This window comes from Haematobia irritans, chromosome 2, assembly GCF_050003625.1.
Source record: "Haematobia irritans isolate KBUSLIRL chromosome 2, ASM5000362v1, whole genome shotgun sequence".
In the NCBI taxonomy this organism is placed as follows: Eukaryota; Metazoa; Arthropoda; class Insecta; order Diptera; family Muscidae; genus Haematobia; species Haematobia irritans.
The window spans coordinates 5,089,850-5,161,938 of NC_134398.1; the positions used below are offsets into that span (position 1 = coordinate 5,089,850).

Consider the following 72,089-nt stretch of genomic DNA (forward strand, 5'->3'; position numbering starts at 1 on the left):
GAAGTATCCCAATACCAAATATCATTCGATCAGGATACACTGGTAGAAAAAGTTTCATTATATTAACGAAATGTTTCATTAAAAGTGAGCCAATGAAAGAAAGTCGTTAATACAACGAAAGTTTTCGTTATTATAACGAATTTTATATCAATTAACGTAACGTTACGTACTATTAACGAATATTTTCATTGTATTAATGAAAATGTTTCGTTATATCAATGAAAAATATTTGTTGGCTCACATTTAATGATTTTTTTTTTGTGTAAGCACGCGATCTTTTGAAATTCCTACACTGAAAAATTGTCACCTAATATGAAAGAGTAGCTTAAGCAACAGAGGAATGTTATGTCTGTCAAATTTAACAGGTTGGCTGATAAGTACCCGGTCTGACACATAGAAGGCGTCGCTAGTATTAAATGCATATTATTTTAATATACTACCAACCTTCAAATGATTCGTGTAAAAATTTGACATCTGTAAGTCAATTAGTTTGTGGTATAGAGCGTCTTTTGTGAAGCAACTTTTGTTATTGTGAAAAAAATGGAAAAAAAGGAATTTCGTGTTTTGATAAAATACTGTTTTCTGAAGGGGGAAAATACGGTGGAAGCAAAAACTTGCCTTGATAATGAGTTTCCGGACTCTGCCCAAGCGAAATCAACAATAATTGATTGGTATGCAAAATTCAAGCGTGGTGAAGTGAGCACGGAGGACGGTGAAAGCAGTGGAAGCCAGAAAGAGGTGGTTACCGACGAAAGCATCAAAAAAATCCACAAAATGATTTTAAATGACCGTAAAATGAAGTTGATCGAGATAGCAGATGCCTTATCAAAGGAACGTGTTGGTCATATCATTCATCAATATTTGGATATGCGGAAGCTCTGTGCAAAATGGGTGCCGCGCGAGCTCACATTTGACCAAAAACAACAACGTGTTGATGATTCTGAGCGTTGTTTGCAGCTGTTAACTCGTAATACACCCGAGTTTTTCTGTCGATATGTGACAATGGATGAAACATGGCTCCATCACTACACTCCTGAGTCCAATCGACAGTCGGCTGAGTGGACAGCGACCGATGAACCGTCTCCGAAGCGTGGAAAGACTCAAAAGTCCGCTGGCAAAGTAATGGCCTCTGTTTTTTGGGATGCGCATGGAATAATTTTTATCGATTATCTTGAGAAGGGAAAAACCATCGACAGTGACTATTATATGGCGTTATTGGAGCGTTTGAAGGTCGAAATCGCAGCAAGACGATACCATATGACGAAGAAAAAAGTGTTGTTCCACCAACACAACGCAACGTGCCACAAGCCATTGAAAACGATGGCAAAAATTCATGAATTTGGCTTCGAATTGCTTCCCCACCCACCGTATTCTCCAGATCTGGCCCCAGCGACTTTTTCTTGTTCTCAGACCTCAAAAGGATGCTCGCAGGGAAAAAAATTTGGCTGCAATGAAGAGGTGATCGCCGAAACAGAGACCTATTTCGAGGCAAAACCGAAGGAGTACTACCAAAATGGTATCAAAAAATTGGAAGGAACGATTATAACGTTGTATCGCTCTTGAAGGGAACTATGTTGAATGATAAAAACGAATTTTGACAAAAAAATGTGTTTTTCTTTGTTAGACCGGGGACTTATCAGCCAACCTGTTATGAAAGAGTAGCTTAAGCAACAGAGGAAAGTTATGTTTGTCAAATTTAGTTGGGTAAAGCCCTTTGGACTGCAAGATGGTTGGATGTATGATCGTTTCGGAGAACTCCCACACTCCTCAACGGCATCCTCAACATGTAGCTAAACTATCAACCAATTATCAGAATAAATTCGGATAGTTCACTAAACCCAATGTGAATTACACTCGAACCTCCCAAAAAATCGACTTTGCCTTCATAAATTTGCACAATCATAACACTTATTGGCAACGTCAAATCATCGATTTGAGTGTAGTTTGATTTGAGAAAGATTTTTTATTTAATAAATTAAAAAAACATTACATACACCCAGAGAAGGAATATGATCACCTCAAACATGTTTTAAGAGCAAAATGTTATTTTTGGGTGGTGACCATGTAACATGGTTTTCGCAACCGTGTTATTTTCTCGGAAAGCATGTATCTGATTTCGGCAACCAGATTATATTTGACGAGAAAATAACATTTTAGTGACAAACATGTTACATGGTTACCATACAAAAATAACATTTTGCTCTTGAAACATGTTTGAGGTGATCATATTCCTTCTCTGCGTGTACATTTTACCTTGAAGTTTGTGTTAAAATTTGGAGTTTTAAACTAATATTTATTTGTATGTGAATAGCTTTGTTACTAATAATTTGCAAAGGGAGAATGGAAATGTGATAAAAGAGATTAGAATTTAAATTTTATAGAAATTTATTTTTTATAGAGTCTTAGGTTAGGTTAGGTTAGGTGGCAGCCCGATATATCAGGCTCACTAAGACTATTCAGTCCATTGTGATACCACATTGGTGAACTTCTCTCTTATCACTGAGTGCTGCCCGATTACATGTTAAGCTCAATGACAAGGGACCTGCTTTTTATAGCCGAGTCCGAACGGCGTTCCACATTGCCGTGAAACCACTTAGAGAAGCTTTGAAACCCTCAGAAATGTCACCAGCATTACTAAGGTGGGATAATCCCCCGCTGAAAAACTTTTTTGGTGTTCGGTCAAAGCAGGAATCGAACCCACGACCTTGTGTATGCAAGGCGGGCATGCTAACCATTGCACCACGGTGGCTTTATTTAGGCTCAGAATTAATTAAAAAAAAAAAATAATTTAATTTTTTCATTGAACATTTTTTCAAATTCAATTAAAAAATTATTTTATTTAAATTCATAAATAAATTTCGGCACATGGCGATATTTTACTGTATTGTTGTGCATAAAATATGAATGTTCTTAATTCGTTATATGGTTGGTTTCTCTGGCTTAATTTTATGCTGCCAGAAGTTCATTGGCATCCATGGTTATTTACTAATAAAGGTCTTGAAATCCATTTTTTCTCTATGTGTATTTTTTGTGTTTTATTGCAAAACTCAAAGTAGAAAAAGAAACTATTGTCTACTCGTAATTCCTTTTTTATTTCGAAAATCATCGATCTAATCATTATATGCTATTAATCATTTATCAATTTTTGCAACTGTCTCATTCAATTTGAGGATTTGAACAAAAAAAAAAAAGAGCACGCCGTTTTCCGTTAGTTATGCATAAAAATATTAATTTGAACTGAAATGTATTTCATTTTCAATCTATGCTTATGCTCTTTGATGGCATCTGCAAATTAAATTTTGTCCTCAAGCTAAGTAAACAATTTCCCCATTAACACCTTTGATCTGACCGAATTTGCTAAAAGACAAATGACCACGAACAATCAAAGGCAAGAGCAGAGGAGTAGACACACGATGATGAAGAAACCACAATCCGAATTTTTATAAATGTGATAATGACCATGGATGTTTGATTGAAGATACCATTGCCTAATTATGAGATAAATTTAATCGAGAAAATATCTATAACTCCTCTCTATGGACATGAAGAACGTTTTCCCCTACGTCCCCCTTGCCCACACTGGAAAGTGAGTGACAAAATGAAACCCACCCGAAAACAAGACAAAATTAAGATCTTTTCAATGAAATTTATTAGACAGACCTGTTGTTATAATAACAGCCTCCAAAATTTTCTCCCCGGGCCACACAAGACGACGATGTCATCTTAACACTTGGCTTCATTTCTTTGGTGTTGGAGGGAAAAATCTTTGCATCAAAGAAAGATTTCTACCACCTTGGAAACAATTAACTCTATCACGGACAGAGACACGAAAACATAATTTACCCATTGATAGGCACATTATGATGTCAAAACCTTAAATTATGGCTAAACATAAGGACAGACGACGGTCGTATAGGTGATGTGAACCACACAACAAAGAATCTCATCATCGAAAACATTAAAGCGCTCCATCTGAAAAATAAATGAAAATGAAAAAAAACCTCAAAAATCTTCTTAGTCGATGGACATAAGGATCCCCCCTACCACCATCACAATGGCTAATCTTGTAGGTGACAAACTTATTATGTTTGTTTGGAAGAATCTGTGTTTAACTATGACACTATCAATGGCTAAAATCTATCTCCCACTGACCAACTACAGTGGTTAGCAAAGGAATTTTTCTCCTTGAGGATTTTTGAAAAACAAGTTCAAGTGCAACAACATTATTAGGGCAGGAAAAAAATTGACCTGTATTCCACACTGTGGAATATTATAATAGGTACAGATGTTAGAATGCCCGAGGGCAATGAAAGCAATTGCAGACACTGCGGTGCGATCAAGAACAATACCTAGAATGTTAAAACACTATTTGCAATACGATAAAAGATCCATCACATGGGTGCCTGGAAATGTCGAAATAAGATTAGATTACACTGATAGAAAAAGCTTCGTAATATTAATTAAATTTGTCTTTAAAATTGAGCCAACAAAGCCTTTCATCGATACAATGACTATTTTCATTATTATTATAATATTTTCATAAAATTACGAAACATTTCACACCATTGATGTCATATTATTGTCATTGTCACAATGAAAAGTTTTCACTGTCAATGAAAAATGTCGTTGGGTCAATTTTAATGAATTTTTTTCTGTGTATAGAAGTGTTTCCAAGTCTTTTAACAGGTTGGCTGATAAGTCCCCGGTCTGACACATAGATGGCGTCGCTAGTATTAAATGCATATTATTTTTATATAGTACCAACCTTCAAATGATTCGTGTCAAAATTTGACATCTGTAAGTCAATTAGTTTGTTAGAGAGAGCGTCTTTTGTGAAGCAACTTTTGTTATTGTGAAAAAAATGGAAAAAGGAATTTCGTGTTTTGATAAAAAATACTGTTTTCTGAAGGGGAAAAATACGGTGGAAGCAAAAACTTGCCTTGGTAATGAGTTTCCGGACTCTGCCCCAGTGAAATCAACAATAATTGATTGGTATACAAAATTCAAGCGTGCTGAAATGAGCACGAGGACGGTGAACGCAGTGGACGCCCGAAAGAGGTGGTTACCGACGAAAACATCAAAAAAATCCACAAAATGATTTTGAATGACCGTAAAATGAGGTTGATCGAGATAGCAGAGGCCTTAAAGATATCAAGGGAACGTGTTGGTCATATCATTCATCAATATTTGGAAATGCGGAAGCTCTGTGAAAAATGGGTGCCGCGCGAGCTCACATTTGACCAAAAACACCCGAGTTTTTCCGTCGATATGTGACAATGGATGAAACATGGCTCCATCACTACACTCCTGAGTCCAATCGACAGTCGGCTGAGTGGACAGCGACCGGTGAACCGTCTCCGAAGCGTGGAAAGACTCAAAAGTCCGCTGGCAAAGTAATGGCCTCTGTTTTTTGGGATGCGCATGCAATAATTTTTATCGATTATCTTGATAAGGAAAAAACCATCAACAGTGACTATTAGGTGGCGTTATTGGAGCGTTTGAAGGTCGAAATCGCGGCAAAACGGCCCCATATGAAGAAGAAAAAAGTGTTGTTCCACCAAGACAACGCACCGTGCCACAAGTCATTGAAAACGATGGCAAAATTTTATGAATTGGGCTTCGAATTGCTTCCCCACCCACCGTATTCTCCAGATCTGGCCCCCAGCGACTTTTTCTTGTTCTCAGACCTAAAAAGGATGCTCGCAGGGAAAAAATTTGTCTGCAATGAAGAGGTGATCGCCGAAACTGAGGCCATATTTTGAGGCAAAACCGAAGGAATACTACCAAAATGGTATCAAAAAATTGGAAGGTCGTTATAATCGTTGTATCGCTCTTGAAGGGAACTATGTTGAATAATAAAAACGAATTTTGACAAAAAAAATGTGTTTTTCTTTGTTAGACCGGAGACTTATCAGCCAACCTGTTATGTACCGTAGATCAACGATTAACATTCCCGCAGTAATGCTGATGACATTTCTGAGTTTTTCAAAGCTTCTCTAAGTGCTTTCACTACAATGTGAAAAGCCGGTTGGTCTCGGCTATAGAAACGAGGTCCCTTGTCAGCCAAATATTAAGCAATCACGCCATCACTCTTAAATTTCATCACGAATAACTTTATTTCTAATTGCAATAGATCAAAATGCTTTTGTAAACTTATAAACAATAATATGAACTGTCACTGGGAAAAAAACAGTCAGCTATCAGACGAATCGTTTAGAAATAATGCAATACATGTTTGCTACCCTGCTTATACTGACCAACTTAGAACCACCACCTGGGTCTTTCTAGCCATTCATGTATGTACATCCTTCTAACCATCTGTTGTTCGATTTCGAAAAATTCAATTTTAAATACAACTCCATCCATTAAGAGCCCAGTCCAATAAGTACTTAGCCTCTCCACCTGATATGAAAGTTTCGTAAGAACAACCTTCAAATGTGGAATCATTAGTGGCGCTGGATTGTAGAAAATAGGGTCATATTGGTTTGGGACTCTATTTCTATTTTTGAAAGGTAAATCCCACCTCGAAATCAATGGATGTATAAATGGATGCTGGGCTCCAATGATCCACGTTAAAGATCCTCGAAAACAGCTACCATGGAGTTTAAAGAGAGAAATTTGATAATCTCTTATTGGCAGGCTGCCAACTGAAGGTGCGAGGTATAGTTGAGGCCATAGGTATCGGAGAACAATTACGTGGGCCATACCAGACGCGATTTTGAAAAATTTACCGACACGATGGGAGCAGTGATATGCTATGGTCACACTGGACAAATATTTGACAGAAATCAAAAAAGAATCCGTCGCAACATCCAAACCAACAGACATTTGGATATTTATTTTCCAAAAATCGTATCCAGATATTTGGAAAATGGTGCTGAAAAAATGTTTGACACTCATTTTGGCCAAATATTTGGAAAATGGTTCATAAAAAATGTTTGACACTCATTTTGGTCAAATATTTGCCTAGTGTGTCCATAGCCATAGCTCACAGCGGACAACAAGTGCAACTGTGAGACCATTTCAGAGATATGTCTGAAGATGTTCAATAGCAGCGAAAGGGGCTTTCGGCATGATTGCGTGAAAATTGACCAAACATAAATCCCATTCGATGGTGAATTGAAGAAAAAACGATCCCACTTGGAAAATATTTTTTTATTTCGTTTAAAATTTTATTCAATTCAATTGCATATTAAAATAAATATTTTTTTGAAATTCAATTACGATTTTAATTGTAAAAAAATTTCCAAAATTTCTTGTTCTTTGCTTCTTCTCCTTAAACAATTGACTCACAGTGTGTATAGCCCTAAAATCATCTATGACCATACACGAGAAATATTGACAAAATAGATACATTAATTAAAACCGGCCACAAAAATACCAACAAACCATATTGGACAAACAAAGATTTTAACGCCACCAAGAAATGAACAGAACAGCCATCCGCATTCAAAGAGGACAAGACAGACAGACACAGTAACCACCGGCCTTTACCATGTTAGTCGGACAGACAATCGAATCAATAGTGAAAAGATGGATGGATGGACGGACATATAAATGGTCTTGGCCACAACTGTGATAGACTTACAATGCCGCAAATACCAAAATATACTTTGGTGTGAGCATCATTAGAAGGGCAACAAATGAGCAAACGATTTAGAAGATGATCTTGTTAAGGGCCGATAGGCCATTAAAGTACCCAAAAGAAATTTGATGTGGTGGATTATAGCTGAAGCCTTAGAGTAAGAGTAGGGACCACAGTTTGCTATCAAGCTGCATTCATTGCAAGGTATTTGCCCCCCTACAATAAAATCCAAATAACCTGCTGACTTCCAAGTATATTCCAAAAAAAAGGAAAACAATTTTTATGCTCTTTTTCGTGTAAGGTTTTGGTGAAGAAATTATGCCATAACCTTAAACCATAAACATTCCTACAAACAAGTGCGCCCTAACCCCCCACAAAACAATGACGATGGTGATGAATCAACTGCTCCAACCGTAACAATTGACCCAACTATCATTTTGAATGTCACTGGTGGGCTAGGCCGCTGGGCTTTGGGGGAGGTATTCGAAATTTCAGTTTCATTACACACTCATCATCATTAATCCCAAAATGATTTTGATGGAGCTGTGAGGCAAACTATGTGACTATTAAACTTAGAGACCCACAGTGCTCTTCAATCAATCCCTGGAGTTTTTTTATTGCTAATTATGGACTAAACGCCAGAGATTGTTGTTTGGTTTTATGAATCTTCTTCAAGACAAATGAAGGCAAAAAGTGTGCCATCAATAAATTCTTCACACTCTCTATTAAACTGTGAAATACCTAACGTTTTGTTTTCAAGTTTTATACCAAAATGGGTAAGAAACGATTAATGTTTTAACGCTTCTTACGTTGAAATAAAATTCAGAAATAAAAAAAAATAGAAATAACTTAAGCAGGCTATAAAAAATATTTTAAAAGCTTAAAAAAAGGCCCATAAAAATCTTAAAAATGTAACCCAAGTATATTGTTGTTTTAGAGAGCGAGAGAGAGAGTTAATATTAACAGGTGTCTGTTAGATAAACAAAATATGTATAAAATCCCTCTACTCCCCCAAACCCCACTTCCTCTAACTTCCCATAGAAGAAAATGATACTTTAGTGTAAACAAATATTGTTTGTGTAATAGTTTCCTAAAACTTAAAAATATCTAAATATTCTTTTTTTTTTCTTAAGTCATTTGATTCCAGTTAAAAATATTAAATTCCGTATTATTATTAAGACATTTAAAACTTAATCTATATTTAATTTAAACATTTTGAGGAAGTATATAATTCTCACTTTCTTTTTGGAAAGTTTGAGAAAATTATAAAAATTATTAACATAAATGCCGTATCATTTGCAACTAATGGATCTATTAATCGATTTATAACATCTTTAGACAATGAAAGCTCTCAAAATTGGATACTCTTCAATAGGGGCCAATTTCCGTGAAATGTTTTTGACAAAATTTCCTATAGAAATAAAATTTTGACAAATTTTTCTATTTTCTATAGAAATAAAATGTTGACAAAATTTTCTATAGAAATACAATTTTGATAAAATTTTCTATAGAAATAAAATTTTCACAAAATTTTCTATAGAAATAAAATTTTCACAAAATTTTCTATAGAAATACAATTTTGATAAAATTTTCTATAGAAATAAAATTTTGACAAAAATTTGACAAATAAAATTTTGACAACATTTTCTATAGAAATAAAATTTTGACAAAATTTTCTGTAAAAATAAGATTTTGAAAAATTTCTATAGAAATAAAATTTTTACAAAAATCTATAGAAATAAAATTCTGTAGAAATAAAATTTTGACAAAATTTTCTATAGAAATAAAATTTTGGCAAATTTTCTATAGAAATACAATTTTGATAAAAGTTTCTATAGAAATAAAATTTTGAAAATAAATCTATAGCAATAAAATTTTGACAAAATTCTCTATAGAAATATTTTTTTTACAAAATTTTCTATAAAAATAAAACTTTGAAAAATTTTCTATAGAAATAAAATTTTTACAAAATTTTCTATGGAAATAAAATTTTGACAAAATTTTCTATAGAAATAAAATTTTGACACAATTTTCTATAGAAATACAATTTTGATAAAATTTTGACAAAATTTTCTATAGAAATAAAATTTTGACAAAGTTTTCTATAGAAATACAATTTTGATAAAATTTTCTATAGAAATAAAATTTTGACAAAATTAAAATTTTCTCCAAATTTTTTCTAGGTTATTTTTGGCTCAAGTGGCAACCGAGTAGGGATTACTTGCCAAAGAGGTTAGTTGAATATTTACATCTTCGATCTCGTGGCCAGAATTCAAGGCCCGCCGATGATAATGATGTGGTCCGCCGTAACGGCCGATAATCGCTCTACGCTCGTATTCATCGAACGTGGGGTCAAAATATATGACGCATATTATTTGGAAACTGTTCTATAGTCAGTATTGAAGCCCTGAACAGACAAACAAAATTTTCTACAGAAATAAAATTTTGACAAAATTTTCTATAGAAATACAAGTTTGATAAAATTTTCTATAGAAATAACATTTTGCAAAAAAATCTATAGAAATGAAATTTTGACAAAATTTTCTATAGAAATAAAATTTTGACAAATTTCCTATAGAAATACAATTTTGACAAAATTTTCTATAGAAATAAAATTTTGAAAAAAATTTTTATAGAAATACAATTTTTACAAAATGTTCTATAGAAATAAAATTTTGACAAAATTTTCTATAGATATAAAATTTTGACAAAATTTTCTATAAAAATAAAATTTTGACAAAATTTTCTATAGAAATACAATGTTGACAAAAATTTCTATAGAAAAAAAATTGACAAAGTTTTCAATAGAAATAAAATTTTGATAAAATTAAGATTTTCTCCAATTTTTTTTAAGTTATTTGTGGCTCAAGTGGCAACCGAGTAGGGATTACTTGCCAAAGAGGTTAGTTCAATATTTACATCTTCGATCTCGTGGCCAGAACTCAAGGCCCGCCGATGATAATGACGTGAGCCGCCGTAACGGCCGATAATCGCTCTACGCCCGTATTCATCGAACGTGGGGTCAAAATATATGCCGCATATTATTTGGAAACTGTTCTATAGTCAGTATTGAAGCCCTGAACAGACAAACAAAATTTTCTACAGAAATAAAATTTTGACAAAATTTTGTATACAAATAAAATTTTGGCAAACTTTTGCATACAAATCAAATTTTGACAAAATTGAAAATTGAAATTTTGAAAAAATGTTCTATAGAAATAAAATTGTGACAAAATTTTCTATAGTTTGATAAAATTTTCTATAGAAATAACATTTTGAAAAAAATCTATAGAAATAAAATTTTGACAAAATTTTCTATAGAAATAAAATTTTGACAAAATTTTCTATAGAAATACAATTTTGATAAAATTTTCTATAAAAATAAAATTTTGAAAAAAAAATCTACAGGAATAAAATGTTGACAATATTTTCTATAGAAATAAAATTTTGACAAAATTTTCTATAGAATTAAAATTTTGACAACATTTTCTATAAAATAAAATTTTGGCAAAATTTTCTATAAAAATAAAATTTTGAAAAATTTGTATAGAAATAAAATTTTGACAAATTTTTCTATAAAAATAAAATTTTGAAAAAATTCTATAGAAATAAAATTTTGACAAAATTTTCTATAGAAATACAATTTTGACACAATTTTCTATAGAAATAACATTTTGACAAAATTTTCTATAGAAATACAATGTTGACAAAATTTTCTATAGAAAAAAAAAATTGACAAAATTTTCACTTTTTTCGGTGTGTGATGGCTTTATGGGCCGTTTAAAATTCAGTTTTAAATTCGTTACAACAATTAAACATATTGCTGTTACATATTGCATGTTCCGAAATTCGTTATCGAATCCGCAAAATTTTCCATTGGCAATAATTTCTTAACCCTCAAACTTATAAATATAAATCTTGGTAGTATAGTTCTCTTTAATGGAAAGTTCAATGTAAAATTGGTTTGGAGTCCGAGAATATCTCTATGTTTTCGTTAGAAGATAAATAAATTCTTGGGATTTGCGATTCCGAATATCGGAACATGGGGTATTTGGTTGTGGTGTATAAATTGTCATGGGTTAGAACATGGATATCTGATTAAAATATGATGTAGTTCATTTGGTGTCAGGACCTAACCTTAACCCCAATGATTCAATAAGGTGTCTGTTTATTGGTACCCATACACCAAAAAAATGTTCACCAGGGAATTATAACCTACAGTAATGCTGGTGACAAACGTGTTCGCCGTTCGGACTCGCCTATAAAAATGAGGTCCCGTGACATTGAGCTAAACATAGAATTGGGCAGCACTCAGTGATAAGAGAGAAGTTCATCACTGTGGTATCACAATGGACTGAATACTCTAAGTGAGCCTGAAATATAACCTATAACTAACCTAATATCGTTCATAGTACTCTTGATCGCCGAAAGCTCTGGGTGTAATACAAAATTGTTTTTAATACTGTCCCAATCAAAATATATTTATGGATTTTGCATTGTTTATTTCCAGAAATGCCTATTGCTTCAATTCTCGCAAACAGCAACAGATGAATATGACCCATAGATCTAAACGGGACTGGGACATCAATGATGCTGTTGTGCCACAGGTCAACGAAACAGATTTCGATGAATTCAGCGAATGGACCGATGGTCATGTACGCCTAATCTACCCCATCAACAATGAGGAGGCCAAGAAACACATATCCGGTTGGGCCATGCGCAATACCAACAATCACAATGTGAATATACTCAAGAAAAGTTGCCTGGGGGTGTTGGTGTGCTCGCTCAATTGTACACTGCCCAATGGCAATAGAATCAATTTACGTCCAGCCATTTGTGATAAAGCTCGAAGGAAACAGGAGGGTAAAGCATGCCCCAATAAGACATGTCGTGGTGGTCGTTTGGAAATAAAACCCTGTCGTGGCCATTGTGGTTATCCGGTTACACATTTTTGGCGACACTCAGCCAATGCGATATTTTTTCAAGCCAAAGGTGTCCACGATCATCCCAAACCGGAGCCTAAAAATTCGAGTGTCTCAAAGAGGGCATTTGGTCGAGTTTCCGCAGTGCCCAGGAATACAGCTTCGGGTAATGGAAGAGGTAGTAAAAAAGCCGGAATGGTTAATGGTTTGGCGAGTAGCCTGCGACAAATGAAAGCCCATAATAGTTTTATTAATAAAGTCCTGAAACGTTCCAATAAATCGGTCAATACAACAGCTCCCCTTACTCATACAACGGCTTTGGAGATATATCAATTTAATGGTAAGTCAAAGGAAGACTGAAGAAGGTGATTGAAATTAAGTGCATGAAGCAATTAATTATAATAATGAAGATGTTCATAAATGTTATGAAAATGTACTTTGATAGTATGCCTTTTTCGTTATTTCGAAAAAAAAATTAAAATTTGCAAAAATTCTAAGAAATTTTTCATCGACTTGCCTGATCATTCAAAGAGTTTGTGGTTTTAGAAAATCGTCTCCATAGACACCTTTTTTGGGCACCGTGTTCCCAGTGTTACCAGTATTGAGGATTTTCCCCCAAATTGCGGCTATTTTTTCGTGGATGGATACAAACTTTTTGAGTTTGGAACTGGGGGATTTGGTGGAGGATTTCCATAAATTTGGGAGAACAAAAAAATAAGAAAATTTTGCTCCTCTTAAGTGCTAATTTATATTTTTTTCTTAGCTAGACTAAGACATTTTCCCACAATTGTAAAATCATTTCGTGAGGACTTTCATGGGTGAGCGATTTACCACCCAATTTTATTACTTGAGTATTTTGAAGTATATTTTCGCTCATAAATTAATTTATTATAATTTTTAAATTATTACAAATTTCCTATAGTGCCTATTTATTCTTCATAAAAACTTGTCAAAAATTTATTAGGAATTCTTGTTAAGAATTAATTAATATTGGGGACTTTTGAGGACGGAAGCACCCAAATTTTGGGACAAGAGTCAGAAAAATACTGACAACACTGATATTGCCTCATATAGCAGTGGGATGACTTAACTACAATGGCTTTCGAATATGACCCCTAGAATTTTAATCTCTCTAAGATTACATTCAGAAAGAACCCCGGTTCTAAAAGTTACAGTCTCCACACTGTCTGGAGATGTGGATTAATGGCCGCAGATATCACCCCACCGAGGGCAGCAGATTTTACTTCATATCCCTAAATTCTACATAGGATTGACTGCCTCCACACATACAGTACAAAATCCAACGCTTCGTCCACGTCAGTAGAGACGTTTTGACAATTTCCTCGAAGAAAGAAGATTTTCTTGGCGGGATGTATCTCCCCCAACACACACCAAAAAATGAAAATAAAAAAAATCCTAGTACCAAAGCTTCCCTGGTACCTTCAACCCGCTGCCATAGGTTTTTATTGAGACAATAATTAAATTTGCCATAAATTAAACGTTTCATTGCATCAAAGTAAATTCATAATAATAATGAAATAGTACATTCTATATAGGAAATCGATTTGGTACCGCATCTCAGAGTAAAATATCTCTAATTCGATTTATTTTCAGCCTGTACAAAATGTTCTGCACGGACCCAGTGTACCTGTGCACTGGATCCCTTAACAAATGTCTCAAGTTTGGGTTATTCGAACAGTGCAATGAATCACTATGAATCTTTGGCCGCTTCTGCAGTTTCCCATCAAGGCTATGCAACTCACAGTCACAATGTCTACAACTCCATGGAGAGTGTGAAACCCAAATGTGAAGCTCCTACGGCCCTATTGACGGTGAATCATCAGCATATAACCTACAATTATCCCATCTATCATGCCCCCACAGCACCCATGTTAACAGCGAATCCTTCTCCAAAAACCTCCATTGCGGATACACAGCATGCATGTGCATCAGGATCTCCAGCAACTGCTAGCCATGCACCACACTATAATGTCCCCCAGGAAGATTCCAAAGCTGCATATCATCATTATTCCCATCATCACCATCATCCTCCTCCGGGGGCAGGTGTTACAGCACCACCCTCGCTACCTTCTGCGGCAACGACTTACCCTAGCAGTGATACGTCGTCACTGTGCTACAACAATAACTGTGAAAACCTTAACTATAATCAGAGTATAGGAGGATCCTATGATTATGATGGTCACTCCAGGCATTTAACAGTTCAACATGCGGGCCATGATCCACTTCGTACAGATTCAGAACCTGCTGAATATATCAACTATTCCGATTTAAAGTGTTCGCAAGCAAGGTCAACAGTAAGCGATATTAATTCCAGTGAACCGGAATTTATAAATTATTCGGAATTGAAACATTTTCCTCACATCATGGACTCATCAACGGCGACACAGGAAATTAAATCCAGCAAACTTAGTGGATCAGAACATACATCCGCCTACTCTACAGCCGATGTAGGCAGCGCACGAACGGTCAATGATCCATATGACCACTGCTACTATGCATCACCTGCAATACGTCCAACAAAATTGGAAAGAGAAAAATCTAAAGAAAAATATGTGGAGAACCATCATTCCTCAACACTGTACACTGGTTATGATCCTGTAAATCCTCCTCCTCCGCCGCCGCCACCTCATCATCATCACTATAGTAGTAATGCTAATTATTTTGCAAATCCAGCGAATGGTAATGGAAGCCTAGTTGGCAATAGCGGCCAACAGTACACAGCTATAGCCAATTATTATGATGTTGGTGCTACATCTTCTATATCTCCCGGATCGGGTGGTGTAAATCACCATCATATACCACCATCCCAAGGTAGCCATCATTCCTACGATTATAATGCGACATCTGTTTCACCGTACATATCATCATATGGCTATGATCAGATGGGTAGCCGAAGTACAGGACTAACGGCGGCTGGAACCGCATCATGTCACACCTATGCTCATTAGCTACTTAAGAACAATTTTATTCGTATTAGTAATAGTATTTAATATTTATGTAAGATTTTGTTGGAAAATGAATGTTAATTTTTTTGGGAATTGTAAAGAAAACTAAACGAAAAAGAACGAAAGATATGTAATAAAGGACAATTTGAAAATGGATCGTGGCGTGAATTTCTTTTGGTCAAGTGAGGAGATTTTTTTTTTTAGCTAGTTCAAGATAAAAAAGATAAGTTTATAAGAGTTCAAGAGATAAATTTAAAAGAGTCATAGACAGCAGTAAAAGTCCAATGGATTGAGATCCGGAGATGTTGGTGGCCATTGTGCCACAGAAATGAAGCGAGGAACCTCTTTTTGCTTTTGCAACTCTTAATTTCTTTTTATTTGAATTTTAATGTGTCGAACCAAACGCGTAAACGACAAGTAGGGACCTAGCGCCGTCAATGGTTTGATGTTCTCAGCAACCAATTTCCCATCTTCTAAAGTATATTGTCTTTGGTTCCTTATAACCATGTTCGTATATCTCTAAAGAGAAACCATTTGAGAAATGCTTCAACTGAACACATTCATGAAGTTTGTATCTCTATTGAATACAACGGTTGTATGTTCTTGTTGATTTCAAACTCAATATTTTGAAAGGTTTGTGTCTATACTAACCAGCGTGATAATGTAGTCCCTCGTCCATTGACATATAGATGGCGTACACACATACATACTATACGGTAAAAATGCAAATTAAAGAAAAAAACATCCGAATAAACATCGTACCTCAACTGGAAAAAATTATTTTGGTAGTTTTTCGCATTTTTATGTGGGATTTCGCTGCGGAAATCGAACATATTACCCATCTATAGAAAAACTTAGTACTACGTAGTGTTGTTACGCTGCAAGCATTCGATTTTATCCTTATCTTTGCCATAGACAATTTTATGTAGAAATATCGCCATGAATAGATAACAAAACCATAAATGGAAATGTACAAAAAAATAAACAGAGTTTGTATTAGTCTCTCATTCTTTCTCTTTTTCAGAAATAATTACAATAATTGTTTTTCTTACAAGCATTCCCTTCAATTTTCCTAGATTTATAACCTAGATAAGAAAACCCCCTTACAAGAATGGGGCGGATTTACACATCGAAAATAACATATCTTCGAACATTTAATAACGGTTTTTGTGACAAAAACACAACACTGCATATTTAATCTGTGTTATCAATTCCTTATACACTGCACTACGCGAGCTGTCAATCTTGTTTTATGCTTCTCCCTTTCGCCCCAAAGTATTGTACTCACGCACACATGCCATTACAGAATGTGTAGTGGTATATAACAGGGATGAAATATTCATACTTTGGTAGTTTTTTTAGTACTTTTTAATTTGCCAAAGTACTGCAGTATCTTCATGAGCTAAAAAATACTTTTTCAAATACTAAAATAAATCGAAAACAGTTCAATATTAAGCAGATAAATTAACTCAATTGATGCACAGTTTCTTGTTCGTCTAGAATACGGCCAATTGATAATTGTTGATAAAAACGAGCTCGAGGACTGTATTTTTATACCCTCACCAGTATATATATTCTGGGTCGTGGTGAAATTCTGAGTCGATCTGAGCATGTCCGTCCTTCCGTCCGTCTGTTGAAATCACGCTAACTTCCGAACAAAACAAGCTATCGACTTGAAACTTGGCACAAGTAGTTGTTATTGATGTAGATCGGATGGTATTGCAAATGGGCCATATCGGTCCACTTTTACGTATAGCCCCCATATAAACGGACCCCCAAATTTGGCTTGCGATTGCTCTAAGAGAAGCAAATTTCATCCGATCCGGCTGAAATTTGGTACATGGTGTTAGTATATGGTCTCTAACAACCATGCAAAAATTGGTCCACATCGGTCCATAATTATATATAGCCCCCATATAAACCGATCCCCCGATTTGGCTTGCGAGGCTTCTAAGAGAAGCAAATTTTATTCGATCCGGCTGAAATTTGGTACATGGTGTTAGTATATGGTCTCTAACAACCATGCAAAAATTGGTCCACATCGGTCCATAATTATATATAGCCCCCATATAAACGGACCCCCAAATTTGGCTTCCGAGGCCTCTAGAGAAGCAAATTTCATCCGATCCGGCTGAAATTTGGTACATGGTGTTAGTATATGGTCTCTAACAACAATGCAAAAATGGTCCACATCGGTCCATAATTATATATAGCCCCCATATAAACCGATCACCAGATTTGACCTCCGGAGCCTCTTAGAAGACCAAAATTCTGATTCTGATTCAGTTGAAATTTGGTACGTGGTGTTAATATATGGCTTGAAACATCCATGCAAAAATTGGCCGAAATCGGTCAATAATTATATATAGGCCCGGTATAAACCGATCCCCAGATTTGACCTCCGGAGCCTCTTGGAGGAGCTAAAATCATCCGATCCGGCTGAAATTTGGTACATGGTGTTGGTATATGTTCTCTAATGACCATGCAAAAATTGGTCCACATCGGACCATAAATATATATAGTCCCCATATAAATCGATCCCCAGATTTGTCCTCCGGAGCCTCTTAGAGGAGCTAAATTCATCCGATCCGATTGAAATTTGGAACATGGTGGTAGAATGTGGTCTGTCACAAACACCGAAGAATTGGTCCATATCGGTCCATAATTATATATAGCCCCCATATAAACCGTTCCCCAGATTTAATCTCCGGAGCCTCTTGGAGGAACAAAATTCATCCGATCCGGTTGAAATTTGCAACGTGGTGTTAGTATAAGGCTGCTTATAACCATGCCATAATTGGTCCATATCGGTCTATAGTTATATATAGCCGATCCCCAATCACACAAAAATTGGTCCATATCGGTTCATAATCATGGTTGCCACTCGAGCCAAAGATAATCTACCAAAATTTTATTTTTATAGAAAACATTGTCAAAATGTTATTTCTATAGAAAATTTTGTCAAAATTTTATTTCTATAGAAAATTTTGTCACAATTTTATTTCTATAGAAAATTTTGTCAAAATTTTATTTCTATAGAAAATTTTGTCAAAATTTTATTTCTATAGAAAATTTCAGAAAAAGTAATCGCGAAAATATAAAAGGATCAAGGAATTGTAACGACCGTAACTGGATCCCATAATTATTTTAAAATAGCCCAATTCTTCAATTGATCATATTACTGACTCAATAGCAATAGATAAAAGCACAGACTGAACAGTGCCTTGAATGGATTTTTGACGGGAAATTCAGCGATAAATTTTTGATTTACAAAAGTAGTTCCCAATTTACTTGTTGATATTTGTGTTTGAGGTCTTCTTTTTCTTCTAGACGACGATTGCAGTGAATCGTCGTGTTCCACCAGCTGATGGAATAAAAAAGTGGCCTGAGACACTGTGTTTGAGTTCGAAATTCATTATAAATGTGAATGTAATAGGAGAAAAGGCTTCATAAAATGTCAAGAATATTTAAGTGTTAATAATCATGTTATTTTTAAATATGCAGCTTCAAAATGGCTTACCTGTTATTGATAGATTTTTTGATTATATCTTTTTGTATATATCTTTTTAATGTAAATGACCTCGCAACTTACTGCCTGTTCATGAAACACAAAATCGACTCGAGACGAATCGTTCGTCTAGATTGAAATTAAAATAACTTTAGATATATTTGATAGAAAATCCTGAAATTTGTCATGAAATCATTATTTATGATTTACTATCGAACACCGAAACAATTGGGATTTTACAGACTCTTGTTTTCGATATATCAATATGTGATTTTTGACGAATCGAGGCGAACGAAAATTCCAAGAACAGGCAGTTAATTTTTTCATGCCTTGCAGACCCAGGGTTTATAATGTATCATCTTTTTGGTCACATATGTATTTTAAATGCTATTAACATTTTATATTAGCATATAATTTCATAGATATTAATGGACAAATGTACATAATGAATTGCTAATAACTATTTCTGTTGCTAGAATTTCATATTTCTTTGTATTATTTTAATTATTTTAATTTAATTAAACAAACAAAATTTATAAAATAAAGTACCACTTAATTTCAAAAGGTACCTTTTTCAGTTCATTTTATTACATTTCATTTGATTAACTTTTCATCCCTGGTATATAAGTATTTAATATGGACAGCTTAAATGAGATTTAAAAGCGGCATTCGTATTTTAGCGGTCGGTGGAAACAAACACAAAAGTGCTTTAGTTAAACAACAGTAACCTTTAAGCATTTATTAATTTATTCTAATCAAAAATCCAACAAAATGGTCTACACTGTATCAAGCAAGGTAAGTGTTGAGTGAGAAAAACAGCAACAATAAGAATGCGCGATTTGATAAAATGAAAGTGTTAAGAGTTTTAAAGAAGAAAGAAAATGTAATGCATAATGCAAAGAAAAAAAGGTAACCTGCAATCCATGAAGGGAATGACGTGTATTCATAAGTTATAGGCACCAAGCCTTGAGCTTGGTCATTAATATTCTCATTCGTACATATTATTGGCTTGGAAGTGCCGCATGTTTGTCCATTTCCAATTAAGTAATCAAGTATGTTTTCAAAGTTGCCGTATTATTTATCCCAAGTGGGTTTCCCCACACACAAACACAATGTGGGGAAATGCAAAATAACCCTTGCCACCATAGTCATCTGTCTCACTGTACTCGGATGAATGATATCATCTTTATATGAGTGTCTGATACCACACTTGTGGCCAATTTCCAAAAACCAAATGTCTGGCTTTTAGAGATTGTGCATTTTTTTGCTACATTTGACCACAAATAATTATGATAACAGCAACTATAACAAAAATACGAAAATATTTTCGTTAAATTATTCTTAATAATTATTTTGGTATCACGTTGATTTGGTTAGTAACTTGGTTTTTTTATTTTCAAGAGCACTTCTATGTGCTTGGGGTATTTTTTAATGATCATTGTCATTTGCTTTTATTCAAAAAGAGTTTATGTGCTAGAAGGAGAAAGGGAGAGAGAGTGATTAAAAGAGCGTCTGCCATGAACGAATGTGTGTTTGATTGTAACGTCATAATAATAATATTAATTAAATCGGAGGTGGAACTAATTCAAACCACATGAAAGATAAGAACTTGGCATTTTCGGGGTAGTTCTGTACTTCAGAGGGGTACTACAAAAACAATTGTGGGCAAGCAGGACGTTTACAAGTAGGAAAGAAATCAGCTAATAATTGATTACGAATAAATGTAGGTTACGAGGTCTACCAATATTAGAGGGTGACCAAATTGATGACCTCAAAATTATTATTATGGAGAAGGGAAAACGATAAAAAAAGCGGTGACATTGTTTGACCATTCGACCACATTCAAATTAAAAAGCTCTCATATTCAAATAAAAACTGGTATGTAAATGAATTTGCCACAAACTTATTTAAAAAATTGGCGGGAAAAACTTATGGTGTTTTCTTTTCTGAAAAAAGTGCTTTGCCTTCATTTTGTCTGTACAGAATGCGCATTTTTAAAATGTTACCAGAAACCTAAAAAAATGCTATCATTTCAGCGGGCAATCGCAGCACTCTCGTTTGTTGGCAGTGCTGAAAATGCCCGTAATTTGCCTCTATGCGTGGCGCTATTTTCACAACAGAATTCGAAGCCTTTTCGCACTTTTGCCTGTTTTTTTAGAAAAGAACCTAAAGAGTACATTTTCCGGGCAAAATGCAAAAAAAGTGTGCATTTTTTACAAGAAAAGAAAACGCCATTAATTATTACGAGGTTCTGATTAACCTTTCACAGTAATCGCTTTATATGTTATATATTTTTTTCTATAAAAATATAATTTATCTAGGTTTTTTTAATCACAAAATTACTGGTATCACTATTGCAGTTTTTTGTTGCTTTATGACGTTTTTATTTATTCCACAAAGGGGGAAAAATGCAGAGAAACAATTCCCATAAGTACAAGAAACCATTGTAGTACCATTGTACTTTTGAGAAGCGGAATGTACCAAATTTAGTACAATTGTACCAACTTTTACATCCCTAATGTATGGCACCAAAAAAAGAAAAGTGGTGCAAGAACTCCTGATTAAAGTATTGTGAAGAATTGTAATACATATATCATATTAAACAATTTTTGAAATTAAAAACACGTTTTTCGTTATGTACAAACATTTCGTATCATATACACGGTTGTCACAGTTGTTAGAATTCCACCAAAAATGGTAGACTTTTTACTGTTTGGTAGAATTCTTGCTGTTTTTGTAGATTTTGCAAAATATTCCTCTTCACAAATTTTCTATTAAAAATAAAGTTTTGATAAAATTTTTTTATAAAAACTAAATTTTGACAAAATTTTCTATAGAAGTCAAATATTGAAATAAAATTTGGACAAAATTTTCTATAGAAATAAAATTTTAACAAACGTTTTTTATAGAAATAAAATTTTGATAAAATTTTCTGTAGAAATAAAATTTTGACAAAATTTTCCAAAGAAATAACATATTGCCAAAATTTTCTATAGAAATAAAATTTTGGCAAAATTTTCTTTAGATATAACATTTTCACAAAATTTTCTTTAGAAATAAAATTTTGACAAAATTTTCTATAGAAATAAAATTTTCGCAAAATTTTTATAGAAATAAAATTTTTGCAAAATTTTCTATGGAAACAAAATTAAAATCAAATTAAGATTTCTTGTTTGGTAGTTTTTTGGTTAAAATTTTTGCAAAATTTTCTATGGAAACAAAATTAAAATCAAATTAAGATTTCTTGTTTGGTAGTTTTTTGGTTAAAATTTCTCCAAATCTTGGTAGATTTTTTTTGCCTCGAGTTGCACCGTGATCATATACCCCGAAATTTTGGTATACGACTATGCCGAAAACTCAATATCGTTCTATGTCGACCGTCAATTTTGTATTGTAGACTATAGTGACAATAAAATCGGTCAATCCAAATTCATTTACCAAATTTAGCAAAATCTGCATTGAACTTAGTAGTGTTGCCCTACTCCAATGATAATAATTTCACACATGAGAGAATCCAAAGTATTTGCTTACACGATTCATTTCATTTATTATTCTCCAAAGTAATATATACAAAGCCAAGTCTGGCCCAATTAACAATATATTACATATTTATGCAGTGATAAAATAGCTACAAAATAATAGGATTGTTAAGAAAAAATATATAAAAAAAATATAAAAATGATTAGAAATTTGTATTTGCAATTTCTGAAAAGGGGGTTCGTTAGTCCATGAACCGACACAATGGATAGCAAGCGTTTTTGCAATTACTCATTAACCACTGTCGTATACAGCTGATGTACAATTTCAGCGTTTGGTCCTCTATTTTTCCACGAACTCCTTTGTCATTAAATATAAAATCTAGCTTCCAGTCCAATATAATTTGGAGGTATTTGGATTGTTACACTGTTTGTATCCAAAATCTGCTTTATTTTCAAGATATAGGTATTTTTAAGTCATAACACAATAGGGATATTCTTTTTCATATTAATGAGAGTAGGAAAATAATAGTTTTGTATGGATATCAAGAGCGACGTTAGATAAGGAAACAAAAGCCAAAAAATCATTGTCCAAAATCAAAAAATAGACTTATTCAAATTTGGAAGAAATATCTAGTGCTAGACATCAGAAATAATCAGAAAATTCACCAGCAAAAAGCTGAAGTTAACCATATCCATTAGATAATGTTTATTGGTTTGTTTGAGTGCAAAGAGAAATTTTGTTATTTGGAATAAAATAACAAAACCAAAAGAAAAAGAAAAAAAAACAAATGACTCAGATTCCATGTTCAACTGAAAAATTTCTTAATTTTTGTGACGTACTTGGCCCATCGTCATCTTTTGTTAAAACATCTGACTAATATTTGTTACCAAAGATAATTATGATAAATTATTGAGATGAGGTAACCTTCCACAAATTACCTATTTGCAATTCTATGTGTAATTAATTTGAGGATTTCAATAAGTGACAGTATAATACAACAAATTATGGGAAACTTAAAAAAAGATACAACGATAAAGTAAATTGTCTTGGGTTTGTTTAAATTTTATAAAATTCTATATTGTTTATAATATAATTATAATAACAAATACATATAAGATATCTTAATACACACTTGATTTACTGGGAGAACATATTGATAAATGTTTTAATCAATAGTCAAAGCTTAAAGCTTTTGCAACAAAATAGAATCAATATAAACAAAATGTTTATACTAACCAAACCACATTCTTTACATTTCATAGAAATATAAGCAAATGAAATTCGTAATAAAATATTTTTGTTTTCACTTTACTCAATATTTTTCAGTAGGAAAGAGAGCTCAAAGTGGTCATATCAAAAATTGCAAATGACTAAGCAGAAATCGCATTCTCTCTTACTTAGGGCCGCTACTATTTCATAAGACAGCATCTATGTATTTCAAATGGCATTGATGACGTCAATAAAGACTTCATGACTTTGATCAAATTTCCATAAGATTGCAATGAGTATTTTTCTAAAGATTGAATGGTGACTAATGTTTTAAACTACCGTTTAGCAGAACAGATGTTTTCTCCCTTGCTTATATCTATAAATTTTTATTTCTCATGAATAACACTGAACAAGTCAGATATATGTTAACATATTTATCTCTACAATAAATTCAATTAAATATATTGGAATAGATTGAAATGACATTGTAAAGTCAGTCGTTTATAAAATTATGCGTCGATGCAATCAAAATACTTAGATTTTTGGAACTCTCTGAAAAATGCGTTTCCTTGAGGCCTGAGAAGCCATCATAATTCTGTGGAGTCGATCAACACGGCAACCTTTATTTTTCATACTATCATATTGTCCGGATTATTAAATAAACGGCTACTATCTATTGATAAAATGTAAACGATGTTGGTTGAGTTCTCCATTAAAAATTCAAAAATGGCTGGGGGCCATTGAGGCCTGAGAAGCCATCATAAATCTGTGGAGTCGATCAACACGGCAACCTTTATTTTTCATACTATCATATTGTCCGGATTATTAAATAAACGGCTACTATCTATTGATAAAATGTAAACGATGTTGGTTGAGTTCTCCATTAAAAATTCAAAAATGGCTGGGAAGTGGTCTCATAGCCGGGCTTTTTTCCAAATAATTCACAATCTGTTTCAGACCGTGAGACACCAAAAGCCGTCCTGCGACTACAATGCAACTCTTTGATACGGTATCATTCAATGGAACAGTCAGCATTCACAGTATCCAAAAGGTCTTTGATTGCACTATTTACCTATCCTTCAAGCCAATATAATAACCCGCCGATATTACTCATTTTCATATTTTTCCTATTTCAGCGGAGGTTCCCGCCTTTGCTTCATTAGCTCTGTACTTTTTCCTAGTTAAGATGAACCAAATTCCAACAATACATATGATTTATTAACTATAAAAAGTAGACTTTGACCTTGTAACCAAATTGATTCATCTCCATAAAAATCAACAATCACTATAGATAAGAATAGTGTAGTAGTGGAAACGGTTACCTTCGATTGGATTATACCCAATATAAACGATAACACTTTGATAGAGGAATAATAATGTTTCATTGTGAAAACTTCAAATCAGCCTAACTAAATAAGAGCTATAGGAAAACTTCAATTGTGAACCTAGTTAAAAAGGTTTTCTAAAGGAAAACTTCACATCAGCCCAGCTGAATAACGTTTTCTATAGGAAAACTTCCAATTCAGCCTGGCTGAATAAGGCATTTTATAGGAAAAATTTTATTCAGCCTAGCTAAATAACGTTTTCTATAGGAAATCTTTTATTCAGTCTAGCTAAATAACGTTTTCTATAGGAAAACTTTTATTCAGCCTAGCTAAATAACGTTTTCTATAGCAAAACTTTTATTTAGCCTAGCAAAATAACGTTTTCTATAGGAAAACTTATAGTGAGCCTGGCTGAATAAGGTTTTCTATAGGAAAACTTTTATTCAGCATGGCTGAATGAGGTTCTCTCTAGGAAAACTTTTATTCAGCCTGGCTGATTAAGATTTTCTATAGGCTGAATAAGCTTTTCTTTAGGAAAACTTTTATTTAGCCTGGCTGAATAAGGTTTTCTATAGGAAATCTTTTATTCAGCCTGGCTGAATAAGGTTTTCTTTAGGAAAACTTCAATTCACCCTAGCTGACTAACGTTTTCTATAGGAAAACTTCAATTCATCCTACCTAAATAATGTTTTCTATAGGAAAACTTTTATTCAGACTGGCTGAAAAAGGTTTTCTACAGGAAAACATCAATTCAGCCTGGCTGAAAATGGTTTTCTATAGGAAAACTCAATTCAGCCCGGCTGAATAAGGTTTTCTATAGGAAAACTTCAATTCAGCCTGGCTGAATAAGGCTTTCTATAGGAAAATTTAATTTAGCCTGGCCGACTAATGTTTTTCTATAGGAAAAATATAATTTAGCTTGGCTGAATAAGGTTTTCTATAGGAAAATTTTTTTTTGTCTGGCTGAATAAGGTATTTTTATAGTAAAACTTTAATTTAGCCTGGCTGAATAAGGTTTCCATAGGAAAACTTTAATTTAGCCTGGTTGAATAACGTTTTCTATAGGCTCAATAAGGTTTTCTATATTCCGCCAGGCTCAATAAGGTTTTCTATAGTAAAACTTCAATTCAGCCCAATTTTTTTTTCTTGTGCACATCCTTAAAATCTCTTACTACTGAACATTTATTTTTCGTAACTTTTCCACTAAATTCTTAATACTTATTTATTTGTTCTCTTTTTCAGTCCGATTTCGATCAACAACTCGAAAATGCTGCCGACAAATTGGTTGTTGTTGACTTTTATGCCACCTGGTGTGGTCCATGCAAAATGATTGCTCCCCGCTTGGAAGAATTATCCAAGGAATACGCCGGCAAAGTAGTTTTCATCAAGGTAATGTTGAATTCAAAAAATATCTTTGACATATGCTTATAAGTTTTTTTTTTCTTATATGCATTTTTCAGGTCGATGTTGATGATTGCGAAGATGTTGCCATGGAATATGGCATTTCCAGCATGCCCACTTTCATTTTCATTAAGAATAAGCAAAATCTAGAAACATTCTCCGGAGCTAATGCCGAAAAATTGTTGGCTCTCATCCAAAAGCACGCCTAAACTCTAACATGTAAAATAAAACAGCGAAACTAATATCTAGATATCATTCATGTAATCGTCTTATACATACCTACGCGCATATATTTTGTAATTAAAATAATTATTTCACTTCGATCTTGATTATCTAGCTAAATAGGCTTTAAAATGTTTTCTTTAATTACTTCTTTCTTCTTCGTACATATTTTTTAAAAATTTATTTTTATAATTATTTTTTTTTACGTTATAATTTATTAAGATTATTTGCCTACAAACATTTTTTTGTTATAAAAGACAGCATAATATCCCAATTGGAGAAGTAAACGACCTTAGTAAAATATTCTAGCCATTATAATTTTCAAATCGCCTTTAAGATTATTAATCAAGAAATCAGTGCTTAAGAAGATCATTGTAATAGTTCCGAAAATATATACATTTCAAATAGTTTTCGTTAAATACATATTATGTGTCGTTAAATTTGCATATTTTATAGCAAACACAAGAAAACAATAAATGTGAACTTGATTCAATACAACAAAAATCTTTATTTTATTTTAATATTTCTAATAGATTTCGATTTATTTATTTATGAATCTTGTTTTGATTGAAAAAAGTCTTAAATTTGTCGTTTTTTACTTTATTATTTCGAATTCTATTACAGCGCTTTTCATCTACTTGCTCATTAGTTACAAAATCGGTAACATTGCCGAAATACACTGCTTTGCTCTCGGATAAAGCACTGGCAGGACGCCTGTACTCCAGTATAAAATCGCATGTTCTTCCCTCACTCGAAAACGATTCTCGATTTTTTTTAGCGATAGGGAAATAATCGTGGCAGTTGCTTTTTTTTAACAAAGAAATGTAAAAAGTTCCAAAATCAATGTTTTTTATGGTATCTTAAATTTATACATATGAAATGTTCTTATTGGGGCATTTAATTGATCCAAAATAGACCCTTATGCGCCGTTCAGACTATAAGTTTTTCCGGACGATAATGCCCATATCCCAGCAGATGGCCACATTATAAGTTATGACCGCTGTTATAATCGATACTTCATTTATTGATGATGATATAGATTTATTGATCGATAACACATTTATTGATTATTTAGTCATCGTCGTCAATTATGCGCCGTACAGGCTATAAGTTAATCCGGACGACAGTGTTCGTTTCGAACATATCGGCCACCTTATAAGTTAAGTGCGAAGGCATAATCGATACTGCTGCATGTTTATGGGATCGATAACACTTTTACCGATTATTTAATAATCGCCGAGAATTCGGTCCGGAATAACTTTTATTCTGGAGAACGCATCAGTAGCGATTGGCCACATTTCTAGATTCTTTACAAATACAGAAATTCCGTCCGGATAAACTTATCGTCTGAACGGCTCATAAGACACTATTGCGCTTTACAGACTATCAGTTATTCCGGACGGAATGTCGGTGTTTGTGAAGAATCTTACAGTGTGTCGGATCGATACGACTTGTCGGCGATGACTAAATAATCGGTAAATGTGTTATCGATCCCATAAACATGCAGCAGTATCGATTATGCCTTCGGACTTAACTTATAATGGGCACAATATATGGGATATGTTCGACACGAGCACTGTCGTCCGGAATAACTGATAGTGTGTAAAGCGCATATTGCGCCGTTCACGTCGTCATTCTAGGCGTACAAAATGTCTGTGCTTGCAAAAAATTTTACAGGTTGAATGCTCCTTGCAGACTATAAGTTTATCCGGACGACAGTCGTCTTGTCGAACATATCCCAGATATTGGCCACACTATATATTAAGTCTGACGGCATAATCGATGCTGCTTATTAATGGGATTGATAACACATTTATCGAATATTTAGCCACCGCCTACAATACGTATTGATTGGCCACATTGTAAAATTCTTTTCAAAAACAGACATTCTGTCCGGAAAAGCTTGTAACTGGACAGCGCATAAAGGCCGGTACTACCCTGCCAACATTTTTTGAATTTGGGGGCGCTTCTGAGAATCCCCACTACGTCGAAAACAGTCGTATACAATATCCAAAACTCCTCGGAAAAGCGCCGTCACTATTAAGAAGTTGTACCACGCCAAGTTACTTCAAAAAATATATCGCATGAGTGCAATTATTAGGTGCCCTTCTGGATACATTTAAAAGGACGCCAATAAGAGCCCCTTCAAACAATCAGAGAAAGTGAATTTTAGGATAGTTGTAGAGAATCATTGTGGTCAAGTAAAACACATTGCTTATTAATTTTATTAAACATTTATAAATTTTCATAAATATAATATTTATACGACTATCACATTTAACATATTTTTATGCATTAATAAAATATTGATGTTGAGTTACAAGTTGCAAGTTACATGTTGTCTATCAGCCAGTGCTCTTATTCCCAATGGAAGCAGCGTGTCTGGAAAAATATTTGAAAAACTATCGCTTTATTCCATTTGGAAAGCCAAAAATTGTTCACCAATATACCTATCACAATTTTAAGCGAAATAACTATGTTTTCAGCTCTTTATTATCGTTTTTATTTAAATAAATTATAAGAAGCGAGTTGTGCTTGGTGTTTCACAAAATATAAAATGGCTCTTGTAACAATAGTGATGGCAAAATAATTTCATGCGAATAGTGATGGCAAAATACTATCACAGTTGGCGATTGTTGCAGTGTCACTTACGAGTCTGTGGTAGCGATGAGGATGAAATGGAACTTTGAAATGCTGGCAGGGTATGTACATTCCTGCGAAAAATTTTTATAGAAACCATTATTTCGCACATAGAAAGCGGTGTTTATTTAGGTAACTTGGAGCGCTATTTTAAGGGAGCGATACTGAATTAAGTTGGTGGTTGCTGCTTGCTATTACAAAATTAACATTTTATTTTCCTTGGGCAATTGGTCTACTACTCCTTTGATTCTTTATATAGTTTCGGAACAAATATATAATCCGTGTTTGTGTTATAAACCCACACAAATAGTTTTAATAAATAAATTATTTCTTAACTCACATTGCAAATGGCGCCATGCTATAAACGTCAGTTTTTCAACTCGAGAAAAAACAAAGTACCACAAATGGAAAAATTTCGCTAGGCTTTCGCATTTTTTAATTTGGTATGGAGTTTCAACGCGAAAACCGACGTAATTTATGTTCGTCGAACGTATATGAATGCAGTAACTTATTTATGTGTTTGATGACGAATTTATAACAGATTTCCAGTATAATGTGAACGTAGTATATGGCTTGGACACATTAAATTGCAATATTCATGTTATCAGTTTATCTGTACAAAATATCTGAACAAAATCACGAACGAACCTATTATTTTACAGTAATCAATTTTAGTACGATGTAACGACGCTGGAAAATACTAACTACGGGGCCAATGATATCGAATTTAAACGCCGGTACTTTTCAAAACGTTGTACTAAAAGGCGTTCCAATCGCCACCCCTCATACGGCTAATCCATGGCTGAATAAGGAGGTTGAATCACGATAACAAAAACAACAAATTTCAATATGTTGCTTACAATTTTAAGAAGTCAAAATCAGCTGATAAAAGTATCGTATGGCATTGGTAAAAGTGGCAATTACTTATTCTTTCAATTGTCCTGAAAAATTAATTAAAATCCAGAGAAAAATAAAGGTTCAAATTTAATTGTGTCACCTATGAGTGATTGTGAAGTGGATAATTCATCTGAGGAACGCCGATATGAGACAAATAAGACTATAATACCCACCAAAGTTAAGAATGGAAGTCAGTCAAATGGATCTTCGCCATCTATTAACAAAAACAGTTTATGATGCAGTTTAAAAACTGATGTGCGTGGTATTTTGGGTCTGGAATATGTTATCAAGATACAATTCTCCAGCTATGAATGCGCGAGTTGGTTTGAGATGCATTTGCTATGCAGTATCATTTGGATAGCTGCAATCACCATAAACATATGATTTTGACATCTTAAAATTTTGTCGAAATAAAAAAATTGTAATCATATGGGCCCATGATTTAACCTTCTTGTTCAGCCATGGGCTAATCGATCCAAATAAACACAAACATTTGAAAAATACTAAAATTCCATCATTTTTCAAACATTTTTTCAAATGATTAGGGTAATATTCAAGTTTAGAAATTGTTGAGAAAATCGCGTTCTCAACAAAAAAACAGACATTATCCTCAACAGTAAAGGCCGGTATGCACCTCTAGCGAAAAATTTCATTCCCATAAGAAATGCATTGCTATTTATGCTAACGAAATTTTCGGTAGCGTTCAATTTCGTAAGCTGGTACGCACCTCTAATGAAAATAACAGGGTTGTCAAAAGCATATTTTGGCAGCAAACATTTAATTTATTACAATCATTGTGTGCGTAAAAGTTTTAAAAGGTCTGTAAATAATAAACAATTTATTTGAGGAATATTTCGAACATATATTAACAATTTTTAAAAGCTATTAGCTGGTTTAAAATTTGTGTACACAGCCCTGTTTTTTTTTGTTGTAGACTTAAATAAATTTTTGCTTCCGAAAATTTCGCTAGAGGTGCATACCGGCCTTAAAGATCAACACATCAGCAATAATTTCTCAATTGAAATCTTCAAATTGAATAAAATAATTTCTCAAACATTTTTCGATGCGAGTCAAATTAAAAATGAACATCGTTACAAATACTTTTCAACCAAAATTTGTATGAAATTCAGTATTAAGTTCGAGTTTAGACGCTAAAATCGCTAAAGTGAAAACTAAATCAGTAAGAAAAATGCATGAAATTATACGTATTTGTTGCAAATTTTATTATAACTTGATGGGGGAAAAGACCAAAGCAAATTTTTACAAAATTTGTATTCCTTAAAATGGATTATTAAAGAAAAGTAATCGTGAAAAAATGACGTTTTTAGCGGCTAAACTCGAACTTAATACCCACCTTAAGTCTATATGAAAAATTAAATAAACACTTTAGAGAAGTCACTAAATTTAAATCTCTTTGCAGAAAAATCATTGGATGGTACATTCTTCCATTAAGAAGCTGACCAATGAAAAATTAATGGCTTAAGGTGGGTACTAAGTTCGACTTTTTTCACTAAAGTGAAAACTAAAACAGTAAAAAAAGGCATAAAATTATACATATTTGTCGCAGATTTTATTATAACTTAATGGGGAATAGCCCAAAGCAAGTTTTCAAAAAGTTTGTATTCCTTAAAAAGTATTATTAGAGAAAAGTAATCGTGAAAAAATGGCGATTTTAGCGGCTAAACTCGAACTTAATACTCACCTTTAAGGTGAGTATTAAGTTCAAGTTTAGCCGCTAAAATCGCCATTTTTTCACTATTACTTTTTAATAATAATCCATTTTAAGGAATACAAATTTGCTTTGAGCTATTCCCCATCAAGTTATAATAATATTTGCAATAAATATGTATAATTTTATGCCTTTTTTTTGCTGATTTAGTTTTCACTTTAGCGGCTAAACTCAAACTTATTACTCACCCTTAAGGTGGGTATTAAGTTCGAGTTTAGCCGCTAAAATCGTTATTTTTTCACGATTACTTTTCTTTAATAATTCATTTTAATGAATACAAACTTTGTGAAAGTTTGCTTTGGGATATTCCCCATCAAGTTATAATGAAATCTGCAACAAATATGTATAATTTTATGACTTTTTTACCGATTTAGTTATCACTTTAGTGAAAATTAGCGGCTAAACGCGAACTTAATACTCACCTTTATCGACAAGAAAAAGTTTCCAGAAACATTTCGAAGTCAACAACTTCTAGATGAAAATGTGCATCACATCGTCAGTTTAATTTACATCCTATTATCAGTTTAAAATGGATATTTTGTGAATTCTTTCTGCTGGAAATCTATTCTAACACGCGGTCCAGCACGTTCTAATATCAAATTGCCTGCATATTAATAAATGTTAATGCTGTCTTATGACACCAACAGGAAGGAAATCGAATTATCAATGCAAAAGTGTTTACAACCCTGCCAACATTTTTTGAATTTGGGGCGCTTCTGAGAATCCCCACTACGTCGAAAACAATCATATACGACATCAAAAACTCGTCGGAAAAGCGCCGTCACTATTGAGAAGTTGTACCACGCCAAGTTACTACGAAAAAGTTTCTAATCAGTGCAATTATTAGGTGCCTATTTAGATCAATTTCGAAGGACGCCAATAAGAACCCCTGCAAACTATCAGAAAAAGTGTATTTTAAGGTAATTGTAGAAGAATCATTGTGGTCAAGTAAAACACGATTGTGTAGATGTTTATTGATTTGATTAAACATTTATAATTTCTTATAAATATAACATTTTTCGGTTTATCTCATCACATTTAACATAATTTTTTACATTAATAAAATAATGATGTTGAGTTTTAAGTAGCAAGTTACATATTGCAGCGTCTATCAGCCAGTTTGTTTATTTTCGATGGAGACAGCGTGCCTGGAAAAAATATTTGAAAAACGATCACTTTATTCTATTTGGAAAGTCGAAAATTGTTCACCATATGCCTTTCACAATTTTAAGCGTAATATCTATTTTCAGAACTTTATTTTCGTTTTTATTTAAATAAAATATAACAAGCTGGTTACGCTTGGCGTTTCACAAAAAATAAAATGGCTCTTCTAACAGTAGTGATGGCAAAATACTTTCATGTACATTTTGTACTTTTTGATATGCTTCCCCTATCACAGTTCGCGATGGTTGTGGTGACATTTACGAGTCTGTGGTAGCGATGAGGATGAAATGGAACTTTGAAATGCTGGCAGGGTATTGATATTGTAGTTTATTCCCTGCCAGCATTTCAAAGTTCCATTTCAACCTCATCGTTACCACAGACTCGTAAATGTCACTTCTACCATCATGAAAAGGTACATCAAAAAGTACATGCAAGTAATTTGCCATCCCTACTGTTAAAAAAGCCAATTTTTTTGTGAAACGCCAAGCGCAACCAGCTTGTTATATTTTAATTAAATAAAAACGAAAATAAAGTTCTGAAAACATAGATTATACACTTAAAATTGTGAAAGGTATATTGATGAACAATTTGGTGATTTTCCAAATGGAATAAAGTGATTGTTTTTCAGATATTTTACCCTGCCAACATTTTTTGAATTTGGGGACTCTTTTGAGAATCCCCACTACGTCGAAAACAATCATATACGACATCAAAAACTCGTCGGAAAAGCGCCGTCACTATTGAGAAGTTGTACCACGCCAAGTTACTACAAAAATGTTTCGCATGAGTGCAATTATTAGGTGCCTTTATAGATCAATTTAGAACGACGCCAATAAGGGACCCTCCAAACAATCAGAAAAAGTGCATTTTAAGATAGTTGTAAAAGAATCATTATGGTCGAGTAAAACACGTTTGTTTAGATATTTATTAATTTGATTAAACATTTACAAATTCTTAAAAATATAACATTTATACCACTATCACATTACATTTAACATAATTTTTGGCATTAATGATGATGTTGAGTTACAAGTAGCGAGTTACATGTTGCTGCGTCTATCAACCAGTGTTTTTATTCCATGGAGGCAGCGTGTCTGTAAAATATCTGAAAAACAATCACTTTATTCCATTTGGAAAATCACCAAATTGTTCACCAATATGCCTTTCACAATTTTAAGCGTATAATCTATGTTTTCAGAACTTTATTTTCGTTTTTATTTAATTAAAATATAACAAGCTGGTTGCGCTTGGCGTTTCACAAAAAAAAAATGGCTTTTTTAACAGTAGGGATGGCAAATTACTTGCATGTACTTTTTGATGTACCTTTTCATGATGGTTGAAGTGACATTTACGAGTCTGTGGTAACGATGAGGTTGAAATGGAACTTTGAAATGCTGGCAGGGTACAGACACGCTGCCTCCATGGAATAAAAACACTGGTTGATAGACGCAGCAACATGTAACTCGCTACTTGTAACTCAACATCATCATTAATGCCAAAAATTATGTTAAATGTAATGTGATAGTGGTATAAATGTTATATTTTTAAGAATTTGTAAATGTTTAATCAAATTAATAAATATCTAAACAAACGTGTTTTACTCGACCACAATGATTCTTTTACAACTATCTTAAAATTCACTTTTTCTGATTGTTTGGAGGGTCCCTTATTGGCGTCGTTCTAAATTGATCTATAAAGGCACCTAATAATTGCACTCATGCGAAACATTTTTGTAGTAACTTGGCGTGGTACAACTTCTCAATAGTGACGGCGCTTTTCCGACGAGTTTTTGATGTCGTATATGATTGTTTTCGACGTAGTGGGGATTCTCAAAAGAGTCCCCAAATTCAAAAAATGTTGGCAGGGTTATAGTGTAGTGTATTATTATATATTTTATTTTGATGAAAACGAATAATTCATACAAAATTCATAGAATTTTAGCTTTAACATTCAATTTGAAATGAGGATATCATTCATACAAATTTAGGTTGAAAAGTATTTGCAACGATGTTAGTTTTGAATTTGACTCGCATTGAAAATTATTTGACAAATAATTGAATAGCGATGCATTTCAATTTGAGGATAACACTTGAGAAATTATTTCTAATGTGTTGAATTTCACTGTTGAGTTTAATGTCTGTTTTTTTGTTGAGAACGCGATTTTCTTAACAAGTTCTCAACTTGAATATTACCCCAATCCTTTGAAAAAAAGTTTGAAAAATTGTTGAAATTTAGCATTTTTAAACGTTTGTGTTTATTGGGTAATGTCTGTTTTTGGTTGAGAACGCGATTTTCTCAACAATTTTTCTCAACTTGAATATTACCCTAATCCTTTGAAAAATGTTTGAAAAATTCTTGCATTTTTCTATTTTCCAAACGTTTGTGTTTATTGGGTAGGATCATTTGGTCGTTGGAATTCGTTGATATGGTGAGGCGACGATGGAACGCTTTTGATTTAGATCATGTTAAAGACAACTTAATTCATTACAGTTTCATGTTGACATCGAAATATTTTGAACGGAAAGAATGGAAAGATAAAGATTTTTGACCATTAAAATTTTAAATGAAATGTGTCGTCAACAATTAAAACTATAACAATTGACGCTTGCTAAAAATCAAACAAATATAGTAATAATGTCCATATCGAGACAATTCTACATTTAGAAATCAGTGAATGGTGCTTATTTTACGTGTGTGCAAATCTGTGATTATAACAATGCTCAGTTTCCTAAACAATTGTAGAAAAAAAAAATCGATTTAATTGAGGTTACTGCAAAGCATTAGTGGGGTTGTCGGGGGCTGTCGGCGAAAATGTTTGTCCCCCACCCCAAAAATTAAATGACAACAAAAACAACGCTAGTGATTCAAAAACGTCAAAGAAAGTCCATAAACATCGGAGAGATGATGTTAAGAATTCGGTGTATACAAGACTATTGCAGGAATACAAAGTCATCTTTGCTGAGTGGGAAGTTAAAAAGAATTTAGAATTTATTAAAGAAAACAAATTGGGAAAACATAAATAAAAAAGAAAACGTAGTGATTCTCATTTGTGAGAAGTTTGGGACAAAACAATTGATCCATTATTTGTGTACAAATTGGTCCGGTGATATAATGCCAAGTACTGCTTTATACCGTCCACTAGAAAGCAATGGCACTAGGCCTTCATTGCAAAGTAATGGCCTACGTGCATCCTATGCGGGCAGTAAGGTGCGCTCGTTATGGCCCAAGACGGCAAATAGCCGTCGATTATTTGTCTGTGTCCTTGTGCTGATGACACTGCTCGTCTATTTTGTTTGGTGTGCCATAATAAATAACTCAGATGATAGTCGAGGAGGCTTTGGTGCTACATCAGGTAAATTTCATCAGTATTCATCCTCTTCCCATAGCACATTGTTAGTCACCACCAGCACAACAGCAATATCAGCAAAAAGGATATCCAGTGATAGTAGTTACCAGCAAACCGCGCAATCACTTAGCCATGGTTTTAATGTCGCTAAAGTGGCTCCACTTATGTTGGAACAGCTGAAACTGAGGGCAGTGGATAATCCTTCCAATCGATTCTCCACTTCCCCCTATTCTTCTTCTTCTTTACACACATCATCGATAATCCCGAATAGTAGCAGTGTCAGTGCACGTGATATGCAAAACTCTTCAAGTGAGTAAGACCAACCAAACAAAAAACAAAAACAACAACAGCAACAATGGAGGTGGTCATACACATGTATTTGACTACCTTGCATACACATGCGCTGGCTCTTTATCCTCTTCCGCCCACCACTTTATGAGTGTGTGTGTTTATTTCCTCTTTTCTCCTACCCACCACCTCCATCTCACAATCACCATCCTTTGTATACATACAGGCACAATCAAATCACCCACCCACTCATCCATCCATCCATCTACCCTCACAGAGAGCATGTTCCTCAAGAGCACGAGCACAAGCACATTTCAGGCACTCATAAATGTTTGTCTGTCAGCACACAATGTGTGTTGTAAACTACTGGTGATGGAGCTGTGTGTAAAATAAACCCCTCACAGAGACCCCAATTCCTTTTAATGATAATTTCAACGTAAACATGATTATGTTGGTTGGTGGTGTATAAATATGCTTGACAATATACATTAAGTTGTTTATTTAGTTTCTTGTGTTATTAACAATTAATCACTTTAACACATTATTTACCCACCTTAGCATTTGCTTGTATGCCTGCCGGCCTGCATCGTGAGTTACCATACAAAAAAAAATTGTAATATGTGGCTGAATGATGAATTTTTAATACGCTATGTGTGCCGCCATACTAATAACAACAATGATAGGATAATTTCACCTGGTCCCTGGTGGTGGAGAGGGACAAGAAAAATCCACCACATCAATATTGACACAGTCTAGAATAATAGAGTACACACAAAAAAATTTTTTTCTGATTCAATCACGAAATTAATTGATTCAATTAATTTTTTAATTGAAATGTCTTCAATCACGAAAATGATAGTATCAATCACAGTTTTAATTGGGCATAGAAAAATTCTTGATTAAAAAATTAATTGATTTCATTACCAAATTTCAATTAATTTTTTAATTGATTCAATTAAAAATTTAATTGATGTTGATTGCAAAACTCAATTAATTTTGTAATTAAAAAAGGTAACTATTTTCAATTACATTCTGAATTGGCTCAGAATTTTTATTTGGATTAACAATTGATTGTTTGAAAAAAAACAAATTTAATTAAAAATTTAAAAAAATGTTCATCACTTTTTTAACTGACTTAGTCTTCCGAATTTGAATAAAAGTTAATTGTATCAATTAAATTTTTAATTAAAAATTTTTAAATTTTCAATCATTGACTAAATTAACTTAATGTTTCTATCTTGATTAAAAAGTTAATTGTACCAATTAATTTATTAATTGAAAAAAATTTCAACTTCAATTAACTTTTTAATTGGAAATATTTTGGTGATATTTTTTTCTGTGTAATCAGGATTTGATTTCGAATTTGCATTTGATTATAATGAGGTTTATTGTAAATGTTGAGGATATGATTACTCGAGGGAAGGAGTGAAGACGAATGTCCTCTTTAATGGCACGACCAATACTATACCATTTTTTGTGGGAATACATAATAAATTGGTATGGTAGGTTTACAAGATTCATTGGGAGAACCGGCAACATTTTTGTCTTTATTACAGGAGAATGCCAAGGAAGTCTACTAAAAGAGATAGCATCAACAAATTTGATCAATTTTATGGATCAGTATAAAAAATTATTGGTTGGAGTTATTTTTTTAGAAAATTTTGTCAAAATTTTATTTCATAGAAAATTTTGTCAAAATTTTATTTCCATAGAAAATTTTGTAAAAATTTTACTTCTATAGAAAATTTTGTCAACATTTTATCTATAGAAAATTTTGTCCAAATTTTATTTCTATAGAAAATTTTGTCAACATTTTATTTCTTAGAAAATTTTGTCAAAATTTTATTTCTACAGAAAATTTTGTCCAAATTATTTCTATAGAAAATTTTGTCCAAATTTTATTTCTATAGAAAAATTTGTCCAAATTTTATATCTATAAAAATTTTGTCAAAATTTGATTCCTATAGAACATTTTGTCAAAATTTGATTTCTATAGAAAATTTTGTCAAAATTTTATTTCTATAGAAAATTTTGTAAAAATTTTATTTCTATAGAAAATTTTGTCAAAATTTTATTTCTATAGAAAATTTTGTCAAAATTTTATTTCTATAGAAAATTTTGTCAAAATTTTATTTCTATGGAAAATGTTTTTTCAAAATTTTAGTTCTATGGAAAATGTTTTTACAAAATTTTAGTTCTATAGAAAACTTTGTCAAAATTTGATTTCTATGGAACATTTTGTCAAAATTTGATTTCTATGGAACATTTTGTCAAAATTTTATTTCTATAGAACATTTTGTCAAAATTTTATTTCTATAGAAAATTTTGTCAAAATTTTATTTCTATAGAAAATTTTGTCAAAATTTTATTTCTATAGAAAATTTTGTCAAAATTTTATTTCTATAGAAAATTTTGTCAAAATTTTATTTCTATAGAAAATTTTGTCAAAATTTTATTTCTATAGAAAATTTTATCAACATTTTATTTCTATAGAAAATTTTGTCAAAATTTTATTTCTATAGAAAATTTTTGTCAAAAGTTTATTTCTATAGAAAATTTTGTCAAAATTTTATTTCTATAGAAAATTTTGTCAAAATTTTGTTTCTATAGAACATTTTGTCAAAATTTTATTTCTAAAGAAAGTTTTGCCAAAATTTTATTTCTATAGAAAATTTTGTCAAAATTTTATTTCTATAGAAAATTTTGTCAAAATTTTATTTCTATAGAAAATTTTGACAAAATTTTATTTCTATAGAAAATTTTGTCAAATTTTTATTTCTATAGAAAACTTTGAGAAAATGTTGTTTCTATAAAAAATTTTGTCAAGATTTTATTTCTTAGAAAATTTTGTCAAAATTTTATTTCTACAGAAAATTTTGTCCAAATTATTTCTATAGAAAATTTTGTCCAAATTTTATTTCTATAGAAAAATTTGTCCAAATTTTATATCTATAAAAATTTTGTCAAAATTTGATTCCTATAGAACATTTTGTCAAAATTTGATTTCTATAGAAAATTTTGTCAAAATTTTATTTCTATAGAAAATTTTGTCAAAATTTTATTTCTATAGAAAATTTTGTCAAAATTTTATTTCTATAGAAAATTTTGTCAAAATTTTATTTCTATAGAAAATTTTGTCAAAATTTTATTTCTATAGAAAATTTTGTCAAAATTTTATTTCTATGGAAAATGTTTTTTCAAAATTTTAGTTCTATGGAAAATGTTTTTACAAAATTTTAGTTCTATAGAAAACTTTGTCAAAATTTGATTTCTATGGAACATTTTGTCAAAATTTGATTTCTATGGAACATTTTGTCAAAATTTTATTTCTATAGAACATTTTGTCAAAATTTTATTTCTATAGAAAATTTTGTCAAAATTTTATTTCTATAGAAAATTTTGTCAAAATTTTATTTCTATAGAAAATTTTGTCAAAATTTTATTTCTATAGAAAATTTTGTCAAAATTTTATTTCTATAGAAAATTTTGTCAAAATTTTATTTCTATAGAAAATTTTATCAACATTTTATTTCTATAGAAAATTTTGTCAAAATTTTATTTCTATAGAAAATTTTTGTCAAAAGTTTATTTCTATAGAAAATTTTGTCAAAATTTTATTTCTATAGAAAATTTTGTCAAAATTTTGTTTCTATAGAACATTTTGTCAAAATTTTATTTCTAAAGAAAGTTTTGCCAAAATTTTATTTCTATAGAAAATTTTGTCAAAATTTTATTTCTATAGAAAATTTTGTCAAAATTTTATTTCTATAGAAAATTTTGACAAAATTTTATTTCTATAGAAAATTTTGTCAAATTTTTATTTCTATAGAAAACTTTGAGAAAATGTTATTTCTATAAAAAATTTTGTCAAGATTTGATTCCTATAGAACATTTTGTCAAAATTTGATTTCTATAGAAAATTTTGTCAAAATTTTATTTCTATAGAAAATTTTGTCAAAATTTTATTTCTATAGAAAATTTTGTCAAAATTTTATTTCTATAGAAAATTTTGTCAAAATTTTATTTCTATAGAAAATTTTGTCAAAATTTTATTTCTATGGAAAATGTTTTTTCAAAATTTTAGTTCTATGGAAAATGTTTTTACAAAATTTTAGTTCTATAGAAAACTTTGTCAAAATTTGATTTCTATGGAACATTTTGTCAAAATTTGATTTCTATGGAACATTTTGTCAAAATTTTATTTCTATAGAACATTTTGTCAAAATTTTATTTCTATAGAAAATTTTGTCAAAATTTTATTTCTATAGAAAATTTTGTCAAAATTTTATTTCTATAGAAAATTTTGTCAAAATTTTATTTCTATAGAAAATTTTGTCAAAATTTTATTTCTATAGAAAATTTTGTCAAAATTTTATTTCTATAGAAAATTTTATCAACATTTTATTTCTATAGAAAATTTTGTCAAAATTTTATTTCTATAGAAAATTTTTGTCAAAAGTTTATTTCTATAGAAAATTTTGTCAAAATTTTATTTCTATAGAAAATTTTGTCAAAATTTTGTTTCTATAGAACATTTTGTCAAAATTTTATTTCTAAAGAAAGTTTTGCCAAAATTTTATTTCTATAGAAAATTTTGTCAAAATTTTATTTCTATAGAAAATTTTGTCAAAATTTTATTTCTATAGAAAATTTTGACAAAATTTTATTTCTATAGAAAATTTTGTCAAATTTTTATTTCTATAGAAAACTTTGAGAAAATGTTGTTTCTATAAAAAATTTTGTCAAGATTTTATTTCTATATAAAATTTTGCCAAAATTTTATTTCTATAGAAAATTTTGTCAAAATTTTATTTCTATAGAAAATTTTGTCAAAATTTTATTTCTATAGAAAATTTTGACAAAATTTTATTTCTATAGAAAATTTTGTCAAATTTTTATTTCTATAGAAAACTTTGAGAAAATGTTGTTTCTATAAAAAATTTTGTCAAGATTTTATTTCTTAGAAAATTTTGTCAAAATTTTATTTCTACAGAAAATTTTGTCCAAATTATTTCTATAGAAAATTTTGTCCAAATTTTATTTCTATAGAAAAATTTGTCCAAATTTTATATCTATAAAAATTTTGTCAAAATTTGATTCCTATAGAACATTTTGTCAAAATTTGATTTCTATAGAAAATTTTGTCAAAATTTTATTTCTATAGAAAATTTTGTCAAAATTTTATTTCTATAGAAAATTTTGTCAAAATTTTATTTCTATAGAAAATTTTGTCAAAATTTTATTTCTATAGAAAATTTTGTCAAAATTTTATTTCTATAGAAAATTTTGTCAAAATTTTATTTCTATGGAAAATGTTTTTTCAAAATTTTAGTTCTATGGAAAATGTTTTTACAAAATTTTAGTTCTATAGAAAACTTTGTCAAAATTTGATTTCTATGGAACATTTTGTCAAAATTTGATTTCTATGGAACATTTTGTCAAAATTTTATTTCTATAGAACATTTTGTCAAAATTTTATTTCTATAGAAAATTTTGTCAAAATTTTATTTCTATAGAAAATTTTGTCAAAATTTTATTTCTATAGAAAATTTTGTCAAAATTTTATTTCTATAGAAAATTTTGTCAAAATTTTATTTCTATAGAAAATTTTGTCAAAATTTTATTTCTATAGAAAATTTTATCAACATTTTATTTCTATAGAAAATTTTGTCAAAATTTTATTTCTATAGAAAATTTTTGTCAAAAGTTTATTTCTATAGAAAATTTTGTCAAAATTTTATTTCTATAGAAAATTTTGTCAAAATTTTGTTTCTATAGAACATTTTGTCAAAATTTTATTTCTAAAGAAAGTTTTGCCAAAATTTTATTTCTATAGAAAATTTTGTCAAAATTTTATTTCTATAGAAAATTTTGTCAAAATTTTATTTCTATAGAAAATTTTGACAAAATTTTATTTCTATAGAAAATTTTGTCAAATTTTTATTTCTATAGAAAACTTTGAGAAAATGTTATTTCTATAAAAAATTTTGTCAAGATTTGATTCCTATAGAACATTTTGTCAAAATTTGATTTCTATAGAAAATTTTGTCAAAATTTTATTTCTATAGAAAATTTTGTCAAAATTTTATTTCTATAGAAAATTTTGTCAAAATTTTATTTCTATAGAAAATTTTGTCAAAATTTTATTTCTATAGAAAATTTTGTCAAAATTTTATTTCTATGGAAAATGTTTTTTCAAAATTTTAGTTCTATGGAAAATGTTTTTACAAAATTTTAGTTCTATAGAAAACTTTGTCAAAATTTGATTTCTATGGAACATTTTGTCAAAATTTGATTTCTATGGAACATTTTGTCAAAATTTTATTTCTATAGAACATTTTGTCAAAATTTTATTTCTATAGAAAATTTTGTCAAAATTTTATTTCTATAGAAAATTTTGTCAAAATTTTATTTCTATAGAAAATTTTGTCAAAATTTTATTTCTATAGAAAATTTTGTCAAAATTTTATTTCTATAGAAAATTTTGTCAAAATTTTATTTCTATAGAAAATTTTATCAACATTTTATTTCTATAGAAAATTTTGTCAAAATTTTATTTCTATAGAAAATTTTTGTCAAAAGTTTATTTCTATAGAAAATTTTGTCAAAATTTTATTTCTATAGAAAATTTTGTCAAAATTTTGTTTCTATAGAACATTTTGTCAAAATTTTATTTCTAAAGAAAGTTTTGCCAAAATTTTATTTCTATAGAAAATTTTGTCAAAATTTTATTTCTATAGAAAATTTTGTCAAAATTTTATTTCTATAGAAAATTTTGACAAAATTTTATTTCTATAGAAAATTTTGTCAAATTTTTATTTCTATAGAAAACTTTGAGAAAATGTTGTTTCTATAAAAAATTTTGTCAAGATTTTATTTCTATATAAAATTTTGTCTACATTGTATTTCTATGGAAAATTTTGTCAAAATTTTATTTCTATAGAAAATTTGTCAAAATTTTATTTCTATAGAAAATTTTGTCAAAATTTTATTTCTATAGAAAATTTTGTCAAACTTTGATTTCTATAGAAAATTTTGTCAAAATTTTATTTCTATAGAAAATTTTGTCAAAATTTTATTTCTATAGAAAATTTTGTCAAAATTTTACTTCCATAGAAAATTTTGTCAAAATTTTATTTCTATAGAAAATTTTGTCAAAATTTTATTTCTATAGAAAATTTTGTCAAAATTTTATTTCTACAGAAAATGTTTTTTCAAAATTTTAGTTCTATAGAAAATTTTGTCAAAATTTTACTTCTATAGAAAATGTTGTCAAAATTTGATTTCTATGGAACATTTTGTCAAAATTTGATTTCTATAGAACATTTTGTCACAATTTTATTTCTATAGAAAATTTTGTCAAAATTTTATTTCTATAGAAAATTTTGTCAAAATGTTATTTCTATAGAAAATTTTGTCAAAATGTTATTTATATAGAAAATTTTGTCAAAATTTTATTTCTACACACAAAAAAAAATTTCTGATTCAATCATGAAATTAGTTGATCCAATTAATTATTAATTGAAATGTCTTCAATCACAGAAATGATAGTATCAATTAAAAAATTAATTGAAGGTCAATTAAAAAGTTAATTGATCCAATTAAAAAATTAATTGATACTATTATTTTTGTGATTGATTTTTGTTTCAATTAAAAAATTTGTTGAATCAATTAAATTTTTAATTGAATATTTTTTAAAACTCAATTAAAATTTTAATTGGAAAAATTTTCGTGAAATTTTTTTGTCAAAATTTTATTTCTGTGGAAAATTTTGTCAAAATTTTATTTCTGTTGAAAATTTTGTCAAAATTTTGGTCGTGCCTCATCAAAAGCTCCAATATTGAACTAATACAATTTTGAATGAATCTGAATCTTGCGACGACCGGATATAATGAAAAAAGATCGAACATCCAAAAATTTATAGACCTAGAAAGTGTACATATGATATAAGATCTAGTCCATAGTCGATAAAACTTCGATTTGCGATAAGATGTCCCTAATACGAACTTGACGATTTTAAACACTGCTTGATGCTTATAATAGATTTCCAGGAGAGCAAACTTAATGGGCTCATTGAACATGGCAATCGTGAATTTCTTCACAGCCATAAACATTTATTAAAAGTGTGAACAAATATACGATATATTTACAATCGTTTAGCACATATAATTGAGCTCCATACTATATTCTATACTTAGTATTTGCTTTCAACTTGCTTGGCTGTCATTGCATTGCGTCATACTTGAGCGGTTTGTTTTCATTCTAAATAAGTCAAGCATTTATTATGAATGAAGTATTAAGTAATATTATGATTTATAAATTAAATATCCATTATATAGATGATAAGGAAGGTTTTTTTTATTTTTGTTTTTTTTTTTTTTTTTTTTTTATATAGTATCTGCATAATTTTCAAATATTTGCATCGGATAACAGGTTTTTGTTTTTGTGAATCCAAATCAATTGATCTTGAATCAGTAAAAATAAATTTCTTAAACATTGTTACCATTCAATTGTTCTAAATAACTGGCACTTTTTAAATATTAAAATATATCACAAAAATCAAATAATAATCGGATTTAGACTTGTCAAAAAATAGGCCTTCCTCTTTTTTTATTTTCCAAAAAATGGACTACAAATTGTTCAGAACTTGTGTCTCTATTGGCACATGTGTGTGTATGGGCAGAATGAAAGTCACATCCCTAGTACATTTCATTAGTTAACCTTGTACTACCGAAGCTTTATAAAAATGAGGAATACTCTTATTCGATCTAAATGAGGAAAAACATGTGACAATATTTTTGATAATTTTCAAGCAACTGGGTAATACCACAAAACTTTGATTTATCAGAGACCAATAGACTTGGAGTTGTCAATAAAATTTTGTTATCATTCATAGCAACATGAACATTTCTTACACTAACCAAATGGAACGCCACATTCTGATTAGTTTTCTCACAAGGGTAACTATTAAATTTTAAAATTTACTGAAACTCTGATAAGGCTGTTCGAGTGATTCAATAATATTTGAACGGGAATGTGTTTTTTTTTAATCCTAAACTAAACCAGATCACATGTGGTTTATTTTAGGATTTGAAAAGCCCGACATTCCCGTTTATGAGTCACTCGAACAGTATTAACCAATGTTAGTCAAATTTAAAATTTAGACGATATATAGATACCCTCATATGAACTAAAATACTGATCATCCAGGTCATGTGTCATCGATCGGAACATGTGGTAATCGGAAGGATCAATGCCTGACCTATACGGCATGTGGTAGAGAATTTTTCCCTTTTGTGAATCTCCAAATAAGTTTTTAAAGAGTTTGGCCAAGAGTTATCGTGCTGCAAAAGGACTTGGCTCAAACCCATTAATTGAGTTCAATAACAGGTTGGCTGATAAGTCCCCGGTCTAACAAAGAAAAACACATATTTTTTTTTGTGTCAAAATTCGTTTTTATTATTCAACATAGTTCCCTTCAAGAGCGATACAACTATTATAACGACCTTCCAATTTTTTGATACCATTTGGTAGTACTCCTTCGGTTTTGCCTCAAAATAGGCCTAAGTTTCGGCGATCACCTCTTCATTGCAGCCAAATTTTTTCCCTGCGAGCATCCTTTTGAGGTCTGAGAACAAGAAAAAGTCGCTGGGGGCCAGATCTGGAGAATACGGTGGGTGGGGAAGCAATTCGAAGCCCAATTCATGAATTGTTGCCATCGTTCTCAATGAGTTGTGGCACGGTGCGTTGCCTTGGTGGAACAACACTTTTTTCTTCTTCATATGTGGCCGTTTTGCCGCGATTTCGACCTTCAAACGCTCCAATAACGCCATATAATAGTCACTGTTGATGGTTTTTCCCTTCTCAAGATAATCGATAAAAATTATTCCAAGCGCATCCCAAAAAACAGAGGCCATTACTTTGCCAGCGGACTTTTGAGTCTTTCCACGCTTCGGAGACGGTTCACCAGTCGCTGTCCACTCAGCCGACTGTCGATTGGACTCAGGAGTGTAGTGATGGAGCCATGTTTCATCCATTGTCACATATCGACGGAAAAACTCGGGTGTATTACGAGTTAACAGCTGCAAACAACGCTCAGAATCATCAACACGTTGTTGTTTTTGGTCAAATGTGAGCTCGCGCGGCACCCATTTTGCACAGAGCTTCCGCATATCCAAATATTGATGAATGATATGACCAACACGTTCCTTTGATATCTTTAAGGCCTCTGCTATCTCGATCAACTTCATTTTACGGTAATTCAAAATCATTTTGTGGATTTTTTTGATGTTTTCGTCGGTAACCACATTTTTCGGGCGTCCACTGCGTTCACCGTCCTCCGTGCTCATTTCACCACGCTTGAATTTTGCATACCAATCAATTATTGTTGATTTCCCTTGGGCAGAGTACGGAAACTCATTATCAAGCCAAGTTTTTGCTTCCACCGTATTTTTCCCCTTCAGAAAACAGTATTTTATCAAAACACGAAATTCCTTTTTTCCATTTTTTTCACAATAACAAAAGTTGCTTCACAAAAGACGCTCTATCTCACAAACTAATTGACTTACAGACGTCAAATTTTGACACGAATCATTTGAAGGTTGGTACTATATAAAAATAATATGCATTAATACTAGCGACGCCATCTATGTGTCAGACCGGGGACTTAGCAGCCAACCTGTTACAAAGCTTCTGATCGTGATCATTTCACAGGGTTGCAGCAGTTCATAGTACCACACACACACATATCCAGCTGCTCCACGATACACAGCTTAAGCTTCTCTCCATAGATATTCGGCTTGGCCGTCGATGTTAAGGCATGACCGTGGAAACTATATCATTTTCGCTTGGGATTGCCGTGGTGGACTAGTAACGATACAATTCAAGTGAAAATCGCTCTTCGACGACAGAAATTCTGGTGATAAAAACAAATTGAATCCGATCTCACTGAAATTTCGTAAAAAATCGTTTAAAAAACTTGACTACATGATAGGATGTTACAATAATCTTTCGATCGGTAAGCTCTATTAAGAACAAATCTGTCTCACAGGTATATTGGCTATAGTCGCGACAAGATGAGTTTTATGAGGTTCGGCGTTTTGACGAAATCCTTGGACCAAGAGTGTATGAAGATACATTGAAAATGTTCGCACAAAAGAAAATGTTGAAAAGTCAGTGGATTTTTCTGCTGAAAAATAAAAGAAGGCTTATGTACTAAAAATTTCCTAACACTGCTTTTTCGGCAAAAAAGTTTGCTATCTCAGCAGGTCTGTTTGAGTAATAAATAGTCAAATTGATGGATTATCCGTCATTATATTTCCCAATAGGTTCCCAATGATTTTCTATATTTGCTTAATGGCTCATTTATAGATAGCAAAGTTAGCAATACATAAAATAAAATTATTTTCAATAATTATTTTGGTAAATTCGCAACAAAAGCTTTGTATAGATCGAAGAAAAAGTTTTCCGTGTAATCACATACTGATATCAATTATTTTACCTCAGCTTACTCCATTATTTTGCTTTGTACAATCTTGTATAGCAAGACGGAAAAGGCGCCCATATGGTCATATCAATGATATTAATTGTTTTACACAAGATTAGTGAATTATTGTGATTCCTTCAGTCTTATCACATACGTTTTGGATCATTCAATTTTATATCAATTAGCATTAAAATTTTACCTTTTAACTAAGTGTAATTTTTGTGTTATCAAAATGTCCAAACTCTTAATTATGCCTTACCCGCCATTAGCGAATATACTACCCAGTTAAAAAACATTCCCATGGGGCAAAAATTTAATGAACTCAAGGATTCATTCATTTAATTGTCACACCCAAATGAGAATGCTTATAGCCTGCCCATGAATCTAATATGTAAAAGTAATAAAAGATAAAAAGTTTCTAAACGTATGGATTGGTAATACGTGCATGCTCCAGTTACACTTATCTAACTTGTTGGAAAAAATAATACGAAATCAAATTATTATAGCCAATACGTGTATATCTAAATTTTTATTTTGTTTGGAAAATATACCTGCATAGAAAATGATAAATTGGCTATTGATAATGGAATAATGTCAATTTAAATGTTGAGGAGGATTTTTATACCCTCCTCCATAGGATGGGGGGTATATTAACTTTGTCATTCCGTTTGTAACACATCGAAATATTGCTCGAAGACCCCATAAAGTATATATATTCTGGGTCGTGGTGAAATTCTGAGTCGATCTGGGCATGTCCGTCCGTCCGTCTGTTGAAATCACACTAACTTGCGAACGAAACAAGCTATCGACTTGAAACTTGGCACAAGTAGTTGTTATTGATGTAGGTCGGATGGTATTGTAAATGGGCCATATCGGTTCACTTTTACGTATAGCCCCCATATAAACGGACCCCCAAATTTGGCTTGCGAGGCCTCTAAGAGAAGCAAATTTCATCCGATCCGGCTGAAATTTGGTACATGGTGTTAGTATATGGTCTCTAATAACCATGCAAAAATTGGTCCACATCGGTCCATAATTATATATAGCCCCCATATAAACCGACCCCCCGATTTGGCTTGCGAGGCCTCTAAGAGAAGCAAATTTCATCCGATCCGGCTGAAATTTGGTACATGGTGTTAGTATATGGTCTCTAATAACCATGCAAAAATTGGTCCACATCGGTCCATAATTATATATAGCCCCCATATAAACCGATCCCCCGATTTGGCTTGCGGAGCCTCTAAGAGAAACAATTTTCATCCGATCCGGCTGAAATTTGGTACATGGTGTTAGTATATGGTCTCTAACAACCATGCAAAAATTGGTCCATATCGGTCCATAATTATATATAGCCCCCATATAAACCGATCACCAGATTTGACCTCCGGAGCCTCTTAGAAGCCCAAAATTCATCTGATTCAGTTGAATTTTGGTACGTGATGTTAATATATAGCCTCAAACACCCATGCGAAAATTGGTCGATATCGGTCCATAATTATATATAGGCCCCATATAAACCGATCCCCAGATTTGACCTCCGGAGCACCTTGGAAGAACAAAATTCTTCCCATTCGGTTGAAATTTGGTACGCAATGTTAGTATAGGGTATTCAACAACCATGCAGGAATTGGTTCCTATCAGTCCATAATAATATATAGCTCCCATATAAACCGATCCCCAGATTTGACCTCCTTTTGGAGAAGCAAAATTCATCCGATCTGGTTGAAATTTGGTACGTGGTGGTAGCATATGATACCTAACAACCATGCGAGTTGAAATTTGTGGATGACAGTCTTTCGTAGAAGTTTCTACGCAATCCATGGTGGAGGGTACATAAAATTCGGCCTGGCCGATCTTACGGCCGTATATACTTGTTTAAATTTTAATTTTTGTGATTATAAAACAATTCGTTGCTCGTATAAATCTAATCTATTGATGTTTGGCAAGCAAATATAGAAACTAAATATGTATTCTACTAAATGTATGTGATCATCGCAATTAATCACGCAATTTGCATAAATATTAGGGTGGACACAAATATATGTGGAATTAAAAGAAAAAAAAAACTTATTTTCAGACGGATTAAAAAACAGGAGATATTGTCGCTGGGTCAAGTGTATAGAGTTGAAAAATAAATCGTATCTTTTCTTAATGGTTCTTTAGCATGATTGCCACTCGTGCCAAAAAAAAAATCTACCAAAATTTGAAGAAAATTTTACCAAAAATCTACCAAATTAAAAAAAATATATTTTGAGTTTTTTTTTATCAAATTTGTGGATTTTTTCAAAATTTTATTTCTATAGAAAATTTTCTCAAAATTTTATTTCTATAGAAAATTTTCTCAAAATTTTATTTCTGTAGAAAATTTTCTCAAAATTTTATTTCTATAGAAAATTTTTTTAAAAATTTTGTTTCTACAAAAAATTTTCCCAAAATTATTTTTCTATATCAAATTTTCTCAAAATTTTTATTTCTATAGACAATTTTCTCAAAATTTTTTTTCTATAGAAAGTTTTTTAAAAATTTTATTTCTACAAAAAATTTTCTCAAAATTATTTTTCTATATCAAATTTTCTCAAAATTTTATTTCTATAGAAAATTTTCTCATAATTTTATTTTTATAGAAAATTTTCTCAAAATTTTATTTCTATTGAGGTACCTCCTAGTTGGAGAGGAATGTTTTGCACAATCTACCAAAACATCAAGAATTCTATCAATCTATCAAACAGTAAAAAATCTGTTATTTTCATAAAAAAATACAAATTTTCCACTTCAACCTAATATGTTTTATGTGAAAATTGTAATCATTGTACCATTTAAAAATCTACGCGCTCTCTGTCAGTGTTATAATAATTTGATGTGATTAGTGACGACCTTTTAATGAGTACATATACATGGAATGTGCTTTAGACAAAACAAGTGCATGAACGATAAAATCTGCTAAATTAAATGGAAATATGAGTGGAGATTTTCCCTTTGTTTATGAATGACATTTTAATTAAATCGTAAATCACTTGAAATGATTGAAAATGTATTATTTAATGAGAGTAGCATTATATATAATTAACTTGGAACCAGTGTTAACTTTGCCCGCCTTTCTACATTTTTTGCCACGATTTCTACAAATTTTGAAAAAAGTCGAAAAATCACCTTATGGATGTTGATTATAATTCCTATGTTATTCTATGCTTGTGAAAATAAAGTTAACTTTAAAATGTATGTTAACATTACCTTCCTACTGAACATAGCTCTGTTAACGTTAACAGAGCTTTGAGTGATTAACTGAGGAAAAAATAAAGTTAACTTTAAAAACAAGTAAGGAAAGTCTCAAGTCGGGCGGGGCCGACTATATTATACCCTGCACCACTTTGTAGATCTAAATTTTCGATACCATATCACATCCGTCAAATGTGTTGGGGGCTATATATAAAGGTTTGTCCCAAATACATACATTTAAATATCACTCGATTTGGACAGAATTTGATAGACTTTTACAAAATCTATAGACTCAAAATTTAAGTCGGCTAATGCACTAGGGTGGAACACAATGTTAGTAAAAAACAAGTAAGGAAAGTCTAAAGTCGGGCGGGGCCGACTATATTATACGCTGCACCACTTTGTATGTTAGATCTAAATTTTCGATTCCATATCACATCCGTCAAATGTGTTGGGGGCTATATATAAAGGTTTGTCCCAAATACATACATTTAAATATCTGGACAGAATTTGATAGACTTCTACAAAATCTATAGACTCAAAACTTAAGTCGGCTAATGCACTAGGGTTGAACACAATGTTAGTAAAAAAATGTGGGAAATATTTAAATCTGAAGCAATTTTAAGGAAACTTCGCAAAAGTTTATTTATGATTTATCGCTCGATATATATGTTTTAGAAGTTTAAGAAAATTAGAGTCATTTTTACAACTTTTCGACTAAGCTGTGGCGATTTTACAAGGACAATTTTGGTATTTTGACCATTTTTGTCGAAATCAGAAAAACATATATATGAGAGCTATATCTAAATCTGAACCGATTTCAACCAAATTTGGCACGCATAGCTACAGTGGTAATTCTACTCCCTGTGCAAAATTTCAACTAAATCGGAGCAAAAAATTGGCTCTGTGGTCATATGAGTGTAAATCGGGCGAAAGCTATATATGGGAGATATATCCAAATCTGAACCGATTTCAACCAAATTTGGCACGTATAGCTACAATGCTAAATCTACTCCCTGTGCAAAATTTTAACCAAATTGGGCCAAAACTCTGGCTATTAGAACCATATTAGTCCATATCGGGCGAAAGATATATATGGGAGCTATATCTAAATCTGAACCGATTTCAATCAAATTTTGCACACTTAACTGCACTACTAATTGTACTCCTAGTGCAAAATTTCAAACAAATTGGGTCGAAACTCTGGCTTCTAGGACCATATTAGTCCATATCGGGCGAAAGATATATATGGGTGCTATATCTAAATATGAATCGCTTTCAATCAAACTTGGCACGCATAGCTACAATGCTAAATCTACTCCCTGTGCAAAATTTCAACAAATTGGGTCAAAACGCTGGCTTTTAGGACCATATTACTCAATATCGGGCGAAAGATATATATGGGAGCTATATCTAAATCTGAACCGATTTCAATCAAATTTTGCACACTTGACTATACTACTAATTGTACTCCTAGTGCAAAATTTCAACCAAATTCCGCCAAAAATCTGGCTTCTGGGGCCATATAAGTCCATATCAGGCGAAAGATATATATGGGAGCTATATCTAAATCTGAACCGATTTCCATCAAATTTTGCACACTTGACTATACGACTAAGTGTTGTGTTTGTACAAAATTTCAAGCAAATCGGTATAAAACTCTGACTGCTGGGTCCATATTAGTGCATATCGGGCGAATGATATATATGGGAGCTACATCTGAATCTGAACCGATTTCTTCCAAAATCAATAGGGTTCTATTCTGACCCAAATTGGGAGCATGTGCCAAATTTGAAGGCGATTGGACTTAAATTGCGACCTAGACTTTGATCACAAAAATGTGTTCACAGACAGACGGACGGACGGACGGACGGACGGACAGACGGACATGGTTATATCGACTCAGGGACCCACCCTGACCATTATTGCCAAAGCCACCATGTGTCTATCTCGTCTCCTTCTAGGTGTTACAAACATATGCACTAACTTATAATACCCTGTTCCACAGTGTGGCGCAGGGTATAAAAATTAATTGCATTTTGCTATCAACATCATCAAAAATTAATTGAATCAATTAAAAATTTTGTTGAAATTTGCTAATGGAATCAAATATTCTTTTATCAAGTTTTTTTTGATGCCCAATGAAAACTGTGATTGATACTATCATTTTGGTGATTGAAGACATTTCAATTCAAAAAATTAATTGGATCAATTAATTTTGTGATTGAATCAGAAAATTCTTCTTTATACCAACAAAAGCTTCACGAAGATGCAGTTAGATTATCAAATCCATAGTGATACCACAGTTAGGATATGATGACCGATTCTATGATTATCACAATAATAAAAAAAATTGTTGAGCCCGACTGATGTGTCGCAGTATGTGTGAGAAACTTTGAAGAGCACAAAAATGTCATGAGCATTACTGGTAGTAGATAAATTATTCCTGAAATCATTTTGTTGTTTGTCCAACAGTGCAATAAAACTTATTAAGTCAACTAGTGCAAGAGCTTTAGCACTTTATAGTGCTAGTTGCAATTGGCTACATACATATGGAAATAAATTGCATGGAGATTAGAAAAAAAGATTACCCCAATTATTTGCATTGTTATTCACAGTCGTTAGTAATGACGGCGTTGCTATCTTCTGTATCAAGACCTAGTGTAAAGATTTTTATTAATATATAAAATTGCTTAAAATGTGTTTTATGGGCCATCATAAAGCTGTTCACTCACACATAGTCAAATTTCATCATAGTTGGACTATGATGAAATTGTCCCATCTTTTACATAAATCTCTTATGGCAACATTATTGTTTTCGTTGTTGTTCGAATCTTTAAATAGATTTCAGCCAATTTAAATGCTACGCGATGGTCTTCAATGGGACATAGATGGGGGTTAGCAGCTAATACTTTCGTATGGGATGATACACTGCATGCACTGAGATTTATATTGGATGTGTTTGTGTGTGAACAACGCCATCATATCTAGACTGTCAGACAACTAGGCAACCAAAGTCAGTGTAGTGAATGGTGGTGGAGCTTGTTTTTTCCCAGGTCTGACTAAAATCGCTCATATTGCCCTACTTACTCCTCTTCATTATGAAACCTTTAGTGTTTTTTTTTTTCGCTGCTGTTATCCTTTTACCACTTATCCTTGTGTCCATTTCCATTGCAGATGTACTTGATAATAAATTGGCCAATGAATCTCCTACAACACTATGTGGAGAGTCATTTGATGATACACGACTCTATATACAGGATCGACCACGACAGGAGTGGGCTAATTTAAGCACAATTTACTTTGTAACCCCCACATATCCAAGGCGTGAACAAGTGCCAGAATTAACGAGACTGGCGTATACGCTGCTCCATGTGCCGCGTTTGCATTGGATAGTGGCCAATGATCACAATGTGTGCAATCCTTATTTGGATACTTTACTTAATCGATTTGGTGAGTATGAATGTTATCCGGCCAAAATGAGGCCAAATTCCACATGAAGGTTTTTTGCCAGAGGCCTATCGTCCTATGTGCAGCCTATGATTTTTGTTTTTTGTTTTTTTACTCATTGTTGTAGGTATACCCTATACACATTTGGCTAGTCCCATGCCTCAACGTTTCCACAAAGCCGAGTCGAAGCCAAGAGGGGTGGCCAATAGACGGGCAGCCATGCAATGGTTGCGTCAGCATAATATTACAACAGGAGTGCTGTATTTTGGTGATGACGATAACACGTATGATCTCAAGTTATTTAGCGAAATACGTGACACCAAGCATGTATCCATGTTTCCTGTAGGTCTAATTGCCAATTATGGCATTAGTGGCCCAGTGGTGCGTAAGGTAAGGACCACAGCATGATGTTTTTTGCCTTCCCCATGAATATTGAATTTAATATTTTTTTTCGTGTGTTTTTTTCCCCCCGAAAAGGGTAAAGTGATTGGTTTCCTAGACTCCTGGGTGGCTGGCAGACGTTGGCCCGTTGATATGGCTGGTTTTGCTGTTAGTTTATCCTATATGACTGAGCATCCAAATGCCAGTATGCCTTATAAGCCAGGCTATGAGGAAGATTATTTTTTGCGTAGCATTGGCCTCACCCTGGATATGATTGAACCCAAAGGCAATAACTGCACTGAAATATTAGTGTGGCATACACAAACCAAAAATCATGAACGTACACTGGTCAAAATCAATCATGAGTATCTCGATGATCGATCTAATTTAGGTGCTCTCTTTAAGAATTTATGGGATATGGGAGTATCGGGGGCCTCGGATAGTGAAGGTGAGTATTGTAATATATTGGAAAAAATGTCAAATATTTTATTGAGAAATTCTTATTTTTGTTTTCCAGGACAAAAGGCCATCATTAGTAAAAATGGCAAAGCCAAGTCATTGGGTTACTTCCTTAGCTGAGATACACTGAATTTTGAACAGTTAATACATAATCTGTTTTCCGTCTAGTACTGTTCCTGGGCATCAAGGCTCCAAAACTTTTTATTTATTATTCTACTACATCCTTTAATACTCGTCCTTGCCGCCTTTTCCCCCTCTCTCTCTCTCTCTCTCTCTCTCTCTAAATTTATATAGTTGTTGGTGCATTCGAATCAGTCACAAAATTTTATGTTTATTTGTACATCCTCATCTTTATAGAAGTCTGTTTTTTAGATATTTAGTTTTTAGTTGTAATTTGTATATGAACAAGAAACGCAACCATGTTATTGTTCTTAGGACTTTTTGTTTTTATTTGTTAAATTTTGTTTGTAGATTTTTTAATTAATACGTTTATTTTGCAAATTTTGTGATAATATTTAGGATAAACTTACACGTATGTGTTTTGTAAGCAAACAAAAAAAAAAAGACTATTTTTGTTTTTGTTATTAAAATAGAATGGATGATATGGTTAGATTCGTAAGATAATGATGGACATCGTCACCTGAAATATAATAGACTAATAATTTTTTTCGGAAAACTTGATTTTTGTCAGTCTTTAGTCTTGTAGGTGGTCCAAATAAAACGCGCTATTTATCAAAATGTAAAATTATTTATTAAAAAAAAATTGAAGAAATAATTTGACATAAAACACAAAACAAATTAGATTTAAAAAATGAAATGTAAAATCGAGTGTCGCCACAGTCTTTCCAATAGGTATTTCAAAATACTGGCAAATAATTTAATTAATAACAAAGGCATCGAAAACGTATAACCCTCAACACTGTTGGTTCCAATAACTCTATCGTCAAACGTTTGGTGATGTGAAAACTCCTGGATTTAGCGAATATTTAGACTCGTCAACTTGCCGGTGACTGGAAAATTAATAGGAGACAGGCAAAGCTTAGAGTAGGGGTGAATCGTACATCTCGCTTCTCTTACCAGCAGTGTTACCGTTGTGCCACTTTTTCTAGGCGGTAAAATTTTTGAGTCACTAAATGACATTAGTTTTACTCTTTTGTTACACTCTTCTCTGATCAAACTGTGTCAATTTTTATTTACATTTATTTATACACTGAAACCTCTCAATCTTTGATACTCTGAAAACCGGAAATCGGCATGAGACGTTTGTTACCAAAACATTAAAATTAACCTGTTATAACTGGACACCTCCCAAATGTGGAGAAATATGGGTGTCTATTTTTGAGAGGCTTCTCTGTACTTTCATTTTGATCCCATATCCCGTTAAGAATACAGAAATGAACCGTGACAAATAATTGAGTTTATGAGTGTATACGTATGCCACCTAGAAATATGCAAAGAAATTTTTCTTATAGTGAATAAACCGGGTTTATATTTTGAATATTAAAATTCAAAGAATCATGTTCAACTGACGGTCATTTTCATGTAGCTCCGTTAGGCTTTAACTCCCTGTTAACAGAAAATAAATTGCAGATATCTTCTCTCCGGTTAACTTTAACTGAAAATTTGTCAGCAGTTGAGTTCCTAACTGACACATGGAAAAATATTTAACATGGGTTAAATATTTTAATAGTTTCATTTTCTCTATGAAGAAGTCTGTCGCTTTTATTTATTTTTATTTTTTATATACTTCTTAAACTTGGGTGAACCGAATGTTAGATATCTATCACAGATTTATTGTGGATTCCATTAGCATGCCATTTTGTATACAAAGAGCCATGGATTCAATCCCAGTTTCGACCGAACACCAAAAAGTTTTTCAGTGGTGTAATCCACCGCTCTCAGTAATTTCGTGATATTTCTGAGTGTTCCAAAGCTTCTCCAAATGGTTCCATCAGAATGTGAAACATCGTTCGGAATCGGCTAGAAAAATGGTATTCCTTGTCATTAAGCTACATAGAATCGTGCAGCTCGAATTGATAAGAGAGAAGTTCACCACCTGTGATACCACAATGAACGGAATAATCTGAGGCTACAAAAATAACGAGATGCCACTGTAATTAACATAACCTACCATAGAAAGCATTCGATACGGTCAACCATGCCACATTATTTGAGGACATCGAGAATACGTCCCTACCGGCAGGAGTGAGGCGTTTGGTGCTGAATTATATGTGTGGACGCCAGTCGTACGTGGAATTCAGGGACAACAAGTCAAAACCCCGTAGAGTTAAACAGGGAGTTCCCCAGGGTGGAGTGATATCTCCGGCACTGTTTAACCTCTACCTGTCCTCGATTCCACGCCCACCTGGAGGCGTCGAGATTGTATCATATGCGGATGACTGTAAATCTTGGCATCTGGGCCCAATGTTGATGACATCTGCGATCGTTTAAACGTCTACATCGCTAATCTTACCAGTTATTTCACTGCGTGAAACTTGAGGATATGCCCCACCAAATCCTCAGCCACACTATTCACTACATGGACGGCAGAAGTGCGCAGGCAGTTGAATATTAGTGTCGATGACGAAATAATTCCGACCACAAATTACCCCAAGATTCTTGGGTTCACATTCGACAGCCTTTTCAGGTCGTCTGCCCATGCCACTGCAATTTGTAATAAGCTCCGGGGTAGAAACAAGGTGCTCAAGTCACTTGCCGGCAGTACTTGGGGTGCGGACAAAGAGACCTTGTTAACTACCTATAAGGCAATTGGCCGGTCAGTGGTAAACTATGCAGCGCCAGTGTGGACACCGCAGACTAGTGATACGCAGTGGAATAACATACAAACCTGCCAGAACGCTGCCCTTAGAACTGCGACTGGGTGTCTCCGCAGCACACCCCTGGATCACCTTTATGTGGAGACAAAGATCATCCCTGTGCCAAGAAAAAAATACATGTTGTCAAAGCAGTATCTCCTGGGTTGTTATCGCAGTAATCATCCAAACCACCATCTCATGGATGCACAACCACCACCCAAGAACGTAAGGGTTGATATACATCATCTAGAGCGCGAGATCCAGCGCCACAAAAGAGAACCTCTAGAACAAGCAGCGTACCAGGCAGGTTTGAACAGGATTCATGAGGATACTGTAGCTGAAGCGGTGAGAAGCTACAAGGTTAATCCTGTTCTCGGAGTCCGTCCACAGCCCTTAGCACCGGAGGAAAGAGACCTCCCACGGCAGACTAGGGTAGTTTTAGCCCAATTAAGATCAGGCAAGTGCAGCCGCCTCAATTCCTACTTATCAGTGATTGATAGCAGCGTAGCTGACGTATGTCCAATTTGCAACCAAGGGCCACATGACACGCGTCATATTTTCTCTTCCCCAGCTAAACCAACCCGACTTACCGCCAGATCACTCTGGACGCACCCCACCTTACTCGCAGAGTTCCTCGATCTGGCCACAAGCTGAAGTACCAAAGCGTATAACACAAAAATAGATGAAATCACAATAAACTGTTACAACAGCAACAACCATAGAAATCCTATCCTTGAGTGAACAATACACCCTCCTGAAGGATTACCACTCTGTGGGAAGCACCCCCAATAACTTAGATTTCATGAAGGACCTCCAATTAATTGCTGATACGTTGAAAAGTAAATCAACTATATATATGGTGATACCACTGATAAGGTCATCAATTTATCCTTGAGGCACTAGAAGATAATTTTTTCCTACTATTACAGTTTTGTACTGGGAGAAAAACTTCCAAATGAAAAAAGAGAGACTTTTGTCTAGAGATATAATGTCGGCTTTAACCGACCTAAGCTCTGGTTTATTCAAGGACTTAAACAGTTCTCTCAACTATCTGAACCAATCCAATGAATTTGGGTCGAAAAGATTAAAAATATAAGACATAAATGAAAATGGTGTAAGTCACAGATCAGAGAATTCTTACGGGCCGACTATAGCTGGCGACCGTGTATGTAGGGTGTGTAACAAAGACGAAGAAACCTTGGATGATTCTCAATATCACCATATAGAAAATATACGCCTAACATAGACCGTTTTTAACCGATCTAAGCTCTGGTTTCTTCAAGGACTTGAACAGTTCTCTCACCCATCTGAACTAATCCAATGAATTTGGTTCGAAGAAATTAGAAAAAAAGACATAAATAAATAGTGATCAGTGATCAACACGAACTGAGAATTCTGACGGATCCAATATAGCTGGTGGTGGTCTTTGCCTTGGATGATACCCAATATCACCATATAGAAAATATACCCCCAAAGGTAGACCTATACCAAAAACAATATCGTAGTAGAAAAATCCTTCAAGCTTTCAATAATTCTATTCCAGATACAGAAAATATTGTTGGTTCTAGAATTACCTTGGGGAAGATTTTATTTCCTAAAAAAATTACGAAGTGTTGTTAGCTAGGTCAAAAATACAAAAATAGCAGAAACTGACTGGTTTTTGTAGATTTTTTCCCTTGAGTATATGAAGAGAGGGAGATAGATTTACGGCAGCAGATTACTGCTTTATGAGACGGAGAATATTCGACTTCCCCTTTTAACGTAACATAGACGTACAAATACTCAACTAAATTTGTTAGTAGATACAGAAGAAAAATCTGTTAAAACAGCAAAAAGTGTGCTGAATAAAAGGAATGCCATCACGGTTTGCTAAATTAACAATCTTGGCCAGCTAATCCAATTTCGTAAAAAAATCTCAGGGTTTCTTAACGGCATAACAGAAATAACAAAAAAAATAGCTGATAGGTCTTAGAAGCTGTTAAGAAGATTAGAGGGCTAGAATATAAAAAAAAAAAAACTATTTTTGGATCTTGAGATCTAATATAACAGCAGAAACTGGCTGCTGTTTTTTGTAGATTTTTTTCCCATGAGTATATGAAGAGAGGGAGATAGATCTACTGCAGCAGATTACTGCTTCAAGAGATGTAAAAGATCCGACTTCTCTAGTTAACCTAACATAGACGAACATATACAGTAAAACCTCTGAAGGGTGAACATCCACGGTCGCCTAAATTTTGTCCACATTTGGGAGGTGTCTAGGTATGAGAGTTTAATTTTAATGTCTTAATATAGCAAAAGACCCCAGACAACTATCCACATTTGGAAGGTGTCAGGTGTTTAGAGTGTCCAAGTTTGATAGGTTTCCCTGTACTCAAAACAATTATTAGTAGATACAGCAGAAAAATCTGTTAAAACAACAAAAAGTCTGCTGTACAAAAGGAATGCAGTCACGATTTGCTAAAATAGCATTCTTATCCTGCTGACTCCATTTCGTAAAAAATGTGAGGTTTTATTTACGGCATAACAGAAATAAAGGGTGGTTAAAATTTCAAGGGTCGATGTTGATTTTGAATAAAACACAAACTATTTAGGAAATTATTGTAATTTTATTTTATTATTATATATTGGTATTACTCAATTATGTATGGGACAAAATATCGGCCAAATGGGCGCCGCGACCTCGGTGGCACACCTTCATCCGATGGTCCAAATTTTCGATGACGCCGAGGCATAATGGAGGTTCTATGCCGTTAATGTGCCGAATTATCGCATCCTTTAGCTCTTGAATTGTTGCTGGCTTACGTACACCTTTTCTTTCAAATAACCCCAAAGAAAAAAGTCCAACGGTGTCAAATTACATGATCTTGCGGCCAATTGACATCGCCATTACGTGAGATAACACGGCCATTGAATTTGTTGCGCAAAAGAGCCATTGTTTCGTTAGCTGTGTGGCAAGTGGCACCGTCCTGCTGAAACCACATATCGTCCACACCAATATCTTCCAATTCGGGCCATAAAAAGTTCGTTATCATCTCACGATAGCGAACACCATTCACAGTAACTGCCTGACCGGCCTCATTTTGGAAAAAAATACGGCCCGATGATGCCGCCAGCCCATAAACCGCACCAAACAGTCACTCTTTGTGGGTGCATTGGATTTTCGACAATCACTCTTGGATTCTCATTCGCCCAAATGCGGCAATTCTGTTTATTGACGAATCCACTGAGTTGAAAATGTGCCTCATCACTGAAGATGATTTTCTTCGAAAATTGATCATCCACTGTTGCCATTTCTTGGAACCATTTAACACGTTGTTGGATTGTGTATCTCTCCATGGTTCAAATTGAGTAAGTCTGAAATAGAGAAATGTCAAATAAAATTCGGAAAAAAATTTTGGCGTTTAAGTGTGGTTCACATTCAACATCGGCCCTTACAATTTAACCACCCTTTAAAAAATTAGCTGATAGCGCTTAGAAAGTGTGTAGAAGATTATAAGATTATGAAATATATAAGAAACTATCTTTGGTCCTTAAAAGGCTTTTGGTTAACATTTTAAAAAGCTACAATTTTTACGAATTGCTCACTATAAAATTTTACACAAATATAACAACAGACACCGATTGCTGGTTTTTGCAGACTTTATTATACGAATGTAATTATACAAATATTTCTAATTGGTTTCAAAGCAACTGTTTGTATTTATTTAAATGTTTCTTTTTATATTCTCTTAACCCTTAAATGAGCACTGTGTCTTTTAAGATACAACCAGAAAAAAATTACGTTACGTCTTAAAATTTTGTCGGAATTCCATGGAATTAAATTTGTTGCATTAAAAACATCATAATGCAGTTTTAAAAAATATCTTTTTACAGTATTTCTATGTAAACTGAAACCAAAATTGATATGAAATTTTGCTCGAAAATTCAAAAACCTACAAATTGGAGATTAATTAATTTTTACCAGAAATAAAAGGAATGTTGGTAGAAAATAAATTCGCTATTCAGATGTTCTTTTTTACCATTTTGCATATTATATATTTTTTTTGGAGGAATCGGCGTTCTTGTGCATTTATGGGTTAAGCGACGATTTTAAAAGATTTTTTAAGTCTATTTTGCATTTCAGGTGACATGTATGTATGAAATACTCATAGGGACTTTTTTATGTTTTAGCCTTGAATATATGGAAATATAAATTTAATAGGCTTTTCTAATATGAACAAGGATATAGTGCCCCTTCTTAAAGCCCTAAAATCTTCTTGGAGTGAAACGTTTTGTATATGGCCAATGCATATTTATGAATCACAATGGACTGAATAGTCTAAGTGAGCCTGAAACTTAATCGGGCTGGCACTTTAACCTATGCATATTGACTAGTATTCCTAAAGATGACAGATCTATACTTCTGTGTAGAAAGCTGTTTCAGTAAGGAAATTATTAACTTTTATATATATACAGTGGAACCTCTCAAAGGTGGACACTCAAGGTCGCCTAAAGTTTGTCCACATTTGGGAGGTGTTCAAAGGATAATTTCAATAAAAATGAATTGTGCTTTTCGAACTTTACCTTTTTTTTATTATTTTTGTGTCCAAATTGGAGTGGTTTCACTGTATGAGTCACCTTCCTCGTCAACTCTTATTCCGACTAAAACAAAAAAAATGCTCCATATTATATCGAAACAATCATAAAAGGATAATCAATAATACGACTATGACTAATGTTATCATTATCATTATAAGAAAAAAAAAGACAATTTCCTTAGTGAATAAATGCAGATTTTAATACAATAGCAAAAGATTCTAAGAAAATCCAAATACAAATCCAATACCATGACCTAATCAAAAATATTTGTCGGTTGTGTATTAGCCACAACCTATTTGTGGTTTTGTGCGTGCCATTTTTGTTGTTGTTAATTGCAATGCAATGGTTATCGTATTATTTATTTATCTATCAAGATTATTTTGTATTATTTGCTAAAATCAATAGAATTAAAAATCATAAAATTATTACTTTTTTTAGGGAAATTTTTATTTTTGCCATAAAAAATTGCTGCTATCTTTAGATCATATGTCTTATAAAATTTGCGGCATATTCGTCGATCAAACACACACACACACACACAAACAAAGTTTGCTATTTAGTCTAGAACAAAAAATAAATCTTAAAGGTATTTATTATTAAAATGTGGTCCTATGGACTGGCATCTCTCTATGTCTTTGTATTGATACATAAGCAAATAAAGATAATAAATTGAGATAGAATCGATATAGCAAAATAATGTCGTTGTGCTTATTTCTGGAAAAACTATAGATGTGAAGAATTTGTAATAAATCAGCTGGACGTACACAAAAAAAAAAAAACAAGTAAGGAAAGTCTAAAGTCGGGCTGGGCCGACTATATTATACCCTGCACCACTTTGTAGATCTAAATTTTCGATACCATATCACATCCGTCAAATGTGTTGGGTGCTATATATAAAGGTTTGTCCCAAATACATACATTTAAATATCACTCGATTTGGACAGAATTTGATAGACTTTTACAAAATCTATAGACTCAAAAAAATTTAAGTTGCCCAATGCACTAGGGTGGAACACAATTTTAGTAAAAAAATATGGGAAACATTTAAATCTGAAGCAATTTTAAGGAAACTTCGCAAAAGTTTATTTATGATTTATCGCTCGATATATTTGTATTAGAAGTTTAGGAAAATTAGAGTCATTTTTACAACTTTTCGACTAAGCAGTGGCGATTTAACAAGGAAAATGTTGGTATTTTGACCATTTTTGTCGAAATCAGAAAAAACATATATATGGGAGCTATATCTAATCTGAATCGATTTCAACCAAATTTGGCACGCATAGCAGCAATGCTAAATCTACTCCCTGTGCAAAATTTCAACAAAATTGGGCCAAAACTCTGGCTTCTGGGGCCATATAAGTCCATATCGGGCGAAAAATATATATGGAAGCTATATCTAAATCTGAACCGATTTCAACCAAATTTGGCACGCATAGCAACAATGCTAATTCTACTCCCTGTGAAAATTTCAACTAAATCGGAGTTAAAAATTGGCCTCTGTGCTCATATGAGTGTAAATCGGCCGAAAGCTATATATGGGAGATATATCTAAATCTGAACCGATTTCAACCAAATATGGCACGCATAGCTACAATGCTAATTCTACTCCCTGTGCAAAATTTCAACTAAATCGGAGCAAAAAATTGGCCTCTGTGGTCATATGAGTGTAAATCGGGCGAAAGCTATATATGGGAGCTATATCTAAATCTGAACCGATTTCAATAAAATTTGGCACACTTGACTATAGTACTAATTGTTCTTCTTGTGCAAAATTTTAAGCAAATTAGGTTAAAACTCTGGCTTCTGAGGCCATATAAGTCCATATCGGGCGAAATATATATATATATATATATATATATATATATATATATATATATATATATATATATATATATATATAATAATATATATATATATATATATATATATATATATATATATATATATATATATATATATATATATATATATATATATATATATATATATATATATATATATATATATATATATATATATATATATATATATATATATATATATATATATATATATATATATATATATATATATATATATATATATATATATATATATATATATATATATATACATATATATATATATGGGAGCTATATCTAAATCTGAACCGATTTCTTCCAAAATCAATAGGGTTCTAGTCTGATCCAAATTAGGAACATGTGCCCAATTTGAAGGCGATTGGACTTAAATTGCGACCTAGACTTTGATCACAAAAATGTGTTCACAGACAGACGGACGGACGGACGGACAGACGGATATGGTTATATCGACTCAGGGACCCACCCTGAGCATTATTGCCAAAGACACCATGTGGCTATCTCGTCTCCTTCTGGGTGTTACAAACATATGCACTCACTTATAAAACCCTGTTCCACAGTGTGGCGCAGGGTATAAAAAAACAATCTGATTCAATCACGAACTTAATTCATCCAATTAATTATACCCTGCGCCACACTGTGGAACAGGGTATTATAAGTTAGTGCATATGTTTGTAATACCCAGAAGAAGACGAGATAGACACATGGTGTCTTTGGCAATAATGCTCAGGGTTGGTCCCTGAGTCGATATAACCATGTCCGTCTGTCCGTCCGTCCGTCTGTCTGTGAAAACATGTTTGTGATCAAAGCCTAGGTCGCAATTTAAGTCCAATCGCCTTAAAATTTGGCATATGTTCCTAATTTGGGTCAGAATAGGACCTATTGATTTTGGAAGAAATCGGTTCAGATTTAGATATAGCTCCCATATATATCTTTCGCCCGATATGCACTAATATGGACCCAGCAGCCAGAGTTTTATACCGATTTGCTTGAAATTTTGTACAAACATAACACTTAGTCGTATAGTCAAGTGTGCAAAATTTGATTGAAATCGGTTCAGATTTAGATATAGCTCCCATATATATCTTTCGCCCGATATGGACGAATATGGTCCTGAAGCCAGAGTTTTGGCCCAATTTGTTTGAAATTTTGCACTAGGAGTACAATTAGTAGTGCAGTTAAGTGTGCAAAATTTGATTGAAATCGGTTCAGATTTAGATATATCTCCCATATATATCTTTCGCCCGATATGGACTAATATGGTTCTAATAGCCAGAGTTTTGGTCCAATTTGGTTGAAATTTTGCACAGGGAGTAGATTTAGCATTGTAGCTATGCGTGCCAAATTTGGTTGAAATCGGTTCAGATTTAGATATAGCTCCCATATATGTATATGTTTTTCTGATTTTGACAAAAATGGTCAAAATACCAACATTTTCCTTGTAAAATCGCCACTGCTTAGTCGAAAAGTTAAATCATAAATAAATTTTTGCGAAGTTTCCTTAAAAATGCTTCAGTTTTAAATGTTTCCTATATTTTTTATTAACATTGTGTTCCACCCTAGTGCATTAGCCGACTTAAAATTTAAGTCTATAGATTTTGTAGAAGTCTATCAAATTCTGTCCAGATCGAGTGATATTTAAATGTATGTATTTGGGACAAACCTTTATATATAACCCCAAACACATTTGACGGATGTGATATGGTATCGAAAATTTAGATCTACAAAGTGGTGCAGGGTATAATATAGTCGGACCCGCCTTTAGACTTTCCTTACTTGTTTTTTAATAGAAATATTTTCAATCACAGAAATGATAGTATCAATTAAAAAATTAATTGATACTATCAATTTTTATCGATTGATTATTGTTTCAATTAAAAAATTTGTTGAATCAATTAACTTTTTAATTGAATATTTTTTAAAACTCAATTAAGAATTTAATTGGAAAAATTTTCGTAATTTTTTTCTGTTTAGATAAGGAGAGAGAGTTCTTGCTCAAAGTTGGTATGCTGGACTAACTGAAATTTCAAAAACTCATTGCACATACATACCTAAAGAAGAGAGTCAACAGTCTCCATGATGCAATGGTTAGCATGCCCGCCTTGCATACAAAGAGTCATGGGTTCAATCCCAGTTTCAACCAAACATTAAAATGTTTTTCAACGGTGAATTGTCCCTCTCAGTAATGCTGAATGGAAAAAAATATCAGGAATTTTCCAATTAAAATTTTAATTGATTTTTAAAAAATATTCAATTAAAAATTTAATTTATTCAACTTAGTTTTTAATTGAAACAAAAATCAAAATCACAAAAATTTGTTGTATCATTTAATTTTTTATTTGACCAATTAATTTTTTAATTGATACTATCATTTCTGTGATTGAAGACATTTCAATTAAAAAATTAATTGGATTAATTAATTTCGTTATTGAATACAAAACATATTTTTTGTGTGTGGTAACATATCTGAGTGTTTCAAGTGGTTGGCTTCAGCATAATGTTCGGATCGGCTATAGAATCAACAATAATGTTATTTCTTTCGAAATTATGCACCTGACTTCGGTAAAGATTTTTATGTTTGTCGAGAAAAACAAGGTATTTGGGACAAAAATTGTTCTCATGTTCCCTGCTCTTAAGACATTTTAGAGTTGATCATATTACTTCTCTACGTGTAAACGGTAACAACATTTATCGATAATTGCATTCATCTGAAACCATGGAGTTGACGAATATGAAGAAGCGAATAAAGAAAAAAAATTGTAAGAATGACACATTATCAGCCATTAGGGAAATGCAAATTGATTATCCATATTTCATTAAAATGAAGACGCCCTTGAGATATTTATGCTAGGATGGGCCTCTTTTATGTGTAAGTGCTTTTATATTTTGTGAATGGTCATTTATTGTGGCAAAATGAATAATATATATGCCAACTTTATTTTCAAGAGAAAACACTTTGGGCTAAAATTCGAAACACATTTGTAAAATATTGTAGATTTCTTTGATAAAGAAGAACGTACAAAATTTCACCTATTCTCTATGTAGTATTTTTGTAAGGATTTTATTTTTTACATATAGTTAATAAATTCATTACCGAATATCTGGATAAAAAAAATATAATAAAGATTTTATTAATAGTGATTTTTTTTCGAAATTCACATATATAAGTAAAGGGTGATACGGTCAAAATTTGGTCAAGGAAAAACGCGTGTAAATCGGTGAAATCGTTTATTTAAAAAATTAAATTAAATTTCTTTTTCAAGTTCAATTAGTATAAAATTCAGGAAAAATATTCAGTTATTCTGATAATGTGCGTCCATCCAACCATCTTGCAGTCTATAGGGCTTTGCCCAAATAAATTTGACAAACATTCTTTTCCTCTTTTGGTTAAGCTATGTTACTCTTGTAGTTTAGTCAACACAGTGGTTTTAAAACTGAGATCAAAATAACAAATATGATTGAAGTACTAACCAACAATAAAAAACAAAAACGAAATAAAATTTGGACAAAATTTTCTATAGAAATACAATTTTGACACAATTTTCTATAGATATGAAATTTTGACAAAATTTTCTATAGAAATAAAATTTGGACAAAATTTTATATAGAAATAACATTTTAACAAAATTTTCTATAGAAATAAAATTTTGACAAAATTTTATATAGAAATAAAATTTGGATAAAATTTCCTATAGAAATAAAATTTGGACAGAATTTTCTATAGCAACAAAATTTTATTTCTATAGAAATAAAATTAGGACAAAATTTTCTTAAGGAAAAAAATTTGACAAAATTTTCTATAGATATAAAATTCTGGCAATATTTTCTTTAGAAACAAATGACAAAATTTTCTATAGAAATAAAATTTGGACAGAATTTTATATAGAAACAAAATTTTATTTCTATAGAAATAAAATTAGGACAAAATTTTCTTAAGGAAAAAAATTTGACAAAATTTTCTATAGAAATAAAATTCTGGCAATATTTTCTTTAGAAAAAAAATGACAAAATTTTCTATAGAAATAAAATTTGAACAAAGAATTTTTTATAAAAAAAATTGGACAAAATTTTCTATAGAAATAAATTTTTGACAAAATTTCCTATAGAAATAAAATTTGAACAAAATTTTCTTTAGAAATAAAATTTGGACGAAATTTTCTATTGAAAAAAAAATTTGGACAAAATTTTGTATAGAAATAAAATTTGGGCAAAATTTCCTATAGAAATAAAATTTGGATATAATTTTCTTTAGAAAAAAATTGACAAAATTTTCTATAGAAATAAAATTTTTACAAAACTTTTTATAGAAATAAAATTTGGATAAAAATTTCTATAGAAACACAGCTTGAACAATTTTTCCTCTAAAAACAAAATTTGGACATAATTTTCTACAAAAAAAAAATTGACAAACATTTTCTATAGAAATAAAATTTTGACAAAATTTTCTATAGAAATAAAATTTTGACAAAATTTTCTATAGAAATAAAATTTTGACAAAATTTTCTAAAGAAATAAAATTTTGACAAAATTTTCTATAGAAATAAAATTTGGATAAAATTTTCTATAGAAACACAACTTGAACAATTTTTCCTATAAAAACAAAATTTAGACATAATTTTCTTTTGAAAAAAAATTGACAAACTTTACTATAGAAATAAAATTTTCACACAATTTTCTATGGATATAAAATTTTGACAAAATTTTCTATAGAAATAAAATTTGCACAAAATTTGCTACAAAAACAAATTGTGACACAAATTTTCTATGGAAATAAAATTTTGGAAAAATTTTCTATAGAAATAAAATTTGGACAAAATTTTCGGTAGAAATCATTTTTTTACAAAAATTTCTATAGAAGAAAAATTGTATAAAATTTTCTAAAAAAACAAAATTTTGACAAAATTTTCTATAGAAATAAATTTTTTACAAAATTTTCTATAGAAATAAAAGTTTGACAAGATTATCTTAGAAATAAAGTTTTTATAAAATTTTCTATAGAAATAACGTTTTGACAAAATTTTCTATAGAAAAACGTTTTGACAACTTTTTCTATAGAAATAAAATTGTGAAAAAAAAAATTTCTATAGATATAAAATTTTTACAACATTTTTTATAGAAATAAAATTTTGACAAAATTTTCTTTAGGAAAAAAATTTGGACAAACTTTCTTATCGAAAGTGTAGAGCCAAAGAAAATTGTTTTGAATTACATAAATAGTGCTACATTATTTCTCATAGCTGTATGTATAAACGTATACATTTATAATTCATATTAAACGTCGTGGCCAGTTGCTCTTTATTTATGATATGATTTTTATGGAATGGAAATTTTAATGAATAACTGAAATTGTTTACGGTTTCCTTTGGAAATTCACAGGAAATTTTATGCAAAGAAGACATCTAGGCTTTTTGCAAGGATAATAGGAATACCGAAACACATGCCTTTGCACTTAAACCATTTACAAAAGAATATGTCCACCAACACACTTGGCCCAGAAATGATACAACAACACTTGCTCATTGGCACTCATGTAGGGCTTAAGTAAAATCAGGAAATTGAATGGAACTATTACAACTATAACAACAATTTCCATTAGTGTGGGATGAATGTCCAAGCCAAGCGTATATGGATGTAGATGTGGTTGTGTGACTCAATGATCATGTATGAGCGTGTGTGTGTGTGGTCTATCCTTATAAATACTTTGTAATTTTCTTCACTCATGTGTGCGTATATCCATCCATCCATCCATGCATTGTCGGACATAAGGATTTGTTGCGTAATCCATTGTACTTCCCAGCAAAAACTGGGTAAGCACTAGTGATTCTTTCAGTAATACCGGTAATCAAAAAGTTACTACTTGCAGTATTACCTGGGATTTAAAAATAATAACTTACCTGTGTAGGCAAAAAGTGATTCTTTCTATTAATACCGGTAATCAAAATCATATCTTGAGGCCCGGATTCGGCTCTACAGTGGGCACCGTTAATAGTAGCGATAAGTAATGCCAAATTACATTTCAGAAAAAAATTGCCAATAAAATATACCTTTGTTTTCAAAAGTTGTATAGTACATAATTTATATTACAAAATAACATCATTGAATAGATCCATGTCGTGGAGCGTGGTATAGTGTGTTGGATTACAAAACAACAGGGGTGAGTTCGCACTTTTTGGGTATCTTTATGGTAAAGATATTATTTTTGGAGAGCTGGTATGCTTGCGAATAAGTACTTATTTTTCGACTGCTGGTATGCTTGCACGGAAGTACATTCCTCCAATGTCATGCCCGTGTAAAAGTATTACTACTGATATATGTACGAGGAAGTTGTTACCAATTTGGCGCAGGCATACTTGTACTCATACCTGGTAATAGGAGTTTTTGCTGGGTTCATTAGTTAGTTGGCCTCAAGGATGACCATGTGAGTAAGAGAATGTGAGTAAATAAATCAGAAAAGCATTGAGGCATGATGGTATTATGTCTGTTCACATCATTGCCAAAAATGAATGCATATTGTGTAACTAATGAAGCTGCTCACATGATGTATTACCAATGTTGTTGTTATTGTTGCCAGAACATTAAAGTCCTCTAAAGTCCAGATAACCAAGGACTTAAGAATGAAGCCTTGCACTGAAAGCCTTGGGTTATTGTCATATGATACAATTTAGAAAATTTGTTTGCATTTCATTAAATCCAAAAACATACGACCATCAATAAATATTCCATTTACCTAAGTGAAATTGATACGGATACAATGCAATTACATTTAAGGATGATGATAATTTAAATATAATTTAGATAAATAAACATAAATATTTGCTTATGGACCGAGAGAGGCCATAAGCAAATATTAAATACAAAATATGCAAATGGATATTGCCGATAAATTTCCATATTATCATAAATTTTCTACTCAATAAGAGACAGATGAATAGTCCAGGTAAACAGCTGGTAATGCATTCTTTTAAAGCTGAATGTTACCATGAAAAAGGCGATTTTGTTATTATCAAAAACAACATTGAAGAACTTTTACCATGCAAAAAATTAGATAGAAATAGTTCTTCAATTATCTTTTTTATTCAAAAAGTTTTTAAAAATGCAAAAAGGTTTTTTTTTTTTAATGAAAAAAATTAATTGAAGAAGTATTTTATGTGAAACTTTCCATT

At 31.9% G+C, this 72,089-nt stretch overlaps 2 protein-coding genes across 3 annotated transcripts; both read left to right on the forward strand.

Moving 5' to 3' along the window:
* Positions 1-19,617: 19,617 nt before the first annotated feature.
* Trx2 (Thioredoxin 2) lies at positions 19,618-27,122 on the forward strand. Its single transcript, XM_075293194.1, has 3 exons — positions 19,618-19,776; positions 26,238-26,384; positions 26,456-27,122. Exons 1-3 carry the CDS (start codon positions 19,753-19,755, stop codon positions 26,603-26,605), a joined length of 321 nt encoding a protein of 106 aa, XP_075149309.1. The 5' UTR covers positions 19,618-19,752; the 3' UTR covers positions 26,606-27,122.
* An 8,404-nt stretch (positions 27,123-35,526) lies between these two features.
* Positions 35,527-57,859, forward strand: GlcAT-S (Glucuronyltransferase S). Of its 2 annotated transcripts, none has more exons than XM_075293195.1 (5): positions 35,527-36,703; positions 54,561-54,836; positions 54,961-55,223; positions 55,311-55,662; positions 55,732-57,859. In XM_075293195.1, the coding sequence occupies exons 1-5, from the start codon at positions 36,160-36,162 to the stop codon at positions 55,791-55,793; spliced, it is 1,497 nt and encodes a 498-aa protein (XP_075149310.1). In that variant the 5' UTR covers positions 35,527-36,159; the 3' UTR covers positions 55,794-57,859. The 2 variants fall into 2 exon arrangements, with proteins under 2 accessions (XP_075149310.1, XP_075149312.1); XM_075293197.1 differs by having other exon boundaries at positions 35,530-36,400.
* The last annotated feature ends 14,230 nt before the right edge of the window (positions 57,860-72,089 follow it).

Excerpts from the sequence above, each read along its gene's own strand:
- Trx2 (XM_075293194.1), top strand. The coding sequence starts at position 19,753 with ATGGTCTACACTGTATCAAGCAAG. Across the intron at positions 19,777-26,237 it reads TCTACACTGTATCAAGCAAG|TCCGATTTCGATCAACAACT; the intron begins GTAAGTGTTGAG and ends TCTCTTTTTCAG. Across the intron at positions 26,385-26,455 it reads GCAAAGTAGTTTTCATCAAG|GTCGATGTTGATGATTGCGA; the intron begins GTAATGTTGAAT and ends TGCATTTTTCAG.
- GlcAT-S (XM_075293195.1), top strand. The coding sequence starts at position 36,160 with ATGCCAAGTACTGCTTTATACCGTCCACTAGAAAGCAATGGCACTAGG. Across the intron at positions 54,837-54,960 it reads TACTTTACTTAATCGATTTG|GTATACCCTATACACATTTG; the intron begins GTGAGTATGAAT and ends TCATTGTTGTAG. Across the intron at positions 55,663-55,731 it reads GGGGGCCTCGGATAGTGAAG|GACAAAAGGCCATCATTAGT; the intron begins GTGAGTATTGTA and ends TTTGTTTTCCAG.